The 72089-nt window shown below is 36.8% G+C and overlaps 1 protein-coding gene across 4 annotated transcripts; it reads left to right on the top strand.

Annotated features, from left to right (window-relative positions):
• The first annotated feature begins 39342 nt into the window (after positions 1 to 39342).
• On the top strand, positions 39343 to 65617 carry LOC104118590 (CAX-interacting protein 4). Of its 4 annotated transcripts, XM_033652132.2 has the most exons (4): positions 56172 to 56413; positions 59991 to 60177; positions 62962 to 63156; positions 64406 to 65617. In XM_033652132.2, exon 4 carries the CDS (start codon positions 64429 to 64431, stop codon positions 65386 to 65388), a length of 960 nt encoding a protein of 319 aa, XP_033508023.1. In that variant the 5' UTR covers positions 56172 to 56413; positions 59991 to 60177; positions 62962 to 63156; positions 64406 to 64428; the 3' UTR covers positions 65389 to 65617. The 4 variants fall into 4 exon arrangements, with proteins under 4 accessions (XP_070038882.1, XP_033508023.1, XP_009628157.1 ...); XM_070182781.1 differs by lacking the exons at positions 56172 to 56413; positions 59991 to 60177; positions 62962 to 63156 and adding an exon at positions 39343 to 39418; XM_009629862.4 differs by lacking the exons at positions 59991 to 60177; positions 62962 to 63156.
• The last annotated feature ends 6472 nt before the right edge of the window (positions 65618 to 72089 follow it).

The raw sequence follows: 72089 nt of genomic DNA, 5'->3' as shown, positions 1-72089 counted from the left end.
GTGCATCAAGTGCATAAAAGCTGCCAGGGCATTGGTCAACCCAAATGACATTATATGGAACTCGTAGTGACCATACCGAGTCCTGAAAGCAGTCTTCGGGATATCTGGCTCTCGAATCTTCAGCTGATGATAGCTTGAACGTAAGTCAATCTTAGAAAACACCCTGGAACCCTGTAGCTGATCAAATAAATCATCAATACGAGGCAATGTATACTTGTTCTTCACTATAACTTTGTTCAACTGGCGGTAATCAATACACATCCGCATAGAACCATCATTCTTCTTCACAAATAAGACAAGAGAACCCCAAGGTGACACACTGGGCCGAATGAAACCCTTATCAAGAAATTCTTGTAATTGTTCCTTCAACTCCTTCATCTCCGGAGGAGCCATACGATATAGAGGAATAGAGATAGGCTGAGTGCCCAATAACAAATCAATGCCAAAATCAATATCTCTGTCGGGCGACATGCCCGGAAGATCAGTTGGAAATACATATGGAAAGTCCCTCACTACTGGGACCAATTCATTTGTAGGGGTATCAATACTGATATCTCTCACATAAGCTAGATACACGTCACACCCCTTCTCAACCATTCATTGAGATTTAAGGAATGAAATAACTCTACTGGGAGTATACTCTAAGGTACCTCTCCACTCAAATCGCAGTAAACCTGGCATAACCAACATCACGGTCTTAGCGTAACAATCAAGAATAGCATAATGGGGAGACAACCAGTCCATGGCCAAGAGAACATCAAAGTCTACCATGCTAAGTAATAATAAATCGGCTCTGGTGTGAAAACCACTAAGAGCAATCAAACATGACCGATACACGCGGTCTAGAATAAGAGAATCTCCCACAGGAGTAGACACATAAACAGGGGAACTCAAAGAATCCCGAGATACACCCAAATATGGGGCAAAATAAGAGGACACATAGGAATATGTAGAGCCTGGGCCAAATAATACCGACGCATATTTATGACAGACCGAAACAATACTTGTAATGACACAGTCGGTATCAGAGCCATGTTGGCAGTATGCGTACTTAGTATGAGCAACTAAGTACAGATACTGTCTAGGGCATGGCAAAATTAATTTTCATTATGTGATATTTAAACTATATCTATGTATGTCTTGTATACAGTTCTTTCATCTCTGGTTCTTAACTGTTTCAAAATTTTCTGTATGAGGTATTTATTTTCTCTATAAGTATGAGGTATCCGATTAATATCCGGCTTAAGAAGTTGGCTAGCCTCAAAGAGATAGGTCGTTGTTGCCGAGGTAGGCGTTTAGACCTTGTTAGGTGATCCCGTCGCCAAGATGACTTTAGAGAAAAGAGAGTAAAACCAAGAAGACTTAAACTGAGAAACCTTCAGGTCTAAGAGATTAAGGTACTGTATCCTGCTATACATATTTACTGTTTACTTATACGTATTGAATAGTTATTTTAGCCCTATAAGCCCTTAGACTGTATTTTCAAAAATATGAATCAAAACCAGCATGTTTTGAATAACGTTAATTTATCTTCTGGAGCAACTAAGATTGATAAACTAGAAACTGATTTACAAAATTGGAACATCCCCAATGAACCTTTTAAAAAGATTTATGAATTAGGAAATTTCAGTTTCGTTAAGAAGCATAACATTAAGACTTGTGAGTCCACTATTGCTATTAATAATTCCTTAGAAATTATTAAATTACTTTCTGAGCATGATTTGAATAGATATAAAAATCGATTCAATTATTTGCACATTGGTTTAGTTCAAATTGCTGTCAAACCTCTCTTCAAGAAATGTTTAGACGAACCCATCTGCGTCCTTCTAAGAGATGCTCGTCTCCTGAATTTCGACGACTCTCTCTTAGGAGTTCTGCAAAGTAACCTAGCCAATGGCCCGGTATACTTTAACTGCTATCCTAACTTCTCGGTAGATATCAATGACCCTAACGTCATGGATACTTTGACCTTAAACGTCAAAACCAAGAACATGAATAGCAAAATCAATACTCGTGAAGTAGCTATCATTCACAGAGTCTATTATAGACTCATGGACACTACTCTTGCTCCAAGAGCTCGAGTTGAGAGTGTCAAGGGAGTCACCATGCTTATGGAAGCAAATACTGATCATAGTACGATATTTGTCCCTAGACTCCTTAATTGGAATGATATACTCACAAGTGATGAATGGCACTTCGATGCCATAACTCAACCTTCTACTTCGAATCTTGAAAGATCTCAGATCGAGCAGGTTATTCAATTTCCTGATGGATCTATTGATCTGAAATTCTTAGGAGCAAGTTCTAATCTTTCGAGCAGAACTAGTTCCTTTAGAAGAAGGACTTTTGTTCCTTCCGTACCTTCTTCTTCTAAACCCCCGGAGGAAGACGTAACTAAAAACGTCGAAACTTCCATTCCAACTACTGGTAACAACAAAGGGAAAGTTACGGCCCATACAGTCCCAAAAGTTTATTACCAAAATCATCCCGCTAGTCCAACCCCTAGCGATATGTATCCTCCTCGGTATGAGAAGAAGAAGATGGACCAACAGTGGTACCATCCTGATAACATACCTAAAAGAAAATGGTATGTTGCTACTTATTCTCTTGAACAGAGAAAAGACTTCAGAAATTGCTGGTTATCAGACATGAGAAGAATGAGATGTGAAATCGATTTCTTCAGATGGATTGAAATATCTGGCAAATACGAACATCAGAAGGACTGCTTACAAGTCCTCATCAACAAATGGTACACATCCAACAAGAAATTGTTGAATCTGTCACTCCTCCTCTAGAAGGAATAAAAATCCATGTTTCCAACGTTGTTATCTCTGCTTCTCCTTTCAAAATCAAAAGTGAGAAACCAACGAATATAATTACTTGTTCTGATCTTGATCGAGTTGTTGAACAAAACAATTACTCGAATCAGCTCATTCATGTCATCTCCAAACAAATAGAAGACTGCAAAGAAAAGTCTTTATTCAGTGGAACGCCAACCTTTTCACAACTCAGTTCTAGTCAGAACATTGAATCAAACCCAGGTTTCAAAATCGCTGAGTTTTCAAAGGACAAATATCCGAAACTCAAAGATACATTTGAAGTCAGTGGTAATGTTCTTGACAAAATCAACAAACAGTTGGCTGATCTCAATATTTCTAAGGAGAACCCCAAAGATGGTAAAATATCCACCATCCAAGAAAAGGAAGATCTCCTACATAAACTCACAAATGAACGCTTTCATAATTTCAAAAATTATCATAAGCGTCCCTCGTTTCCAGATATCCAATATGAGGAAAATCATTTTCTTGCCTCTACTTCTCACGAAGGAAGAAGCATAATCGAATGGAACATTGATGCTCTTGCAGAGCACCAAATATACCATAAACTTCATGAAATGGGAGTTTGTATTACAGCTTACAAGATAAGAGGATCTTCTGATAAAGAAGCCGCCTCTATGATTGTAGCTGGTTTTACGGGCATGTTGAAATATTGGTGGGATAATTATTTCACTGATGATATCGGACAAGCCATTTATTCTGCTACGGCTATTGAAACTGTAGTTAAATCAGAAGGAACCTCCTCTGTTATGGTTATAGGTGGGACTGTTACCCCTATGGAAACAACCTCACAAATAACTAGAGAAGACGCATGTGCTACCCTTCTCTATCACATAGCAAAACACTTCATTGGAGAGCCAAAACTCTTCCAAGACAGAAGTTTACAAATTCTGAATAATCTATCCTGTCCATCTTTAGATGAATTTACCTGGTATAAAAACCAATTCATCACTAAGGTTATGACTAGACCTGACTGTCATCTAGACTTCTGGAAAGAACGCTTCATCAGCGGTCTTCCCCCTTTGTTCGCTAGTAAAGTTTGAACCAAAATCTAGGATCGTTGTGAAGGTAAAATTCCTTACCATCAGATGACCTATGGTGATATTACTAGCATCATCAACGTTGTAGGTCTCGAACTCTGCACAGACATGAAGCTTAAAAGGCAGCTCAAAAAAGAGAAACACTCTTCTAGAAGAGAGTTAGGAAGTTTCTATCAAGACTTCGGTTATACAAACATTGTCGCTCCTTCTACTCATTCATCCAAGAAGGACAAAGCTTACAGGTCTTCCAAGAAGACCCGTCGTCACAAATCTAGGAGAAATCTTGATGATCCTCCAAGAAAGAAATCAAAATTCCGAAGACCATCTTCAAAAACCAAAGATGTATGTTGGAACTGTGGTAAAACTTGTCACAGAGCCAACCAGTGCAAATCTGACAGAAAGAAAAAGAAGATCAATCTTCTTGAAATCAGCGAAGATACCAAAAATGAACTCTTCTCTATCTTAGAAGAACCTAATTCAGATTCTTCTCCTGATTATTCCTCAGATGAGTATAGCGATGAAGATGATATCAGCATCGCCTATAACTCTGACTCAAGCCAATCTGGCAGTGAATGCCATTGTTCTGGAGCTTTTTGTACTTGTGATAAAACCCAGGCTTCTATCAAAGAATTATCAGATAGCTCCAAAGAAGCTCTGTTTGATGTTGTCCAACACATCGCAGATGATGAGTCTAGAAAGAAGTACTTGATTGAACTCAAGAACCTCATTCTTACTCAACAAAATGACAGACCTAAGTGCAGGTCAGTTGTTGAACCATTCAACATGAAGCAAGTCATGGCTCGCTTCGATAAACCTGCTGAACTATCGATTTCTGATATGAGGCATGAAGTCTCAGAACTAAAGGAAGAAATCAAAGATATTAAATCTAGACTTGGAAAAGTTGAAGCTGATATCTTAACAGAACAGGTTCTTAAGCGAACTAAGACTTATGAATATAAGTCAGAAAATGAAGAAGAACCTAGTCCTCATCAAAGTGAGTGTCATTCTGAGAATGAAGACTCTATTAACCTTAGTCTTACCAAATATAAGACTTCATCATCCCAAGCTCAAGGCCTTACGGTAATTACGAGTATCAAACCTCAGAGTTACCATATTCCTATCAAAATTGTTATTAGCAAACATTTCGCTATTAACAAAATTGCTTTGCTTGATAGTGGTGCAGATCATAACTGCATCATGAAAGGTATTGTTCCTACTCAGTACTTAGAAAAGAGTACTTCCAAATTATACTCCGCCACAGGAGAACAACTTCGTATTAATTATAAGCTTTCAAAAGCTCATATTTGTAATAATGGTATTTGCTTCACAAATGATTTTATTATTACTGAAGATATTAATGAAGATATCATTCTTGGAATTCCTTTTATCACATAGATAAAACCTTTCATTACTGGCTTTGACGGTATTTCTACTCAGATATTAGGAAAAGAATTACATTTTCCATTTGTTAAAACCCTTTCACAAGATGAAAATGATTTTATAAGAAAAAACACTGTTTTTCGAATAAATAAATTATCTAAGCATATCACCTTTTTAAAGGATGAAATTAGAGTTAAAGAAAAGCGAACCGATTTTAAAAACCCCGGAGATAGTTACCAAAATAGCTAATCTTCAAAACATTTTTGAACAAGAAATATGTTCTGATTTTCCTAACGCTTTTTGGAAAAGAAAAAAACATTTAGTTGAACTTCCTTACACAGAAGGATTCAGTGAACAGGTCATCCCTACCAAGGCAAGACCTATTCAGATGAATCATGAAATTATGGAAGTTTGCAAAAAAGAGATTTCAAATCTCCTCAAAAACGACATTATTCGTCCCTCTAAATCTCCTTGAAGTTGCTCCGCATTTTATGTTAACAAAAGTGCAGAGAAAGAGAGAGGTGCCCCACGATTAGTTATAAACTATAAACCTTTGAATACTGTCCTGAAATGGATCAGATATCCCATTCCCAACAAAAGGGATCTTCTGAAAAGAACTTACAAAGCCAATGTTTACAGTAAGTTCGATATGAAATCTGGTTTCTGGCAAATTCAAGTAGCCAAGAAAGACAGATACAAAATGACTTTTAATGTTCCCTTCGGTCAATACGAATGGAATGTTATGCCATTTGGGCTCAAGAATGCCCCATCAGAGTTTCAGAATATCATGAACTCCATTTTTAATGATTACAGTTATATGTCTATAGTCTATATAGATGATGTTCTTATATTCTCTGATAACATTACTTCTCACTTTAAACATCTCAACACCTTCCTGAAAGTTGTTAAAAGAAACGGTTTGGTAGTTAGTGCCCAGAAGATCAAACTCTTCCAAACCGCCATTAGATTCTTAGGTCATGACCTTTACCAAGGATCTTACAAACCGATTTGCAGAACCATTGAGTTCTCATCCAAATTCCCAAATGAGATTACTGATAAAACTCAACTGCAGAGATTCTTAGGAAGTCTCAATTATGTTGCTGATTTTATCCCCAATATTAGACAGGTCTGCGAACTTCTCTACAAACGACTTAGGAAGAATCCTATCCCATGGAATTAGGAACAAACACAATCTGTTATCCAAGTCAAAAAACTTGTACAAAACCTTCCTTGTCTAGGAATCCCTAACCCAGAAGCTTCTATGATAGTAGAAACAGATGCTTTAGATATAGGTTGCGGAGGTATCCTTAAACAAAAGATTTCCATCGAGTCATCTGAATAATTGGTTCGTTTTACATCAGGAATCTGGAATTCCGCTCAAAAGAATTATTCTACTGTTAAAAAAGAAGTTTTGTCTATAGTGCTATGTATCACTAAATTTCAAGACGATCTTATTAACAAAGATTTTTTGGTCAGAGTAGATTGTAAATCTGCTAAAGAAATTTTACAAAAAGATGTTAAAAATCTGGTTTCTAAACAAATATTCGCTAGATGGCAGGCTCTACTGTCTAGCTTCGATTTTAAAATTGATTTAATCAAAGGAGAAGAAAACTCTTTACTTGATTTTCTAACAAGAGAATTCTTACAGGGAAAACATGAGGCCCTTCAGACCTAATGCTCCTTCCAAAGGAAAGGAGGTAAGTAAACCACAAATGGCTAGACCATTTGTCCCTCTTCCCATAACTCCTACCAAAACATCAGCCCCTCAAAGACCCCAAATGTCTTTTCAAAACCGGTATACAGCTCTAGCTGAGTACCCTAAATTACCAGCACCTATTCCAGTGCCCTCAGAGAAACTAACCAGAACCCAACCAAAACCTTTAGAAAAAGGATCGACATCCAGCTCTACAGTTCAGACTAAAGAGAGCTACGCCATGAAAGTCCCAGAGACTTTTGCAGAAGCAGTAAGTCCTTCAGTCAGCAAGACAACTCAAGAAAATCTTCAGAAAGAAGAAAAGTTCGAATACATTACCCTCCGGGTATTACCAATTCTTGCTCTAGACAAAGAGTATGAGGGTCTTAGACTAGAAGACCTTATCAAGCCATGCTATACGGACTTCAACTATGTGGATACTGAAAGTCCATACAAAACAAGAAGGTTCTATGAAGCCATCCTTATTGATATTGATTCTATCGAAGTAGAGCATACTTTATGTCAGAATAGACCAGGATATATTAATTATTCTAGGTTTACTATTAAGAAAATTTTATCACCGTTTGAGTGGTTTGCCGATCACCTACACACACCAATTGCACTCACCATGACTCATCGTCCCCAGACTTATTGCTGGCACGATTACAAGGCAGCATGGTTCAATTTTATGTATATTAGACCAGGACATACTTGGTTTGTTAAGTACAGCTTAGAAGTAACTAAAGTTGTAATTCCTAGATGGTTCTACGAATGGTTGAACATATTTGGAGGAAACAGAGAGATCCTCCCCCAGCAATTCCTCAGCAGGTTTGATGACTTTCAGACCAAAGAGGACATTCCTACACTACCAGAACACATTAAAATGTGTAAGTACTTTGTCCAGAAAAGGATATCCTTTATCGTCAGCTGGAATTTTATCAAAGCAGAATTTGACAGAATCAAATATCTGTCCAAAGAAGTCAAGATCAAGGGGTGGACTCCTAAACAACAAGTCCCTAAAATTCAGAAGCCCATTCAACAAAGCTTCCAGAAAGCTTCACCTTCCAAGGTAGCCCTCAAGGAAAAGCTAAAACAAGCTTTACAAAATATTGAAGAATATGAAGAAGACCAGATCATGCAATTGATCGAAGATGCTGCTTCTACAGGAGAAAGCAGTAATGGAGATATGTGTGACCCAAAGGATATAGCTTTGGCATACATGAATCCAAATTATGACTAGTAGAATCTGCACCGACAGAGTCTCCATCAGCAAAGACCGACAGAGTCTCCATCAGCAAAAGGAATCACCTTTCACTATTCACCTTTTGAAAAAGAAGACAGCTTTTACTGTTTGCTTTTAAAAAGAGTGGACCACTCACTATCAGATTGTCGACCACTTTGTACTGTCGATTAAATCTGATCGTTCATTTGTACGCCTAAGATGAAAGGCATCTTTTCTTCAGTCTATTTAAGACTCTCTCTCCCATTGCATGAGGCATCAGAAAATTTCCCAAGTTTTCTAAGACCTCTCCCCTCTGTATTTTCTCTTATCTTCCGTTGCTATGTTTATGTTTAATCAATTATAAACTTGTAAGTTTGTTTTAAAGGAATTCCAAGAATGATATCTTCATTAATATCTTCAGTAATAATAAAATCATTTTCTTGCCTCTACTTCTCATGAAGGAAGAAGCATAATCGAATGGAACATTGATGCTCTTGCAGAGCACCAAATATACCATAAACTTCATGAAATGGGAGTTTGTATTACAGCTTACAAGATAAGAGGATCTTCTGATAAAGAAGCCGCCTCTATGATTGTAGCTGGTTTTATGGGCATGTTGAAACATTGGTGGGATAATTATTTCACTGATGATATCAGACAAGCCATCTATTCTGCTACGGCTATTGAAACCGTAGTTAAATCAGAAAATTTCCCAAGATTTCTAAGACCTCTTCCCTCTGTATTTTCTCTTATCATCTGTTGTTATGTTTATGTTTAATCAATAATAAACTTGTAAGTTTGTTTTAAGGGCTTTACTTATACTGTCCTCATGTTTTTTATACTGCATCTCGTTCCATCTCTACTTGGTATCAGAGCCATGTTGGCAGTATGCGTACTTAGTATGAGCAACTAAGTACAGATAATGTCTAGGGCATGGCAAAATTAATTTTCATTATGTGATATTTAAACTATATCTATGTATGTCTTGTATACAGTTCTTTCATCTCTGGTTCTTAACTGTTTCAAAGTTTTCTGTATGAGGTATTTATTTTCTCTATAAGTATGTGGTATCCGATTAATATCTGGCTTAACACGTTGGCTAGCCTCAAAGAGATAGGTCGTTGTTGCCGAGGTAGGCGTTTAGACCTTGTTAGGTGATCCCGTCGCCAAGATGACTTTAGAGAAAAGAGAGTAAAACCAAGAAGACTTAAACTGAGAAACCTTCAGGTCTAAGAGATTAAGGTATTGTATCCTGCTATACATATTTACTGTTTACTTATACGTATTGAATAGTTATTTTAGCCCTATAAGCCCTTAGACTGTATTTTCAAAAATATGAATCAAAACCAGCATGTTTTGAATAGCGTTAATTTATCTTCTGGAGCAACTAAGATTGATAAACTAGAAACTGATTTACAAAATTGGAACATCCCCAATGAACCTTTTAAAAAGATTTATGAATTAGGAAATTTCAGTTTCGTTAAGAAGCATAACATTAAGACTTGTGAGTCCACTATTGCTATTAATAATTCCTTAGAAATTATTAAATTACTTTCTGAGCATGATTTGAATAGATATAAAAATCGATTCAATTATTTGCACATTGGTTTAGTTCAAATTGCTGTCAAACCTCTCTTCAAGAAATGTTTAGACGAACCCATCTGCGTCCTTCTAAGAGATGCTCGTCTCCTGAATTTCGACGACTCTCTCTTAGGAGTTCTGCAAAGTAACCTAGCCAATGGCCCGGTATACTTTAACTACTATCCTAACTTCTCGGTAGATATCAATGACCCTAACGTCATGGATACTTTGACCTTAAACGTCAAAACCAAGAACATGAATATCAAAATTATAGACTCATGGACACTACTCTTGCTCCATGAGGAAAATCATTTTCTTGCCTCTACTTCTCACGAAGGAAGAAGCATAATCGAATGGAACATTGATGCTCTTGCAGAGCACCAAATATACCATAAACTTCATGAAATGGGAGTTTGTATTACAGCTTACAAGATAAGAGGATCTTCTGATAAAGAAGCCGCCTCTATGATTGTAGCTGGTTTTACGGGCATGTTGAAACATTGGTGGGATAATTATTTCACTGATGATATCAGACAAGCCATCTATTCTTCTACGGCTACTGAAACCGTAGTTAAATCAGAAGGAACCTCCTCTGCTATGGTTATAGGTGGGATTGTTACCCTTATGGAAACAACCTCACAAATAACTAGAGAAGACGCATGTGCTACCCTTCTCTATCACATAGCAAAACACTTCATTGGAGAGCCAAAACTCTTCCAAGAAAGAAGTTTACAAATTCTGAATAAAATATCCTGGTCTATTCTGACATAAAGTATGCTCTACTTCGATAGAATCGGTATCAATAAGGATGGCTTCATAGAACCTTCTTGTTTTGTATGGACTTTCAGTATCCACATAGTTGAAGTATGTATAGCATGGCTTGATAAGGTCTTCTAGTCTAAGACCCCCATACTCTTTGTCTAGAGCAAGAATTGGTAATACCCGGAGGGTAATGTATTCGAACTTTTCTTCTTTCTGAAGATTTTCTTGAGTTGTCTTGCTGACTGAAGGACTTACTGCTTCTGCAAAAGTCTCTGGGACTTTCATGGCGTAGCTCTCTTTAGTCTGAACTGTAGAGCTGGATGTCGATCCTTTTTCTAAAGGTTTTGGTTGGGTCCTGGTTAGTTTCTCTGAGGGCACTGGAATAGGTGCTGGTAATTTAGGGTACTCAGCTAGAGCTGTATACCGGTTTTGAAAAGACATTTGGGGTCTTTGAGGGGCTGATGTTTTGGTAGGAGTTATGGGAAGAGGGACAAATGGTCTAGCCATTTGTGGTTTACTTACCTCCTTTCCTTTGGAAGGAGCATTAGGTCTGAAGGGCCTCATGTTTTCCCTGTAAGAATTCTCTTGTTAGAAAATCAGGTAAAGAGTTTTCTTCTCCTTTGATAAAATCAATTTTAAAATCGAAGCTAGACAGTAGAGCCTGCCATCTAGCGAATATTTGTTTAGAAACCAGATTTTTAACATCTTTTTGTAAAATTTCTTTAGCAGATTTACAATCTACTCTGACCAAAAAATCTTTGTTAATAAGATCGTCTTGAAATTTAGTGATACATAGCACTATAAACAAAACTTCTTTTTTAACAGTAGAATAATTCTTTTGAGCGTAATTCCAGATTCCTGATGTAAAACGAACCAATTGTTCAGATGACTCGATGGAAATCTTTTGTTTAAGGATACCTCCGTAACCTATATCTGAAGCATCTGTTTCTACTATCATAGAAGCTTCTGGGTTAGGGATTCCTAGATAAGGAAGGTTTTGTACAAGTTTTTTGACTTGGATAACAGATTGTGTTTGTTCCTAATTCCATGGGATAGGATTCTTCCTAAGTCGTTTGTAGAGAAGTTCGCAGACCTGTCTAATATTGGGGATAAAATCAGCAACATAATTGAGACTTCCTAAGAATCTCTGCAGTTGAGTTTTATCACTAATCTCATTTGGGAATTTGGATGAGAACTCAATGGTTCTGCAAATCGGTTTGTAATATCCTTGGTAAAGGTCATGACCTAAGAATCTAATGGCGGTTTGGAAGAGTTTGATCTTCTGGGCACTAACTACCAAACCGTTTCTTTTAACAACTTTCAGGAAGGTGTTGAGATGTTTAAAGTGAGAATCAATGTTATCAGAGAATATAAGAACATCATCTATATAGACTATAGACATATAACTGTAATCATTTAAAATGGAGTTCATGATATTCTGAAACTCTGATGGGGCATTCTTGAGCCCAAATGGCATAACATTCCATTCGTACTAACCGAAGGGAACATTAAAAGTCGTTTTGTATCTATCTTTCTCGGCTACTTGAATTTGCCAGAAACCAGATTTCATATCGAACTTACTGTAAACATTGGCTTTGTAAGTTCTTTTCAGAAGATCCCTTTTGTTGGGAATGGGATATCTGATCCATTTCAGGACAGTATTCAAAGGTTTATAGTTTATAACTAATCGTGGGGCACCTCTCTCTTTCTCTGCACTTTTGTTAACATAAAATGCGGAGCAACTCCAAGGAGATTTAGAGGGACGAATAATGTCGTTTTTGAGGAGATTTGAAATCTCTTTTTTGCAGACTTCCATAATTTCATGATTCATCTGAATAGGTCTTGCCTTGGTAGGGATGACATGTTCACTGAATCCTTCTGTGTAAGGAAGTTCAACTAAATGTTTTTTTCTTTCCCAAAAAGCGTTAGGAAAATCAGAACATATTTCTTGTTCAAAAATGTTTTGAAGATTAGCTATTTTGGTAACTATCTCCGGGGTTTTTTAAATCGGTTCGATTTTCTTTAACTCTAATTTCATCCTTTAAAAAGGTGATATGCTGAGATAATTTATTTATTCGAAAAACAATATTTTTTCTTATAAAATCACTTTCATCTTGTGAAAGGGTTTTAACAAATGGAAAATGTAATTATTTTCCTAATATCTTAGTTGAAATACTGTCAAAGCCAGTAATGAAAGGTTTTATCTGTGTGATAAAAGGAATTCCAAGAATGATATCTTCGTTAATATCTTTAGTAATAATAAAATCATTTGTCAAGCAAATACCATTATTACAAATATGAGCTTTTGAAAGCTTATAATTAATACGAAGTTGTTCTCCTGTGGCGGAGTATAATTTGGAAGTACTCTTTTCTAAGTACTGAGTAGGAACAATACCTTTCATGATGCAGTTACGATCTGCACCACTATCAAGCAAAGCAATTTTGTTAATAGCGAAATGTTTGCTAATAACAATTTTGATAGGAATATGGTAACTCTGAGGTTTGATACTCGTAATTACCGTAAGGCCTTGAGCTTGGGATGATGAAGTCTTATCTTTGGTAAGACTAAGGTTAATAGAGTCTTCATTCTCAGAATGACACTCACTTTGATGAGGACTAGGTTCTTCTTCATTTTCTGACTTATATTCATAAGTCTTAGTTCGCTTAAGAACCTATTCTGTTAAGATATCAACTTCAACTTTTCCAAGTCTAGATTTAATATCTTTGATTTCTTCCTTTAGTTCTGAGACTTTATGCCTCAGATCAGAAATCGATGGTTCAGCCGGTTTATCGAAGCGAGCCATGACTTGCTTCATGCTGAATGGTTCAACAACTGACCTGGACTTAGGTCTGTCATTTTGTTGAGTAAGAATGAGGTTCTTGAGTTCAATCAAGTACTTCTTTCTAGACTCATCATCTGCGATGTGTTGGACAACATCAAACAGAGCTTCTTTGGAGCTATCTGATAATACTTTGATAGAAGCTTGGGTTTTATCACAAGTACAAAAATCTCCAGAACAATGGCATTCACTGCCAGATTGGCTTGAGTCAGAGTTATAGGCGATGTTGATATCATCTTCATCGCTATACTCATCTGAGGAATAATCAGGAGAAGAATCTGAATTAGGTTCTTCTAAGATAGAGGAGAGTTCCTTTTTGGTATCTTCGCTGATTTCAAGAAGATTGATCTTCTTCTTCTTTCTGTCAGATTTGCACTGGTTGGCTCTGTGACCAGTTTTACCACAGTTCCAACAGATATCTTTGGTTTTTGAAGATGGTCTTCGGAATTTTGATTTCTTTCTGGGAGGATCATCAAGATTTCTCCTAGATTTGTGACAACGGGTCTTCTTGGAAGACCTGTAAGCTTTGTCCTTCTTGTATGAATGAGTAGAAGGAGCGACAACGTTTGTATAACCGAAGTCTTGACAGAAACTTCCTAACTCTCTTCTAGAAGAGTGTTTCTCTTTTTTGAGCTACTTTTTAAGCTTGATGTCTGTGCAAAGTTCGAGACCTACAACGTTGATGATGCTAGTAATATTACCATAGGTCATCTGATGGTAAGGAATTTTACCTTCACAACGATCCTGGATTTTGGTTTGAACTTTACTAACGAACAAAGGGGGAAGACCGCTGATGAAGCGTTCTTTCCAGAATTCTAGATGACAGTCAGGTCTAGTCATAACCTTAGTGATGAATTGGTTTTTATACCAGATAAAGTCATCTAAAGATTGACAGGATAGATTATTCAGAATTTGTAAACTTCTGTCTTGGAAGAGTTGTGGCTCTCCAATGAAGTATTTTGCTATGTGATAGAGAAGGGTAGCACATGCGTCTTCTCTAGTTATTTGTGAGGTTGTTTCCATAGGGGTAACAATCCCACCTATAACCATAGTAGAGGAGGTTCCTTCTGATTTAACTACGGTTTCAATAGCCGTAGCAGAATAGATGGCTTGTCTGATATCATCAGTGAAATAATTATCCCACCAATATTTCAACATGCCCGTAAAACCAGCTACAATCATAGAGGCGGCTTCTTTATCAGAATATCCTCTTATCTTGTAAGTTGTAATACAAACTCCCATTTCATGAAGTTTATGGTATATTTGGTGCTCTACAAGAGCATCAATGTTCCATTCGATTATGCTTCTTCCTTCGTGAGAAGTAGAGGCAAGAAAATAATTTTCCTCATATTGGATATCTGGAAACGAGGGACGCTTATGATAATTTTTGAAATTATGAAAGCGTTCATTTATGAGTTTATGGAGGAGATCTTCCTTTTCTTGGATGGTGGATATTTTACCATCTTTGGGTTTCTCCTTATAAATATTGAGATCAGCCAACTGTTTGTTGATTTTGTCAAAAACATTACCACTGACTTCAAATGTATCTTTGAGTTTCGGATATTTGTCCTTTGAAAACTCAGCGATTTTGAAACATGGGTTTGATTCAATGTTCTGACTAGAACTGGGTTGTGAAAAGGTTGGCTTTCCACTGAATAAAGACTTTTCTTTGCACTCTTCTATTTGTCTGGAGATGACATGAAGGAGCTGATTCGAGTAATTGTTTTGTTCAACAACTCGATCAAGATCAGAACAAGTAATTATATTCGTTGGTTTCTCGCTTTTGATTTTGAAAGGAGAAGCAGAGATAACAACGTTGGAAACAGGGATTTTTATTCCTTCTAGAGGAGGAGTGACAGATTCAACAACTTTGTTGTTGGCTGTGTACCATTTGTTGATGAGGACTTGTAAGCAGTCCTTCTGATGTTCGTATTTGCCAGATATTTCAAACCATCTGAAGAAATCGATTTCACATCTCATTCTTCTCATATCTAATAACCAGCAATTTCTGAAGTCTTTTCTCTGTTCAAGAGAATAAGTAGCAACATACCATTTTCTTTTAGGTATGTTATCAGGATAGTACCACTGTTGGTTTGTTAAGTACGGCTTAGAAGTAACTAAAGTTGTAATTCCTAGATGGTTCTACGAATGGTGGAACATATTTGGAGGAAACAGAGAGATCCTCCCCCAGTAATTCCTCAGCAGGTTTGATGACTTTCAGACCAAAGAGGCCATTCCTACACTACCAGAACACATTAAAATGTGTAAGTACTTTGTCCAGAAAAGGATATCCTTTATCGTCAGCTGGAATTTTATCAAAGCAGAATTTGACAGAATCAAATATCTGTCCAAAGAAGTCAAGATCAAGGGGTGGACTCCTAAACAACAAGTCCCTAAAATTCAGAAGCCCATTCAACAAAGCTTCCAGAAAGCTTCGCCTTCCAAGGTAGCCCTCAAGGAAAAGCTAAAACAAGCTTTACAAAATATTGAAGAATATGAAGAAGACCAGATCATGCAATTGATCGAAGATGCTGCTTCTACAGGAGAAAGCAGTAATGGAGATATGTGTGACCCAAAGGATATAGCTTTGGCATACATGAATCCAAATTATGACTAGTAGAATCTGCACCGACAGAGTCTCCATCAGCAAAGACCGACAGAATCTCCATCAGCAAAAGGAATCACCTTTCACTATTCACCTTTTGAAAAAGAAGACAACTTTTACTGTTTGCTTTTAAAAAGAGTGGACCACTCACTATCAGATTGTCGACCACTTTGTACTGTCGATTAAATCTAATCGTTCATTTGTATGCCTAAGATGAAAGGCATCTTTTCTTCAGTCTATTTAAGACTCCCTCTCCCATTGTATGAGGCATCAGAAAATTTCCCCAAGTTTTCTAAGACCTCTCCCCTCTGTATTTTCTCTTATCTTCCGTTGCTATGTTTATGTTTAATCAATAATAAACTTGTAAGTTTGTTTTAAGGGCTTTACTTATACTGTCTTTAAGTTTTTTATACTTTTAGTATCCACATAGTTGAAGTCTGTATAGCATGGCTTGATAAGGTCTTCTAGTCTAAGACCCGCATACTCTTTGTCTAGAGCAAGAATTGGTAATACCTAGAGGGTAATGTATTCGAACTTTTCTTCTTTCTGAAGATTTTCTTGAGTTGTCTTGCTGACTGAAGGACTTACTGCTTCTGCAAAAGTCTCTGGGACTTTCATGGCGTAGCTCTCTTTAGTCTGAACTGTAGAGCTGGATGTCGATCCTTTTTCTAAAGGTGGGATAATTATTTCACTGATGATATCAGACAAGCCATCTATTCTGCTACGGCTATTGACTTTATCTGGTATAAAAACCGGTTTTAACAAATGGAAAATGTAATTCTTTTCCTAATATCTGAGTAGAAATATTGTCAAAGCCAGTAATGAAAGTCCCAAAGACTTTTGCAGAAGCAGTAAGTCCTTCAGTCAGCAAGACAACTCAAGAAAATCTTCAGAAAGAAGAAAAGTTCGAATCAGGTCTAAGAGATTAAGGTACTGTATCCTGCTATACATATTTACTGTTTACTTATACGTATTGAATAGTTATTTTAGCCCTATAAGCCCCTAGACTGTATTTTCAAAAATATGAATCAAAACCAGCATGTTTTGAATAGCGTTAATTTATCTTCTGGAGTAACTAAGATTGCTAAACTAGAAACTGATTTACAAAATTTGAACATCCCCAAGATATCAATGACCCTAACGTCATGGATACTTTGACCTTAAACGTCAAAACCAAGAACATGAATAGCAAAATCAATACTCGTGAAGTAGCTATCATTCACAGAGTCTATTATAGACTCATGGACACTACTCTTGCTCCAAGAGCTCGAGTTGAGAGTGTCAAGGGAGTCACCATGCTTATGGAAGCAAATACTGATCATAGTACGGTATTTGTCCCTAGATGCTCGTCTCCTGAATTTCGACGACTCTCTCTTAGGAGTTCTATAAAGTAACCTAGCCAATGGCCCGGTATAACTAATTCATAAATCTTTTTAAAAGATTCATTGGGGATGTTCCAATTTTGTAAATCAGTTTCTAGTTTAGCAATCTTAGTTGCTTCAGAAGATAAATTAACGTTATTCAAAACATGTTGGTTTTGATTCATATTTTTGAAAATACAGTCTAGGGGCTTAAAATCTAAAACAAGCTTTACAAAATATTGAAGAATATGAAGAAGACCAGATCATGCAATTGATCGAAGATGCTGCTTCTACAGGAGAAAGCAGTAATGGAGATATGTGTGACCCAAGGGTATAGCTTTGGCATACATGAATCCAAATTATGACTAGTAGAATCTGCACCGACAGAGTCTCCATCAGCAAAGACCGACAGAGTCTCCATCAGCAAAAGGAATCACCTTTCACTATTCACCTTTTGAAAAAGAAGACAGCTTTTACTGTTTGCTTTTAAAAAGAGTGGATTTGCGTCAGCGGAGGTGGTTGAAGCTACTTAAAGGATTATGATATCATTATTTTGTACCACCCATGAAAGGCCAATGTGAGGAAGGAGAGGGTCAGTGTGGAAGTAATTATGCGGTCGACTATGCGACCGCATAACTGTTCTGCAGTGCATTATGCGACCGCAAAATAGTTATGCGGACCGCATAGTGACCGCAGACACAGACAGATTTTTGGTCGTTTTGGTAAGCAATTATGCGACCGATATGTGGTCTGCATATTGATTATTCTCAAATTAGAGAGTGAGTTTGGAAATGATGGAATCTTCCACTAAAGAGCCTTAAAACATTGATACACACCTAGTGTTTGATAGTATGCTCAAATGAGCCAAAACCATGTTCATCTTCCTAATTTTGGTTCAATTTTGTTATATTGCTAAAATAGATGGAAGTTGCTAATAGTCTGGAACATCTTAGAGTTTTAAGAGGCTCAATTGAGGTATGTTGGCTAAACCCCCCTTCTTCTTAGAATCGAATCTTACGGTGTTCTTGTAATTGGAGTAAATCCTTGATCAATATTGAATTGGCTTTTCCTAATGTTGTTGTGTGGAAGGATGTTTGTTCAATGTTTATGCTAAATGCTTCATCATGTCATCTTTCCATTTGAGAATATGTTCAAAATATGGAATATATCTTAGGAATGTTAAGACTTCATGTCAAGATTGAAATAAAGGTTGTTTTGCCAAATTGTATGAAAGGCCCCTATGTGCCTCAGATTTCCCAAATTGCTCATATATGAATTAATGTCTTGAATGGGAAGCTCTATTGATGACGATAATGATAATGATATTTGAAGGTGGAAAAGGGAACTGGAACTATGAAAGACGGCCAAGTGCCAAGAATGACTTTGTAATCGTAATCACTAGTGCCAATGAATTAAAAGTATATGAAAGAAGTTCGATGTGAGATGATTGAATGAAGAAGGTAATGTCTCAAATGAGATGGCCTAGCCGATCGGGCCATGATCGGACTCCGTGTAAGAACACTGTGGTATTGTGAATGAAATTGTGGTAATATCTCAAATGAGATGGCCTAGCCAATCGGGCCGTGATCGGACGCCATGCCGCACACATGGTGGTACTCTGCCGGAAATTATAATGAAATTGTGGCAATGTCTCAAATGAGATGGCCTAGCCGATCGGGCCGAGATCGGACTCCGAGTAAGAATACGAAGGTATTGGGAATTGTGGAATATCAGTACTAAAGGTCACCTAACTTAGTAATATGGAAATTGTCTTGAAAATGTATATGATCCTTAACTTGTTGTTTTACTATTATTTGAAGCCCTTATTGAATTCTTGATTGTCTCTCTTGTATTATTATTCATTATATTGAGTTGGTGTTTAGCTATACATACTAGTGTTATTCGACGGTACTAACGTCCATTTTGCCGGGGGCACTGCATCTTTAAATGGATGCAGGTGGTTACATAGCAGACAGTGCGGATCTCAGATAGTGTTGCATCCTCTTCTCAGCAAACTCGGTGAGCCCCATTTCATTCTGGGGTCATCTATTGTACCTTTTGTTTATATCATGATCATTTTTGAGGTATAGTCGGGGCCTTGTTGTCGGCACCATCTTTACTTTCTTTTGTATCTTTAGAGGCTCCGTAGACACTATATGGGCTGTATATGGGTGTTGGGAATGTTAAACAAGTTATGTTGTGTTTCATCACTTGTTCCACTTGAACTATATGAAATGTGAATTTTGAGACTTAAAGGCGTAATGACTAATGAAATGATTTAGGATTGTATGAATGAGATTCCTACTGTATAATTAATGAAATCACATATTTTCTTGATCATGGGTTAATTGGGTAGAAAGTATCTAACAGGCTTGCTCGGTCGGGTTCACTCGGTTGAGCGTCGGTCGCGCTTCCTGGGGATGGGGCGTGACAAACTTGGTATCAGAACCTAAGATTTTAAAGTGTCCTACTATGTGTCTAAGACGTGTCTAGTAGAGTCCTTCTTATCGGTGTGTTGTCGACCACATCTATAAGTTGGAGGCTACTTGGACATTTAGGAACAATACCCTTCTTTGATATTCTGGATCGTGCGATGAAACTAATTGTTCAACTATTCCTCCTCTAACTCGTGCATTCCTTTAACTTTCAGTATATGGCACCTAAGAAGAGAGCAAGAATTGGCCTAGGAGCCAATGTCTCCCTATGAGTGGTATTGACCCTTTACTTGATGATACGAGTGAACACTCGAGGGGTGAGAATAATTCTCCGACTGCTACACTACCTGATTCCACTACATCGGCCCAGGACACACCAGTTCCTACACCTACTGAGGGTGCGACGGTTCCTCCACCTGATATTCCAATTCCACCTCCAGCCCCGGATTTCGGCTCTGGTATTTCTGATTTGGATCTTAGGGGAGCGATTCATATGCTGACTCAGATAGTGGCTTCTCAGGCCTAAAGGTCGAATGCTGCACCTACACCCTCTAGCCAGCAAGGGGATTCTAGTGGTTCCAGGGTGAACAGGTTTCTACAGTTGGATCCTCCGGTGTTCACATGTGCTAATACCGAGGAGGACCCATAGGACTTCCGTGATGAGATATATAAGACTCTCCGGGTTATGCGCGCTACTGAGACAGAGGGAGTAGAGTTAGCCACCTACCGCTTGAAAGGGGTGGCATATTCGTGGTTTGAGCTGTTGGAGGACTCTCGGGAGGAGGGAAGCCCTCCAGCGAGATGGAGTAAGTTTGCGGATGCCTTTATGCACCATTTCTTGCTTGTTGAGACTAGGGCAGCCCATGTTGCAGAGTTTGAGAATATTAATCAAGGGAGTAGGATTGTATGGGAGTATCACATGGAGTTCACACGCCTGTCAAAATATGCCATTCTCATGTTTCCTACTATGGAGGCTAGAGTGCGGTGGTTTGTGCAGGGCCTTAGCCCCTTGGTTATCAATACGGCCACTACAACTACCTTGAATTTGGATATGAACTATGGGAAAATGGTAGCATTTTCTCAAGCTACAGAGGACGGGCAAATTGAAGAACAAAAGGGAGCGAGAGGGTACCAACAAGGCCCGATCCACGGGCAACTTTGGGTAGTCATTTGGTAGGGGAAGATCAGCTTTCAAGGGAGGGTCACCAGGGCCAACCCAGTCTTATGCTTAGTATTCAGCTAGTGCACTGCCAGCGGGGAACAGTCAGCAGAATGGGAGTCACTTCAGGCCCAATCAGGGAAGCAGGGGACCCCATCATCAAGGCCGATCAGGAGGGAGGTTCCCACAGCAGCAGAGGACCCCATGCCCCAGGTGTGGGAAGATGCACTTAGGGATGTGCTACAAGGAATTACCCATATGTTACGGGTGCATATTGAGGGGTCATATTCAAAGAGAGTGTCGTTCATCCAGCTAGGGTGCGGGTAGGAGCACAGCAGAGCCATCCAGTTCTGCAGCTGCTACATCTTCAGCACCCCATCCAGCTCGAGGCCTTCCAGCAGCAGTAGGGCGTGGCGCATCTAGGGGTAGTGCGCAGAGTTCAGGAGGACCCAGCCGTTTCTATGCTTTGAGTGGTCTCCAGAATACACAGGCTTCTCCAGATGTTGTCACAGATATATTGACTGTCCAAACTCATGATGTATATGCTCTTATTGATATCGGTTCCACCTTGTCCTATGTTACCCCTTATGTTGCTATGGAATTTGGGATAGAACCGGAATAGCTTTATGAGTCGCTCTCTATATCTACTCTGGTTGGCGAGTCTATTGTGGCCGAACGAGTGTATAACGGTTGTGTGTCATGGTGTGTGGTTGGGACACCGTGGCTGATCTCATTGAATTGGGGATGGTTGATTTTGATGTAATTATAGGAATGGATTGGCTTTATTCATGTTTTGCTAAGCTCCACTGCCGAACTAGAACTGTGAGGTTTGAATTTCCAAGTGAGCTAGTTATTGAGTGGAGGGGGATAATGTGGTGCCGAAGGGTAGGTTTATTTCTTACCTTAAGGCCACGAAGATGATTAACAAGGGGTGTATATATCACTTGGTCCGGTTTACGGACACCGATGCTGAGGCACCTACGCTCGAGTTAGTGCTAGTTGTGAATGAATTTCCGGAGGTCTTTCCTGATGAGCTCCCTGGGGTTCTGCCAGATAGGGAGATTGATTTTGGGATTGATGTGATGCCAGGCACACAACCTATGTCTATCCCACCCTACAGAATAGCACCAGCAAAATTAAAGGAACTAAAGGAATAGTTGAAGGATTTGTTAGAGAAGGGTTTCATCCGATCGAGTATGTCGCCATGGGGCGCACTTGTTCTTTTTGTGAGGAAGAAATATGGATCACTGAGGATGTGTATTAACTACCGGCAGCTCAACAAAGTCACAATCAAAAACAAATACCCACTACCAAGAATAGATTATTTGTTTGATCAGTTACAAGGTGCTAGATACTTCTCCAAAATTGATTTACGGTCCGGGTATCACCAATTGAAGATCATGGAGCAGGATATGGGCACTTTGAATTTCTGGTAATGTTTTTTGGGCAAACAAATGCCCCTGCAGCTTTCATGGATCTTATGAATCGAGTTTTCAAGCCTTTCCTCGACTCCTTTGTTATAGTGTTCATTGACGACATTCTTGTGTATTCATGAGGTCAGGAGGACCATGCCGATTGTATGCAAAGTTTTCAAAGTGTGAATTTTGGCTCGAATCTGTCACATTCTTGGGTCATGTTGTCTCTAGAGAAGGAGTCAAGGTTGATCCTTAAAAGATTTCAGCAATAAAGAATTGGCCTAGACCTACAATGCCCACCGAGATTCGCAGTTTCTTGGGCTTAGCAGGGTATTACAGGAAGTTTGTAGAGGGGTTCTCTACCCTTGCCTCTTCGTTGACTAAATTGACTCAGAAAACAGTTAAGTTCCAATGGTCTGGTGTTTGTGAAATGAGCTTCCAGGAGTTGAAATCGAAATTGACTACGACGTCGGTGTTGACCCTGCCAGAGGGTACAAAAGGGTTCATGGTATATTGCAATGCTTCAAGAATTGGTCTTGGGTGTGTATTAATACAACACGGCAAGGTTATAGCCTATGCTTCTAGGCAGATCAAAAATTATGAAAAGAATTATCCAACACATGACTTAGAATTGGCGGTGATGGTTTTTTCATTGAAAATTTGGCGACACTATTTGTATAGGGTCCATGTGGATGTATTCACGGACCACAAGAGACTTCAATATATTTTCAAACAAAAAGAGCTGAATCTGAGGCAAAGAAGATGGCTTGAGTTACTCAAGGATTACGACATCAATATTCTATATCACCTGGGGAAAGCCAATATTGTGGCAGATGCTCTTAGCCGGAAATCTATGGGTAGTTTAGTACACTTGGAGGTATATCAAAGGCCATTGGCCAAGGAAGTCCATCGATTAGCTAGTTTGGGAGTTCGTCTTATGGACTCTGGTGAAGGAGGGGTAATTGTACAAAATAGGGCTGAATCATCGCTTGTTGTGGAAGTCAAGGAGAAGCAATACAACGATACATTTTTGGTGCAATTGAGGGAGGGGATTCAAAAACATAAGACTACTATTTTTACTCTTGGCATGGATGATGGTACATTAAGGTACCAAGGGCGGCTATGTGTTCCGAATGTAGATGGTCTCCGGGAAAGAATTATGATCGAGGCTCACACTTCTAGGTATTCCGTACATCCATGTTCTACGAAGATGTATCACAACCTCAAGGAAGTCTATTGGTGGAATGACATGAAAAGGAATGTATCAAACTTTGTGGCAAGGTGTCCAAACTGCCAACAAGTGAAGGCTGAACATCAACGACCTGGTGGATTGGCACAGACATAGGAATTCCAATATGGAAGTGGGAAATGATTAATATGGACTTTGTGGTAGGATTACCGCGCACTCTGTGCAAGTTTGACTCAATTTGTGTGATTGTGGATCGACTCACGAAATCAGCACACTTCTTGCCGGTTAAGGCTACCGATACAGCGGAGCAGTATGCTCAGTTGTATATCAAAGAAATAGTCAGGCTACATGGAACTCCAGTTTCTATCATTTTTTATCGAGGGGCTCAGTTCAAGGCTAATATTTGGAAGAATTTTCAGCAAGGTTTGGGTACTCAGGTGAATCTTAGTACAGCTTTCCATCCACAGACCGACGGGCAAGTAGAGCGGACTATTCAGATGCTTGAGGAGATGTTGCGTGCTTGTGTTCTTGATTTCAAGGGTAGCTGGGATAACCATTTGCCACTCATAGAGTTTTATTTTAACAACAACTTTCATGTAAGTATTCAGATGGCACCATTTGAGGAATTATATGGTAGGAGATATAGATCTCCCATTGGGTGATTTGAGATTGGGGAAGCAGAATTGATAGGGCCAGACCTTGTGCATCAGGCTATGGAAAAAGTTAAAATCATAAAGGAGCGGTTGAAAACTGCTCAAAGTCGTCAAAAATCCTACTCGGATGTTCGTCGCAGAGACTTAGAGTTCAAAGAAGATGATTGGGTATTCTTGAAGGTTTACCCCATGAAGGGTATTATGCATTTTGGGAAAAAAGGTAAATAGAGTTCGAGGTATGTCGGACCATACAAAATCATCCAGAGGATCGGTCAGGTGGCGTACAAGCTTGAGCTACCACCCGAGATGGCATTAGTGCATCCGGTATTCCATGTGTCCATATTGAAGAAGGTAGTTGGAGATCCGTCAGCTATTGTGCCAGTTGAGACCATTGAGGTTAATGAATAATTGTCATATGAAGAGATTCCAGTTGCCATTCTTGATAGGCAAGTCCGAAAGTTCAGGAATAAAGAAATCGCCTCCGTGAAAGTGTTATGGCGGAACCAGCAAGTTGAAGAGGCTACTTGGGAGGCCGAGGAAGAAATGAAGAAAAAGTATCCTTATTTGTTTGAATGACCAAGTATTTATAAAGTTGTGATCTAAAAAAATTATAAGACTTACTTTCTATGAATTATGTATGATTTGTACATTTGATGTTAAGGGTGTTCCGTTCTAGTAATATAATTGCTTGTGAGGCCACAGTTGGTGTTGTTTTGTATTATGTTACATTGTTGGATTATGTATATGCTGTTAGGATGTGTTTCTAGGGCTCTCTGACAGGTGGATAGGCCTAGTTACAAAGGGAACTCTGGCGAATATTTTGGAAATTTAGGGAGTTAGTCAAATTTGGGGTTGTTGGTGTGTGGTATGAAAAACTGAGTTGCATAAGATGCTAATAACAGATTTTGACCCTCATTCGAGGACGAATGATCCTAAGTGGGGGAGAATGTAAGGCCCCGTAAAATTTTGCAAAGGAAAAATAATGTTTCATGGTGCCGGAATAGGCTCACGTGTTTGTGGATTGTAGAAATTCTTCGCGGCGAGCTTGCGATCCGCGGCTCGAACTTTTTGGGTTGAACAATGCACCGAAATTAAAGGAAAACTTTTGGCAGAAAAGTGCATTTCTGTGGTCCATTATGCGACCGCAGAATCACTTTGTGGCCCGCATAATGGCCGCAGAAGTGAGGCAGGAGAGGGTCCGTCTGGAAGCAATTATGCGGTTGACTATGCGACCGCATAACTGTTCTGCGGTGCATTATGCGACCGCAAAACAGTTATGCGGACCGCAGACACAGATAGATTTTTGGTCGTTTTGGTCGACAATTATGCGACCGATATGCGGTCCGCATATTGATTATGTGATCGCATATGCGATCGTAGACCTTGTTCCGGAACTCCATTTTTGGATTTTTTAAACACGACCCTATCACGTTAAAACACACCCCATGGACCATTTTGTGCGTATTTTCTGATATTTTTAGAGTGAGAGAGAGGATCCTAGAGGGAGAAGTGATCTTCATCAAATTTTTCTTCAATTCTCACTTAAATCTTGTAGATTATCAAGAGAGGCACCTAGGTCTTCTTCCTAAGAGGTAAGATTCTATTACCCCAAACTCTTAGTTTCAAAATATAACTAGAATGGGCCATTAGTAAGGTAATTCATGGGGATGGGAGTGCTTACCTTGCATGCATGTATACTTGTAGTATATGGGAAGATTGTGATCTAATAAAGGTAGAGAGTGGGTTGGGAAATGATGGAATCTTCCACAAAAGAGCCTTAAAACATTGCACACCTAGTGTTTGATAGTATGCTCAAATGAGCCAAAACCATATTCATCTTCCTAATTTTGGTTCAATTTTGTTATATTGCTAAAATAGATGGAAGTTGCTAATAGTCCGGAACATCTTAGAGTTTTAAGAGGCTCAATTGAGGTATATTAGCTAAACCCCCTTCTTCTTAGAATAGAATCCCACGGTGTTCATGTAATTGGAGTAAGTCCTTGATTATTATTGAATTAGTTTTTCCTAATGTGGTTGTGTGGAAGGATGTTTGTTCAATGTTTATGCTAAATGCTTCATCATGTCATCTTGCCATTTGAGAATATGTTCAAAATGTGGAATATGTGTTAGGAATGTTAAGACTTCATATCAAGATTGAAATAAAGGTTGTTTTGCCAAATTGTATGAAAGGCCCTTATGTGCCTGATATTTCCCAAATTGCTCATATATGAATTAATGTCTTGAATGGGAAGCCCTATTGATGACGATAATGATAATGATATTTGAAGGTGGAAAAGGGAACTGGAACTATGAAAGACGGCCAAGTGCCAAGAATGACTTTGTAATCGTAATCACTAGTGCCAATGAATTGAAAGTATATGAAAGAAGTTCGATGTGAGATGATTGACTGAAGAAGGTAATGTCTCAAATGAGATGGCCTAGCCGATCGGGCCGATATCGGACTCCGTGTAAGAACACGGTGGTATTGTGAATAGAATTGTGGTAATGTCTCAAATGAGATGGCCTAGCTGATCGGGCCGAGATCGGACTCCGTGTAAGAATATGTAGGTATTGGGAATTGGGGAATATCGGTACTAAAGGTCACCCAACCTAGTAATATGGAAATATTCTTGAAAATATATATGATCCTTAACTTGTAAATTTACTATTATTTGAAGCCCTTATTGAATTCTTGATTGTCCCTCTTGTATTATTATTCATTCTATTGAGTTGATGTTTAGCTATACATACTAGTGCTATTCAACGGTACTAACGTCCCTTTTGTTGGGGGCACTGCATCTTTAAATAGATGCATGTGGTTACATAGCAGACAGTGCGGATCTCAGATAGTGATGCATCCTCTTCTCAGTGAATTCGGTGAGCCCCATTTCATTCCGGGGTCATGTATTGTACCTTTTGTTTATATCATGGTCATTTTTTAGGTATAGTCGGGGCCTTATTGTCGGCACCATCTTTACTCTATTTTGTATCTTTAGAGGCTCCGTAGACACTATGTGGGTTGTATATGGGTGTTGGGAATGTTAAACAAGTTATTTTGTATTTGATCACTTGTTCCACTTGAACTATAAGAAATGTGTATTTTGAGACTTAAAGGCGCAATGACTAATGAAATGATTTAGGATTGTATGAATGAGATTCCTACTGTATAATTAGTGAAATCGCACCTTTTCTTGATCATGGGTTAATTGGGTAGAAAGTATCTAACAGGCTTGCTCGGCCGGGTTCACTCAGTTGAGCGTCAGTCGTGCCTCCCCGGGATGGGGCGTGACACTTCCAACAGCAAAGAGACCCTTAGCATTAGATGTTCAGGCCTTAGCTAGCCAGTTTGCGAGATTGGATATTTTTGAGCCGAGTTGAGTGTTGGCTTGTGTGGTCTCTTGGTCTTCTCTTTATGATCGTATCACGGAGCATCAGTATGATGACCCCCACATGTTTGTCCTTAAGGACACGGTTTAGCACGGTGATGCTAAGGAGGTCACTATTGGGGATGATGGTGTATTGAGGATGCGGGGCAAGCTATATGTGCCTGATGTAGATGGTTTGCATGAGTTGATTCTTCAGGAGGCTCATAGATCGCAGTAATTTATTTATCCGGGTGCCGCGAAGATGTATCAGGACTTGAGGTGGCATTACTGGTGGAGGAGGATGAACAAGGACATAGTGGAGTATGTGGCTAGGTGCCTAAATTGCCAGCAGGTGAAGTATGAGCATCAGCGACTGGGTGGGTTACGTCATAAGTTAGAGATTCCGGAGTGAAAATGGGAGCAGATCACTATGGATTTCGTTGTCGGACTCCCACGGACTCAACGGAGGTTTGATGTGGTTTGGGTGATTGTGGACAGGCTGACCAAGTCAAATCATTTCATCCTTGTGATGACTATATATTCTTCCGAGCAGTTGGCTCGAATCTACATCTGTGAGATCGTTAGGCTTCATGTCGTACCGGTATCTATCATCTCTTACCAGGGTACACAGTTTACATCATGGTTTTGGAGGGACGTACAACATGAGTTGGGTACTAGAGTGGAGTTGAGCACAGCATTTCAACCTCACACGGACGGACTGTCCAAGCGCACTATTCAGATATTAGAGGATATGCTCTGTGCGTGTATGATGGAGTTTGGAGGGTCATGGGATCAGTTCTAGCCACTTACGGAATTTCCCTACAATAATAGTTATCAGTCGAGCATCCAGATGGCACCGTATGAGGCTTTGTATGGTAGGCGATGTAGGTCCCTAGTAGGTTGGTTCGAGCCGGGCGAGGCTAGATTATTTGGTACAGACTTGGATAAGGTGAAGGTGATTCAGGATCGACTTCGCACAGCCCAGTCCAGACATAAGAGTTATGCAGATCGAAAGGTTCACGATGTAGCATTCATGGTTGGAAAGCAGGTCTTGCTTTGGGTATCTCCTATGAAGGGCGTTATAAGGTTCGAAAAGAAGGGCAAGCTGAGCCCGAGGCACATTGGTCCTTTTTAGGTGTTGCGTCGTGTTGGGGAGGTTGCTTATGAGGTTGCCTTACCTCCCAGCCTAGCAGGAGTTCATCCGGTATTCCACGTTTTTATGCTTCGTAAGTATCACGGTGATCCGGCTCATGTATTAGATTCCAGCTCAGTCCAGTTGGACAAGGACCTATCTTATGTTGAGGAGTTAGTTGTTATTTTGGACAGGCAGGTGAGAAAGCTAAGATCAAAGAACATTGCTTCAGTAAAGGTTTAGTGGAGGGGTTAGCCGATCGAGGAGGCGACTTGGTAGACCAAGCATGGTATGCGCAGCCGTTATCCTCATCTTTTCACCACTTCAGGTATGTCCTTATGCGCGTTCGAGGACGAACGTTTGTTTTAAGAGGGGAAGGATGTAACGACTCGGCCGGTTGTTTTGAGAGTTATAGCCCTAATTCCCTATTAACTGCTTCTCCAATATCTATTTCTGATATTGTGACTTGTTGGGAGGTTTTGTTTTGGTTTTTGGAGTGTTTTGGGACACTTAGTCCCTAAATGGAAGTTTAAGCCTTAAGATATGGACCGTAGTCGGAACTGTGTGAAGATGACTCTGGAATGGAGTTTTTTCGGTTCTGTTAGCTCCGTTGGGTGATTTAGGACTTAGGGGCATGTCCGGATGGTGTTTTGGAGGTCTGTAGCTGATTTAAGCTTGAAATGGTGACAGTCAAATTTTTAGAGATTATAACCGGTAGTGGATTTTTTATATCGGGGTCGGATTCTAATTCCAAAAGTTAGAGTAGGTCTATAGGGGTTGAATATGACCTGTGTGTAAAATTTGGGGCCAATCGGACGCGGTTTGGTTGGTTTCGGCATCGGTTGTCAGATTTGGAAGTTTCAAGTTCTTTAAGTTAGAATCAGAGGATGATTCGTGATTTTAGCGTTGTTTGGTGTGGTTTGAGGGCTCGACTATGTTCGTATGGTATTTTAGGATTGTTTGGTATGTTTGGTTGAAGTCCGGGGGGCCTCGGGTGAGTTTCGGGTGCTTAACGGATCAAAAGTTGGATTGGTGTTGTTGCTGAAGTCTTTAGGCATCTGGTGTTTTCGCACGTGCGGCGGGGAGACCGCAGGTGCGGGATCGCACGTGCGGCGCATAAAGCGCAGAAGCGGAGATTGGAGGTGTGGCCAGGGATCGCAGGTGCGAGGCAATTTCCGCATCTGCGATGCCCGCAGACGTTGTGAATGACCACAGAAACGGATAGTGCTCCGCATGCGCGCGCACGCAGGTGTGGACCTCTTGCCGTAGATGCGGTCCCAGCCCTCTTTAGTGATTTTCGCACCTACCATGGATTTCCCACAAGTGCGGTTGAAGGCTCGCAGAAGTGAGTTTACTGGGCAGAACAGAGGAATTCAAGGGTTGATTACCCATTTCGATTTTGGGAGTTTGAGAGCTCGGTGTGAGGCGCTTTTTCGAGATTTCTTCAAGGAGATTGTTGGGGTAAGTAGTTCTAACTCGGAATGGATTATATTTCATGAATCTATTGCTATTTTCATCATCTAATTAGGGATTTGAGTTGGAAATTTGGGGGGGAATGGTAGAAACTTCATAGACTAAAATTTTGAGTTTTGGAAGGTGATTTGAGGTCGGATTCGAGTAATTCTTGTATGGTTAGACTCGTGAGTGAATGGGTGTTCATATTTTGTGACTTTTACCCGATTTCGAGATGTGGGTCCATAGAAACCTTTTGGGGCGATTTTCTAATTCTTGCTTTAGCTTTGATTTCATTAATTAGTTTAATTTTTTATAGTTGTATTTATGGTATGAATTTGATTTTGGCTAGATTTGGGCCATTCAGAGTCGGATATTAGTGGAAAAGGCATTGTTACCGATTGATTGGGCATGTTTCGATGTAAGTGGCTTGCCTAACCTTGTGGAGGGGGGAGATCCCCTTAGGATTTGGTATTGTTGTGATATGTGAGCGTCGTGTACGTGAGGTGACGTGTACGTACACAGGCTATTTGTTGAAAACTCTGATTTATTTTACTGAGTAGCGATTTGTTTCATTTAATTTGAGTTATACCGTATAAATAAGTATTAGTCTATTTTTCAATCTTAATTGAGTTATCCCAATATACGTAGTTATCATGTTTAGTCTAATATCGCGTGTCTACGTGCTTTAACTGCTTATTTGAACTCTGTGAAGCATGCCTAGTTGATTTCCTGTTTTTCCTTATTCTTTATCAGCCTTAACTATAAAATTCGTGATATTTATCGGTTGAGCTGTGTGTTTACTTTTGAGACTATGAGGCGGTTCCTCGGGAGTTCTCCCTGCATATTTACTTTTGAGACTACGAGGCGGTTCCTTGGGAGTTCTCCCTGTATATTTACTTTTGATACTACGAGGCAGTTTCTCGGGAGTTCTCCCTGTACATTTACTTTTGAGACTACGAGGCAGTTCCTCGGCAGTTCTTCATGAATATTTACTTTTGATACTACTAGGTGGTTCCTTGAGAGTTCTCCCTGTATATTTATTTTGGGACTACGAGACGGTATCTCGGGAGATACCCTGATGTTTACCCCTGTGTTCTACGTTGCTACTTTGCTATGTTCTCTTTGTTTAAATTATAGTCTCTTATTATATTGTACATTCTCCTGCTTTATTTATTATATACCAGTGGGCCTGACCTGACCATGTCACTACTCGACCGAGGATAGGCTTGGCACTTATTGGGTACCGTTGTGGTGTACTCATGCTACTCTTCTACACATGTTTTTGTATGCATATCCAGATATTACTTATCAGCCCCGCTATTAACTGAGAGTGCTTGTTGTTGTACAGAGACTTCAAGGTACATCTGTCGCGTCCGCAAACCTCGGAGACCCCCTATATTCTCTCCTGTGACATTTACCTTCTATACTTCTTTTGTTAGACTCTGGTGTATAGAGATACTAGTTTGCTTTTGTAGCTTGTGACTTACGATGTTCCGGGTTTTGGGAAGATTGTGTATTATAGAGTATTGGTTATTGTACATGTCGAGCAACATTGTTACTAGTTATTCAGTTATCCACTGTTGTTAGTTGCCATGTTTTACTTTCAATTTTGTTATATTTTCATAATTTGTTAGGCTTACCTAGTCGTAGAGACTAGGTGCCGTCACGACGTTATACGGAGGGAGTTTGGGTCGTGACAATCACATATTAATCTATTACTTTAATTACCCTAAGGATTTTTCAGGTTTGCATACATCATTATCTCATTGAAGGGCTTTAAAAAGGTTGTATTTCTTTTGTCTTTTGGGTGGCTTTTACTACCCGTCTTGTTTTTCGTGTTACCTAACATGAGAAATCAACTACTTTGGGTAGTTATATTTCGTGGAGTTGAATATTTTGTTCTCGGATTAAATTTGGAGTCGGTCTAAATTTGAAACCTGATATATTATTTGGTTCAAATTCGGCATTTTTAAAAGCTAGGGCTTTAGCTTTTTGCTCTTAACTATTAATTTTTGGTGTAAGCATTGTTCTGATTTTTAGATCCGAATTTGAAACTTCAAAGAGCTAACCAGCTAGGGTTTATAATTTTGATGCTTATGCAATGATTTTTAGCGTACATAACTTTATACTATCTAGTCCAAATTATAAACTTTGAAAGCTAGTGGTTCGAGTTTGGTTATTCAAATTAATGATTTTAGTGTACAGATTATTTAAGGTTTTGATTTTAGCTCCAAAATTTGAACTTTGAAAAGATGCTTGGGTTTGGAAGTGTGATGCTTACCTGTTGATTTTTGTATACAACTTTGTCACTTCTAATGTTAGCACCTAGCTCATTATTTGAAAATTTGGAAACCGGGCTTTTTGAATTTTGATTCTTAAACACATTTTTTGGGGTGTATATAGCTTGTTAGTGAGAAACAGTCAACACGTCGGCCACAGCAGGTAGGGTTCGCATACCTTGTTATCAACCTTAACACTCACGAAATTCCTACACTGGAAAGTGAGGTGGCCTACCCTCCCACACCTCTTGCACGCCCCACGAGTTTCATCAGCATTGGATTCTGTGATCCGGGCAAGTGCAAGCAAAACTTGAAAGCTCGCATAAGCATTTTAAGGGTCTGCAGCTGACGGCTTCTGGGTTGATTTCTTGTCATCCAGTAGCATGCAAACCCTACCTGTTGTGGCCGGCATGTTGGTTGTTTCCCACCAACAAGTTGTATACACCCAAAACAAATGTGTATAAGAATCAAAATTCAAAAAGCTTGGTTTCCAAATATTCAAATAAGGAGCTAGGTGCTAACATTAGAAGTGACAAAGTTGTATACAAAAATCTAACATGTAAGCATCACACTTCCAAACTCAAGCATCTTTTCAAAGTTCCAATTTTGGAGCTAAAATCAGAACCTTAAACAATATGTACACTAAAATCATTAATTTGAATAACCAAACTCAAATCACTAGCTTTCAAAGTTTCAAATTTGGATTAGAAAATACAAAGTTGTGTACGCTAAAAATCAATACATAAGCATCAAAATTCTAAACCATAGTTGGCTAGCTTTTTGAAATTTCAAATTCGAATCTAAAATCACAACAATGCTTACACCAAAAATTAATAGTTAAGAGCAAAAAGACAAAACCTTAGCTTTTAAAAATGCCGAATTTGAACCAAATATTATATCAGGTTTCAAATTCAGACAGACTCCAAATTTAACCTGAGAACAACATGTTCAACTCCACAAAATATAAGTACCCAAAGTAGTTGATTTCTAATGTAGGGATGTGAGCACGTAATTTTTGCCTCACCAAAATATTCCTACAAAATTCACAAAAATAGATTTTTTTTCTAATTGTTTAAATTTCTATAAGATTCGTAGGAATTTCTTGTTAATTATTGTTTGCATTTAGTTGTATTTCATGCATATTTAATATTTTGAAATCATAGAAAAATCATAAAACTTGTCAAATTTTAATTTCATGCCATTTTAGGTTTTATTTGCATTTTTAGGAATTAATTACCCTTTAATTGTTATAACTAATACATGAAAATCAAACAAAATATTTTAGTAATTTTACATGCATTTGTTAAGTTTGAACAAATTAGTTATTTGTTAGAAAATAGATAAATAGGATTAGTTTTGCAATTAGATATGATATAGGATTTAATTTATATTTTTAAATCATGGGTAAACAAAAAAAAAGAAATTAAGTTGTATTTTGTCTTACTTAGAATTTGGGCCAAAGAACAATCTCAGCGGTCCAATTGCCTCACAAAATCTCGCCCAGCCCAAAATCCCCTCAAAATCGCCCTAATCCGTCCAAATACCCGACTCGCCTAGCCCAATATCCATCTCCCCACTCATTAAAACAACCTTACTCCTCTATTCTCTAACCCTAACAAAAAAGACCAGGCCCTTCCCCTTTCTTCAACAGAAGGATCCCTTCCCAAAAAAAGACCCTAGCAGGTCCTTCCTCTCTCCAAACGGACTCGCTCCCCTTCTGAAAACCCTAGTCGCCGCCCCCAATTCACTCCCTTCCTGGAAGCTCTCATATCTTTCATTCTTTGAAGGAACACGAACAAACTGCCTCCCTGAAATTAAAAAAATAGATGCCGCCTCTCTCTTTCTTTTCTCCCAATCACACACGCGATTCTCACCCAAAAATTACTTTACTCTACTCATCTTCTCGAAACAAAAGAGGGATTTCAAGGCTATTTTCTACTTCTGTTTCGTTGCTTCATAATTTATGGGAATCCGAGTGCTATTGGAGCAATAAAACCGTTGTCCGCTGTTGTTTGTTGTTCGTCGTTGCTGAGCTCCAGCCATTGTAGTGTTGGCCTTTACTTGGCTCATTTTCTTTGTTTGCCTTAGTTGAGAGGTACACACACGAAACTTCCCTGCACTATTTATTTGTTTTACAATGATAATGACAATGAAGTGATTTGTAGTAATTAACTTCATTTCTTCATGAAATTATCTGTGTGTGTGTGTCTCGATGATGTTCCTACTCGTTTAAGCTCAATTTTGTTGGTTTCTTGCTTGTTTTGCCGCTTTTTGTATTCTAAAATTATGTTTGTTTGATTTAATTTGACTTGGATATCACCTAGTAAAAGAGTTAGCAACGAGAAGCTATTAATTGATCTGTGTACCTATGCTCTATTTGTTATAATTAATCCTTCGTTTGTTAGTTGTGGGAAGAGAGTCATGTTAACTTTAGGTGGAAATTAGTACTTTAATTACAAATGGACCATTGTTCTTAAGAAGAAGAGGGCTACGTGATTGGAATCCATTTTGGATCAGTTTTCTCTTTTACAAATAATGGGCCATGAGGGTTTGGTTTGGTCAGATTAGTAAGAATTAGAATTGGGCTCAAATAAGTTCAAATTGCCAAGCCTAACACAACAGACTAATGAATAAGCTAGTTAGCCTTTCCTTAGCTAATTAGTTTTATTTCTTCCACCAAATAAACTCCATAACTTTGGACCTTCACATTAATTTCAAACTTAGAAAAATTAATAATGAACAATGTAGCTTGCTTTAGGCGCGATTGATAAATCATCGTGGCCATGGGTACGGTTCCTGTGGCATGGTTACGATACGTAAGTCCTAACTCAAGTGTGCATTTCACGCGACTTGATCACAACTTCGAATAATAATTAAAATAAGCATGTTGTAAATCGCGGGTGCGTTTCACTTGACACAAGTCGCAATATATACAAAAAGAAACAAGTGCGCGACATCGCGACTTGTTCAAATAAATTCCATAAATCGTAAAAGTAATTATCACTCTATTAAAAGTATAACGACCCAAGCGGTCGTTTTGACCTCCAGTGCGTCGTTTGGAGGTTTGAGGCCTTGAGTAGTTTCACTTCAGGTATTATGACTTGTGCGCGTGGTCAAAAATAAATTTTGGGAAGTTCGGAGTTGATTTGGAAAGAAAATTCTAATTTTGGAAGGTTTAAGTTGGAGGAATTGACTAAAGCGTAATTTTTAAGTAAACGACCTAGGAATCGGGATTTGAAGGTTCCAACAGGTTCGTATGATAATTTTAGACTTGGGCGTATGTCCGGATCGGGTTTTGGATGACCCATGAGCATTTCGGCGCCTATTGTGGAAGTTGGCATTTTGGAAGAACTTCATAAAAATTGGGTTGAAGTGTATTTCAGGGTCGGATTTAGATTCTGGAAGTTGGAGTAAGTTCGTAATGTCAATTATGACTTGTGTGCAAAATTTGAGGTCAATTGGACATGATTTGATAGGTTTCGGCATCGAAGGTAGAAGTTTGAAGTTCTAAAGTTCGTTAAGTTTGAATTGGAGAGTTATTCGTGTTTTAAGCATTGTTTGATGTGATTTAAAGGCTCGACTAAGTTCGTAGGATGTTTCAGGACTTGTTGGTATATTTGGTTGGGGGCCTCGGGTGGATTTCGGATGGTAAACGGATCGAGTTGTGTTTGGGGAAAATGTTGAGGCTGATGTCTTCTGATGTAACCGCACCTGCGAGGTTAGGGCCACAGGTGCGATGCCGCACAAGAGGCCATGAGGGTCGCAGGAATGATGTTGGACGAGCTGGGCAGGAGCGCAGGTGTGAGGGAATGTCCGCACCTGCGAAGGCGCAGATGTGGAAGGAAAGGCGCAGAAGTGGAAGCGGGCAGCTGGGGGCATCTCCGCAGAAGCGGCCAAGTGACCGCAGGTGCGAGAAGTCGTTGGGCCGAAGGGTTCTTTAAGGACGGGATTTGGCCCATTTTCTTTCATTTTCTCTTGGTTTGGGCGATTTTGGAGAGCTTCAAAGGAGGATTTTCACCAAGAAACATAAAGTAAGAGATTCCCACTTATTATAAGTTAAATACATGGGTTGTATAAGGATTTAAACATGAAAATTGATAGAAATTGTGGGATTTTGAAGAAAAACCTAGAAATTGGTATTTTTGGATTTTGACCACAAATTTGGGCATGGAATTGGAAATAAATTATATATTTGAGTTCCTGAGGTCATGGGTAATAGTTATCTTCGAAAATTTTCGGAATCCGGACACATGGGCCCGAGGGTGATTTTTATCGACTTTTCGAGCGGAGTTGGAAATTGTTGTGAATTGAATTAATATGAGTGTTAGAGTATATATTTATGGATTTGCACCTTTATTGACTAGTTTTGGAGTGATGGGCATTGGTTTAAGTTGTTGGAAAGGTTTTGGAGCCGGTTATGGAATTTCGAAACGAGGTAAGTCTCCTTTCTAACATTGTAAGAGGGAATTAACCCCATAGGTGAATCAAATCATTATGTGTTCCTATTTGTGGGAGTTACGTACGCACGAGGTGACGATAGTCCGTGTGTAGCTACTATTATGCTTATGTCTGGGTAGTCTAGGACCCATATCATGTTGTACTTGCGATGTTTGCGCCCTACTTATTAATTTAATTGTTTAAGACATTTAGAAACTCGATAAAGGAATTGTAAAAAAAAAGGGTTAAACTTCATTTACTTGACACTTAAATGAGAATTTGAAATTTTGGAATATTTACCCCTTAATAAATCTTGAATTGGTTGTTTAATATGTTTTCTCTTTTATGGAGCAGGGCGAATGCCTCGGTAACAGATAGATGCATCTAGGTTCGTGTCGTTAGACCCTCGGCAGTGCACAGCTTAAATATTATGTTGGATCAGGCCGTACGACCTCGGCATGATTTGCGCATGATATATTTTTGGAATTTATAATAATTGATATTGCTTTCATTAGCCCGAGCTACAAAAATATTAAATGACGAAAATAAATTTGGAAAGTTCTTATGAACAAAAAGAATTGTTTACTTGTTTCATGATATTAAGCTTACAGTCGTTCTACGTAATACATGCTTAATTATATCATTGATATTTTATTTATAGCACATAGTAAGTGTCGAAGTTGACCCATCGTCACTACTTCTTTGAGGTTAGGCGGGATATTTACTGGGTACGCGTTGATTTACGTACTCATACTAGACGTGATGCATATTTTTGTGCTGGTGCATATATGTCTAGAGGCCTTGTGGGCGCAGAGGCACAGTTATTGCGGGGATTTAGGTGAGCTGCATTCCACATTACGAGTCCGCAGCCAGCAGAATCTCCTTCAGAGTATTTATATTTCTCCTATCCGAATTTGTATTCCGGACAGATGTTGTATTTTATGTTACATTCCTAGTTGAGGCTCATGCACTTGTGACACCGGGTTTTGGGGTGATTTGGGTTGTCCTGTATTGAAATTTTTAAAAATATTATTATTTACTCTGTAAACTCCATCGTTTACCATTTAATTGAAGGAAATATGATTTCAAAATATTAAAATAATAACCAAATTAAGTATTTTTTGGGGGGCTTGCCTGACAGCGGTGTCAAGCGCCATCACGACCTATAATGAATTTTGGGTCATGACAAAAAGCGGTTAGAAAGTTAAAAATGCACAATAGGTTATAAATATGTCTTAAATCAAATAATTAGGTCAATTATTAATAGTTGAGCGACTGTGCTAAAACCACGGAACTCGGAAGTTCCTCACACTTTCTCCCGGATTAATAGAATTTCTTACCCGATTTTATGTGTTCGCAGACCACTAATAAAGTCAAATTTCCTCGATTTGGGATTTTTATAAATAAATCAATGACTTGGGACACCATAATAATTATCCCAAGTGGCGACTCTAATTAAATAAATAATCCCGTTTCGAATAATGTCACTTTAATTGAAAAAACTCCCTATCCCTTCGGAAAAAGGAGGTGTGACAACTCTAGCGACTCTGTTGGGGATAAAATCCAAAATCTCTAGTTCAGGGTTCAGAATACGAGCTTAGAATAACTTTTGTACTTGGCTACTTGTGATTGTCTGATATTACTTGTTTGAGCCTAATGTGCTAATTTCCACATTTTACCGCTTTGATATTGCCGTGAACTGCATATAAACTATTACAAAACCTTTCTTCTCTCTAAGTCTTCTAAATCTTCTGGGAAGCGTGCGCTTTGCGTGGCTTCTTTTCTGTTAGAGTCATGTCCAAATTTTAGAACGAGGATCGGACAAGTTGCAAAGATGGTGAAGCTTATGTATTCTCGGTACGCTGCCCTCCTCGGCTTGAGTTGTCCGCTCGGGCAAGCCAGATCTAGAAATACACCAATGATTTAAATTTAGAACAACATAGTCTCATACCGGATCTCTATTAGGAACGTTTGTTTGCATCACATGCATTTGACTTTGGGGAATCAACACAGGAGTTGGGTCCGTCTAGGACAAGTGTACCCAAATTAAAAGACCATCATAATGCATCCTACGTGCTACTTGCACATCTGTTTGTTTCGGCTTGCATGTTGACTGCCTTCTAGAATAGGGAAAGAAAATAAAAATCAAAAAATCAAAAAAAATAAACCAAGAGTGAGAGGTAGGTATTTATTTTCGCTAGAGAGTACTTCTCTTTAATAGTCTTTACGTAGGAAGAATTTAAATTACTCGGATTAGTGAATTTAAACTACCATATGATTAAACAAAAAAATAGTTAAATCGTGGAATATTCAAATTTCTTAATTTTGAAATAATCCCCCCCCCCCCCTTTCAATCATTTGTTGCTTTATAAAATTGACAAAGGAAGAAAAAACAAAAGGAGAGCGGGGCGAGTCACCGACTAAGCATAAACGACGTCGTATTCGGGTCGTAAAATCTATTTAATTCACGATAAGATCTGTTTATTCTCCTTCTTCGAAATTGGGAGCTCCTCCTCAATCATCATTGAACATAGGTTTCCGATCATCGTCAAACAACTGATATAATCATCGCACAAAGGTAACTTTCAGATCCCCAAAATTTCCTTTTATTCTTATAATTCTAATTTGTCATATTGAAAAATCCTAGAGAAAAAGTAGAAAAAACTCGATTTTATTATTTTTTTATAATTCATTGTAGTGCAATTACCGATAGTTTGATCAAGAAAAAATTATTAAGTATTGTAATGAATCGGGTCCAAATGGAAAAGAATTGATATTGAGGATTCATATAGAAAAATCAAACTATTTAATGGGCTTTTGTGGTGAAATTGAAGTGTGGTGCTCGTTTAAATTGGGAATTTATGCAGATTTTAAATTTGATCTGATTATTTGGTTCAAATTCGGAATTTTTTAAAAGCCAGGGCTTTGGTTTTTATGCATGATTGTTAATTCTTGGTGTACACAGGTTATTACTGTTGCGACTTAAGATTGTAGTTCAATCACTAATAACATGTTATGTTCTGAGACAAATTATTGAGTATTGGAGTATCCAAATGGAACAGAATTGATAGGGAGGATTCATATAGCTGAAAAAGAACCTACTGTGGGATTGAGGTGTAATTATTATTGTTGTTTTGGTTGATCGCATATTAATCTGCAGCTTTAATTACCCTAAGGATTTTGTGGGTTTGCATATATCATTATCTCGTTGAAGTGCTTTAAAAAGGTTGTATTTTTTTGTCTTTTGGGTGGCTTTCACTACCTGTCTTGTTTTTTCGTGTTACCCTACATTAGAAATCAACTACTTTGGGTAGGTATATTTCGTGGAGTTGAACATGTTGTTCTCGGGTTAAATTTGGAGTCGGTCTGAATTTGAAACCTGATATATTATTTGGTTCAAATTCGGCATTTTTAAAAGCTAGGACTTTGGGTTTTTGCTCTTAACTATTAATTTTTGGTGTAAGCATTATTTTGATTTTTAGATCCGAATTTGAAACTTTAAAGAGCTAGCCAGCTAGGGTTTAGAATTTTGATACTTATGCAATGATTTTTAGCGTAGACGGCTTTGTACTGTCTAGTCCAAATTTGAAACTTTGAAAGCTAGTGGTTCGAGTTTGGTTATTCAAATTAATGATTTTAGTGTATAGATTATTTAAGGTTCTGATTTTAGCTCTACAATTGGAACTTTGAAAAGATGTTTGGGTTTGTAAGTGTGATGCTTACATGTTGATTTTTGTTTAAAACTTTGTCACTTCTAATGTTAGCACCTAGCTCTTTATTTGAATATTTGGAAACCATGAATTTTGATTCTTAAACACATTTGTTTTGGGTGTATACAGCTTGTTAGTGAGAAACAGTTAGCACGCCGGCCACATCAGGTAGGGTTCGCATGCCTTGTTATCATCCTTAACACTAACGAAATTCCTACACTGGAAAGTGAGGTGGCCTACCCGCCCACACCACTTGCACGCCCCATGAGTTTTATCAGCATTGGATCCCGTGATCCGGGGAAGTGCAAGCAAACCCTGAAAGCTCGCATATGCATTTTCAGGGTCTACAACTAACGCCTTCTGGGTAGATTTCTTGTCGTCCAGTAGCATGCGAACCCTACATGTTGTGGTCGGCATGCTGACTGTTTCTCACCAACAAGTTGTATACACCCAAAAGAAATGTGTTTAAGAATCAAAATTCAAAAGGCCTAGTTTCCAAATATTCAAATAAGGAGTTAGGTGCTAACATTAGAAGTGACAAAGTTGTATACAAAAATCTAACATGTAAGCATCAGACTTCCAAACTAAAGCATCTTTTCAAAGTTCCAATTATGGAGCTAAAATCATAACCTTAAATAATATGTACACTAAAATCATTAATTTGAATAACCAAACTCGAACCACTAGCTTTCAAAGTTTCAAATTTGGACTAGACAGTACAAAGTTGTGTACGCTAAAAATCACTGCATAAGCATCAAAATTCTAAACCATAGCTGGCTAGCTCTTTGAAGTTTCAAATTCGGATCTAAAATCAGAATAATGCTTACACCAAAAATTAATAGTTAAGAGCGAAAAGCCAAAGCCATAGCTTTTAAAAATGTCGAATTTGAACAAAATATTATATCATGTTTCAAATTCAAACCGACTCCAAATTTAACTCAACAACAACATGTTCAACTCCACAAAATATAACTACCCAAAGTAGTTGATTTCTAATGTAGGGTTGTGAGCACGTAATTTTTGCCTCACCAAAATATTCCTACAAAATTCACAAAAATAGATTTTTTTAATTGTTTTAATTTCTATAGGATTCGTAGGAATTTCTTGTTAATTATTGTTTGTATTTAGTTGTATTTCATGCATATTTAATATTTTTGAAATCATAGAAAAATCATAAAACTTGTCAAATTTTAATTTCATGCCATTTTAGGTTTAATTTGCATTTTTAGGAATTAATTACCCTTTAATTGTAAGATAATACATGAAAATAAAACAAAATATTTTAGTGATTTTACATGCATTTGTTAAGTTTGAACAAATTAGTTAGTTCTTAGAAAATAGATAAATAGGATTAGTTTTGCAAGTAGATATAAGAAAGGATTTAATTTAGATTTTTAAATCAAGGAAAAACAAAGAAAATTAATTAAGGTGTATTTTGTCTTACTTAGAATTTGGTCCAAAGAACAATATCAGCGGTCCAATTGCCTCACAAAATCTCGCCCGACCCAAAATCCCCTCAAAATCGCCCCAGTCCGTCCAAATACCTGACCCGCCTAGCCCAATATCCATCTCCCCACTCATTAAAACAACCCTACTCCTCTATTATCTAACCCTAACAAAAAAGACCAAACCCTCCCCCCTTCTTCAATAGACGGATCCCTTCCCAAAAAGAAAACCTAGCAACTCCTTCCTCTTTCCAAACGGACGCGCCCCCCTTTCTGAAAACCCTAGTCGCCGCCCCCAATTCACTCCCTTCCTGGAAGCTCTCATATCTTTCATTCTTTGAAGGAACACGAACAGACTGCCTCCCTGAAATTAAAAAAATAGATGCCGCCTCTCTCTTTCTTTTCTCCCAATCACACACGTGATTCTCACCCAAAAATTACTTTACTCTACTCATCTTCTCGAAACAAAAAGAGGGATTTCAAGGCTATTTTCTACTTCTGTTTCGTTGCTTCATAATTTATGGGAATCCGAGTGCTATTGGAGCAATAAAACCGTTTTCCGTTGTTGTTCGTCGTTGCTAAGCTCCGACCTTAGTTGAGAGGTACACACACGAAACTTCCCTGCACTATTTGTTTGTTTTACAATGATAATGACAATGAAGTTATTTGAAGTAATTAACTTCATTTCTTCATGAAATTATCTCTGTGTGTGTCTCGATGATGTTCTGTCATGACCCAAAATCCCACCACAGGTGTCGTGATGGCACCTAGTCTCTAAGTCTAGGTAAGCAGATTTCTATTATATTTTGAAGCCATTATTTTTTATTTAAAATCAAACCGCGGAAATAATTACAATACACAACCTCCCAAGACTGGTAGTACTGAGTCACGAACTCTAACTGAATACATGGAATGATCACGAGGACCGAATATACAATATTGTTTGATTACAAATTAACAGTACAATGAAATGAAAAGGCTCCAAGGAACTACAATGGCCAAGCAGCTCTACCTTGAATCCTTATGATCGCGCTTTAACTCTGCTCAAGTCCGATATCTTCAATACTCGGCCCTGCACAAAAATGTGCAGAAGTGCAGTATGAGTACACCACGGTCGGTACCCAATAAGTATCAAGACTAACCGCAATGGAGTAGAGACGAGGTACAGTCAAGACACTCACTAGTCTAATAACCTGTGCAATATAATATACAAAATAATAAGAAATAAATAAATAATAATAATAATAATAATAATAATAATAATAATAATAATAATAATAATAATAATAAGAGCAGGATAAAATAACCAGTTATATGTACAACAGACAACAAGTACTATTAATATCACTCAACAATTAATAAACACAATTACACCCAATTAAATCAAGTCCTTCAAATAAATGTCTTTCACATATAATTCTTCCAGAAAACTCTCTTTTAAATATAATTTTCTCAAATAATTATTTTTCAAATATAATTCTTTCAATAAATCTTTTCAAATATAATTTCCTCAAATAAATATCTTTCAAATACAATTCTTTCATATAATACTTTCTAAGTAAAAATCCTTCCAAATAAATACTTTGAATATAATTCTTTCAATTAAAAAGTCACCATGTGACACCTCATTTCATAATCATAAAAATACGGGTCTCAGCCCATTTTCATATTTTCACGGCACTTCGTGCCCATAATTAAATCATCATATTTCTCCGGAACCTCGTACCCTCATTTCATATCACAACTGTACGGATAATTCACGTGTCAGATATCCTCATTGTTTACTCACGGCACCTCATGCCCAAATTTTATTTTATAATCCATCTGGCAAGAGCCACAGACTCTCAATTTCAACATAAAACAGATTGTTATCAATTTACTATCAACAAGACCAATTGCATAAGGCATAAAAATAAACACAAGAAAAATCATAACATCACATAAAGATCATCAACACCACAACCCCACATCATTACATATCGTCCATGACAATAGCCACACTTATCACTTCTATAGCCACCCTTATCGCTCCGCCTAAATAATATCAATAGCCACCCTTATCGCTCTTATTGCCACCCTTATCGCTCGTATAGCCACCCTTATCGCTCCGCCCAGACAATATTCCAACAAACACAACAACAGTGGAATGCCACCCTTATATCCACATAATATCAACGGTGAAATATCACCCTTATCTCCCCAAAACAATAACTCACACAACACAATAATTTACACGGAAAATTAACACGGTAACATAATAAAATCAATTCATATCACAATTTGCCCAATGACCACAACCAAATTCCAAAGATATAACAAAATCAATTAATTTCACAACAAATAGCCCAAGGCTTCACACAATGTATATAACACCCAAAAACAATCAATAGAGATAGAAATTACTCAGCATAAAACAAAACCTTCATTAATGCAAATTTAGATAATTATATTAACACTTATTCTTAAGCTCGATTTAATTAATTATTTGCATAAGAAAATTCATATTGGAATTAATTTTCAAGAAATATTAAACCAACAATACTCACTAAATTTCATAAATATTTCAAGTAACAATCACATCAAATTATCATATAAAAATAAATTCAACAATAAGGATTTAGGCATGGCAAACCGATGATTTAATAATTTTCCATAATTTCCCAATTTACTACACAATAATGCCTAAGACTTTAATTCAATGAATTTTGCATGTATAAGCCCGAGTATGTACTCGTCACCTCGCGTACACGGCTTTTTACATTTCACAAATGGCACATAAGACTCAATACCTAAGGGGTAATTCCCCTACTCGAGGTTAAGCAAGACACTTACCTTTTTGAAGTTAGGTCGATATTCCAAAATAGCCTTCTTACTTGAATTGGCCTCCGGACAGCTCAAATCTATCCAAATTAATTGTATAACTTCATTAAAATTCATCGGAAACAATTCCGGATAATAATACGTCGACTTAAAATTTTATTCTAAAAAGTCAACGCGGGACTTGCCTCTCGGAACCCAACATAATTTTCATAAAATCCGAACACCAATTCCGATACGAGTCCAACCATACCAATTTTATTGATTTCCAATAACAACTCAACTTCCAAATCTTAAATTTTCATTTTTGGAAGATTTCCTCCATTTAAATTCAAACTAAACGATAAATATAATCATAGATTCATGAAATATAATCACTTTAGGATATAGAACACTTACCCAAGTCAAAGTCTTGAAGAACTCCTCCAAAATCACCCAAAACCTGAGCTCCAAAATCTCAATCGAAAAATGGCGAAATGACCATTTTTGGTCCTTAACATTAGGCCCAGTTTCGCACCTGCGGACGAATTTTCGCACCTGCATGCTCACTTTTGCGAGCGAAATCTTGCTTCTGCGAAGGCCACTGCCCTGTTGACCATCGCATTTGCAGAAGCTTTTCCGCTTCTGCGGAATCGCTTCTGCGATGCCTCACGCGCACCTGCGATGCCCCTCCGCTTATGCGCCTTCTCTGCCCGCTTATGCACTTCCGCATGTGCGGGATTTTCTTCGCACATGCGACCACTGCCATGCCCTTCCATCTTCTCTTCTGCGACTTAAATCTCGCATTTGCGATGTCGCATCTGCGATCAATTTCATCGCAGATGCGATGAAACCAGTGGCAGATTTCCAACAGACCTTGAAGCCCATTATTTGGTCCGTTTAACCATCCGAAACTCGCCCGAGACATCCGGGACCTCAACCAATTATACCAGCATATCCCAAAATACAATACGAACTTAGTAGAGGCTTCAAACCACGTCAAACAATGCCGAAATTACGAAACGTATCAAATCAATCCAGAATGACTTCAAATTTTGCACACAAGTCATAATTGACGTAAGGGAGATATTACTATTTCCGGAATCAAAATCCGACCTCGTTATCAAAATTTCATCCATCGGTAGGATATTTTTCCAAAATCTTCTATTTCTAACTTTTGCCAAAATGTGTCGAATTGTCCTACGGACTTCCAAATCCAAATCTGAACATACGCCTAAGTCCGAAATCATCATACGAAGCTATTTCCATCATCGAAATTCTATTCCGGAGTCGTTTGCTCAAAAGTCAACTCCCCGGTCAACTCTTTCCATTTAAGCTTCAAAATGTGAATGTTTCTTTAAATTAAATTCTGAATCTTCCGAAAACCAAACTCGACCACACACGCGGGTCATAATACATATTGTAAAGCTTCTCGAGACCTTAAGTCACTGGACAGGGCGTAATTTCTTAAAACGACAAGTCAAGTCGTTACATTCTCCTACTGGTTTAAGCTCAATTATGTTGGTTTCCTGCTTGTTTTGCCGCTTTTTGTATTCTAAAATTGTGTTTGTTTGATTTAATTTGACTTGGATACCATCTAGTAAAAGAGTTAGCAACGAAAAGTTATTAATTGATCTGTGTACCTATGCTCTGTTTGTTATAATTAATCATTCATTTATTTGTTGTGGGAAGAAAGTCATGTTAACTTTAGGTGGAAATTAATACTTTAATTACAAATGGACCATTGTTCTTAAGCAGAAGTGGGCTATGTGATTGGAATCCATTTTGGACAGTTTTCTCTTTTACAAATAATGGGCCATGGGGGTTTGGTTTGGTCAGATTAGTAAGAATTAGAATTGGGCTCAAATAAGTTCGAATTGGCTATAATAGACTAGTGAATAAGCTAGTTAACCTTTCCTTAGCTAATTAGTTTTATTTCCTCCACCAAATAAATTCCATAACTTTGGACCTTCACAGTAATCCAAACTTAGAAAAATAATTAATGAACATCGTAGCTTGCTTTAGACGCGGTTGATAAATCATCGTGGTTATGGGTACGGTTCTCGTGGCATTGTCACGATACGTAAGTCTTAACTCAAGTGTGTGTGGCATGTGACTTGATCACAACTTAGAATAATAATTAAAATTTTCATGTTGTAAATCGCAGGTACATTTCACATGACACGATTCGCAATATGTACAAAAAGAAATGAGTACGCGACATCGCGACTTGTTCAAATAAATTCCATAAATCGTAAAAGTAATTAACACTCGATTAAAAGCGGTTAGAAAGTTAAAAATGCACAATAGATTTTAATTATGTATTAAATCAAATAATTAGGTCAATTATTAATAGTTGAATGACCATGCTAAAACCACGGAACTCGGGAGTACCTCACACCTTCTCCCGGGTTAATAGAATTTCTTACCTAGTTTTCTATGTTCGTAGACCACAATAAAGTTAAATTTCCTCGATTTGGAATTTTAATAAATCGGTGACTAGGGACACCATAATAATTATCCCAAGTGGCGACTCTAATTAAATACATAATCTTATTTCGAATAATGTCACTTTAATTAAAAAAACTCCCTATCCCTTCGGAAAAAAGAGGTGTGACAGTTGTAGTGACTCTGTTGGGGATCGAACCCAAAAATCTCTGGTTCAGGGTTCAGAATTCGAGCTTAAAATAACTTTTGTACTTGGCTACTTGTGATTGTCTGATATTACTTGTTTGAGCCTAATGTGCTAATTGCCGTTTATTGTCGTGAACTGTATATAAACTATTACGAAACCTTTCTTCTCTCTAAGTCTTCTAAATCTTCTGGGAAGCGTGCTTCGCGTGGCTTCTTTTCTGTTAGAGTCATATCCTAATTTTAGAACGAGGAACGGACAAGTTGCAAAGCTGGTGAAGCTTATGCATTCCCGGTACGCTATCTCCATCAGCTCGAGTTGTCCGCTCGGGTAAGCCAGGTCTAGAAATACACCCATGATTTAAACTTAGAATAACATAGCCTCATGTCGGATCCCTAGTAGGAACGTTTATTTGTATCACGTGCATTTGACTTTGGGGATTCAACATAGGGGTTGGGACCGTCTAGGACAAGTGTACCCAAATTAAAAGACCATCCTGATGCATCCTACGTGCGCATCAGTTTGTTTCATCTTGCATGTTGACTGCCTTCTAGAATAGGGAAAGAAAATAAAAAAAATCAAAAAAAACAAACCAAGAGTAAGAGGTAGGTATTTGAAAATTTTCTAAACTCTGCCGAAATTATGAAAAACAAAAGAGAGAAAAAAAATAAGCCAATGTTTTCAAAAGTTATGCTTCCCTTGTTCAGTCAAAACTGACCGAACTACGCGGGTCTGATTCGCACCAGATGTGAGATACGCAGGCAAACCTCATCGGTTCCGGTCCCAATTTTTTTTAAAAAAACAAAAAAGATTTTTTCTTTAATTCCTTAATTAGAAGTCTTTCCTTAGAAATTTCCAAATAAAAAAAAAGAAAAAGATTAAACCCAAAACTATTTTCTTTGTAGAAGTCTTTCATTCAAAAAAAGAAAATAAATCAAATCAAAATTCAAAAGATATTTTTACCATTTTTAGAAGTCTTTTTCCCAAAAATTCAAAACAAAAATCAAAAATCCAAAAAAAATATATTTTCCTTTTTCTTTAGAAGTCTTTCTTTCGATAATTTTAAAAAGAAATCAAAACCAAAATCCAAAAATAATTCCTTTCCCCTTTAAAAGCCTTTCTTTCGAAAATTCCAAAAAAAAAAAAGAAATACAAAATATATATATATTCTCTTTCTAAACGCTTTCATGGTCTGAGTGTTATAAAAAAATAAAAAAAGAGTTTATTTATTCTATTCCTGATTTTCCTGAACTACATAATGATATGAGTCATGCAGTGTCATGATACGTAGGCAACCGCAATCGGATTCGATCATAGCCACAAATAAACTGAGTGAAAAGAAAAACAAGTTGAGTCAAAAAAAAAAAAAACAAGTTGAGTGACAAAAAAAGAGTGACAAAAATAACATAGAAAAACATAGAGCGAAAAACAAAAAAAACAAAAAAGCAACAGAGAAATAATTCAAAAAAAAAGGAAAAAGAAAAAAAGAGAGCCAGAAATGGAAATGATAGAGGTATAGAATGGAAAGGGACATTTAAAGGCCGAGATGAAACATGCAATCGTTCAAACACATGGTAGAAGCATTTCGCTGTTTAGGTACATTGCATCCTAACGTATGATTTCCTATCTGTTAATCGACTCAAAACTAACAAGGTTGTTGGGTGTGCAAATGATCTGTCACGACCCAAAATCTCACCACAGGCGTCGTGATGACACTTAGTCTCTAAGACTAGGTAAGCCAATTACAATTACATTTCAAGCCTTTTTTTCCAATACAAGTGTCAACACTAATAGCGGAAATATTCAACAAACAACCTCCCAAGACTGGTAATACTGAGTCACGAACTCTACCTGAATACATGAAATGATCTCAAGAATCGAATACTCAATATTGTTTGAATAATAATTAACAGTACAAAAAAATGGAAAGACTCCAAGGAACTGCGACAACCAAGTAGCTCTACCTTGAATCCTTGCGATCCCACTCTAACTCTGTTTGAGGCTGATATCTTCAATACCTGGCACTGCACAAAAATATGCAGAAGTGTAGTATGAGTACACCACGGTCGATACCGAGTAAGTATCAAGACTAACCTCAGTGGAATAGTGACGAGGTACAGTCAAGACACTCACTAGTCTAATAACCTATGCAATATAGTATACAAAATAATAGGAAACAGATATAAAATAAAGGCAACACAAATCAACTAGTGATATGCACAGTAGGGCAACAAGAACACCATTAATATTGCTCAACAAATAATAAATACAAGTACACACAATTAAATCAAGTCCTTCAAATATAAATCTTTCGTTTGTATGCTTCTTAAATAATACTCTTAAGGATATAATACTTTTCAATAAATATATTCCGAATATACTCCTTTCAAATAAATATCTTTCAAATAAATATTTTTCAAATATAATTCCTTCAAATGAATATCTTTCGAATAAAAGTCACCCCGTGACACCTCATTTCAAAATCATAAAGTACAGGTCTCAGCCCAATTTCATATTTCCACGGCACCTCGTGCCAATTTCTCTATCACAACCGCACGGACAAACTCACGTGCCAAATATCATTATCATTTAAATACGGCACCTCGTGCCCACATTTCATATCACAATTGCACGGACAATTCACATGCCAATATCATCATTATTTACTCACGACACTTCGTGCCCACATTTCTCTTCATTATCCGGTTGGCAGTAGCCACAGACCCCCAATCTCAACATAAATAAGATTGTTACCAATTTACCAACAACAAGACAAATTGCACAAGGTATAAAAATAAACACAAGAAAAATCACAGCATCACATAAAAATTACCAACACAACAACTCCACCTCATCACATATCATCCCTGATAATAGCCACTATTTATCTCTCCTATAGCCACCCTTATCACTCATATAAATAGCCCCCTTTGTCCATCCGCCCTGACAATATCAATAGCCACCTTTATCGCTCATATAGCCACCATTATCTCTCTTATAGTCACCCTTATCGCTCCGCCCAGACAATATCCCAACACACATAACAACAGTGGAATGTCATCCTTATACCCACATAATATCAACAGTGAAATGCACGCTTATATTCTCAAAATAATAAATCAATTAACACAATAATTTACACGGAATATTATCACGCCAACGTAACAAAATCAATTCATATCACAATTTGCCCAATGGCCACAACCAATTTCAATGATATAACAAAATCAATTAATTTCACAACAAATAGCCCAAGGCTCCACACAATATATATATAAAACCTCAAAAACAATCAACAAAGATAGAAAATAATCAGCACAGGGCAACGCCTTCATTAATCCAAACTTTGATAATTATATTAACACTTCTTCTTAAGCTTGCTTAATTAATTATTTGCAGAGAAAAATTCATAATGAAATTAAATTCCAAGAAATATCAAACCATCAAACTCACGGAATTCACATAAATATACAAGTAATAATTACATCAAATTGTCATATAAAAATAAATTCAATAAATGTGATTGGATGCATGGCAAATAGATGATTAAATAAATGCCAACAATTATTCAATTTACTACACAATATGCCCAAGACTTTAACTCAATAAATTGTGCACATATATGCCCGAGTACGTACTCGTCACATCGCGTACATGGCTTTTCACATTTCACAAATGGCACATAAGACTCGATGCCTAAGGGGTAATTCCCCCACTCAAAGTTAGGCAAGATACTTATCTTTTTGAAATTATGCTGATATTCCAAAATTGCCTTCTTGCTTGAATTGACCTCCGAGCAGCTCAAATCTATCCAAATTAATTGTACAACTTCATTAAATTTCATCGGAAATAATTCTGGATAATAAAACATCGACTTCAAAATTTATCCTAAAAAGTCAACAAAAGTCAATGTGGGGCTCGCTTCTCGGAATCCAACATAATTTTTACGAAATCCGAACATCCATTCCGATACGAATTCAACCATACCAATTTTATCCAATTTCGATAACAACTCGACCACTAAATCTTAAATTTTTCGTTTTTGGAAGATTTTGCAAAAATCTTGATTTCTTTTATAAAATTCCCAACTAGACGATGAATATAATCATAGATTTATTAAATATAAATACTTTAGGATATAAAACACTTACCCAAGTCAAAATCATGAAGAACCGCTCCAAAACCGAGTTCCAAAGCCCCCAATCGAAAATGGCATAGTGACCAATTTTGGTCCTTAATGTTTCTGCCCAGAACCGCTTCTGCGGAAAGAATTTCGCTTTTGCGCAATCGCAGAAGCGATGGCCAAAGGTGCATCTGCGGACCTTGCCGCTTCTGCGTTCCACTGATCGTACTTGTGATGTCGCAGATGCGCAAACTTGCCCGCTTTTGCGATGAGCTGGCCTTCCCAATCTCGCTTCTGCGATGGTCGCATCTGCGCCCATAATTCTGCAGGTGCGATTCCATCAGGTGCTGCCCAGAAATAGCAGAATTTCCAGCAGCTCTTCAAGTCCAAAATTCAACTCCGTAAGCCTTATGAAATCCACCCGAGGTCCTCGGGATCTCAACTAAATATACCAACACGTCCCAAAATATAATACGAACTTAGTCGAGGCTTTAAACCACGTCAAACAACGTCAAAATAACGAATCATGCATCGAATCGAATTATGAGTTTTCAAATCTTCCAACTTCTATATTTTGCACTGAAACGTATCAAATCAATCCGGAATGACTTCAAATTTTGTACACAAGTCATAAATGACGTAATGGAGCTATTCCAATTTCTGAAATTGAAATCTGACCTCGTTATAAAAAATTCCACCTTCAGTCGAACTTTCCAAAATCTTCTATTTTCCAACTTTTGCCAAAATGCATCAAATTGACCTACGGACTTCCAAATCCAAATTCGGACATATGCCTAAGTCCAAAATCACCATACGAAGCTATTGACATCATCAAAATTTTATTCCAAGGTCGTTTGCTCAAAAGTCAACTCTCCGGTCAAATCTTTCCATTTAAGCTTCTAACTAAGAATTGTTCTTTTAATTTAATTCTGAATCTTCCGAAAATCAAACTTGACCACACCTGCAGGTCATAATATATATTACAAAGTTGCTCGAGATCTTAAGTTATTGAACGAGATATAAATTCTTAAAACGACAAGTCAGGTCGTTACATGAGCGATGTTCTGTTCAAGTGGTTGGTTTTTGTTGGTAATATGGCTTCCCATCCTTACTTCACAAGATCCAAAGGCAGGGTTCCTATGGCTTCCGAAAGTCATCTACCAATTATCGATCCTAAGGATATCCCAGCACCGATTATTCCACAAACAGAATCACCAGTTGCTGAAGAGAATAGGATAATGTGTCTCCGCATGTTGGAAATGTGGGACGCATTGTCTAATGGTAGGGAACCGCCAAGTGCAATCCCTGGGTTCCCTAAGTTGATCCCCAAGTCAAGTGAGGCTACCAACGTCCCTGTGCCTAACCTGTTCATCCTGTGCAGATACCCTCCCATGTCGTCTAATGGTCCAGGCATGCCTTCTGAACTACCTTGACTTGAAAATGAACGAAAATAAAAAACAAAGTTCCTTGAACTACGTTGACTTGATTCCGAAAGGATACGTAGGCAGCCTCTCTTTGGGTTTCAATCACACCAAAACAAAAATCCAAACTCCCCCAGAAGTGAAACTAGGGCAGATGTTATGATGGTTCAGCGATGTTTTCGCCTGAAAGATTTCAAAGTTGTAATTCAATCCAAATTCTTTTTACCCTAAATTTTGTTCAAGTCCTTCCGATCAATCGGCAAAGAGGTTCAAAATGGTAGGATATAGTTACTTGGATCTGATGCATTCAAATGAGAGAAATAAAATGAGAGAGTCTTATTGTTGAAAACCCTCACGGGCACCATAAAGCGATGGTAAGCGGAGAAATTAAAATGAGAGAGTCTTGTTAGTAAAAACTCGCAAAGAGCACTATAAGGCGATAGTGAGAAGATAAATGAGAGAGGTCAGTTGGTGAAAACCCGCAAAAGGCGCCACTGATCGAAAAAGAGGATTCTCACAGAGTATGGCATCGACACAGTCCTGGGCAAGGTTTCTCGGTTTCGAGGCAAAAGTTGTGATGAATTTATGAAAGTCGGACAGTTTACACAGATCATGCATCCAGTCCAAAAGGCATATCATGTTCATTGAAGTTTGCATGTACTCCAGATAAGTCCTTCTTTCCTTTCCCCGAAAGGGATACTTCTTGTCTAAATTCAGCATCTATTCCATTGTTTGTTTTTCCTTTAATCCTTTTCGGTCTAACTATATTCCAAAACTAAGGCAAAGGAGAGATGGTAAGACTGATTTACAGGGCTCTCATTTGATACAAGCTAATACGCAAGAAGGCACCCGCCTCCGCAGGGGCATCAAGTTGACCCCGACTGGCCATGGTGGTTGATGCTGCAAGATCAAAACTATTGGAAGGAGAAAATCAAACTGAAATACCTATAAGGGCAAATGAAGTTGAAAAGGTTGAGTCCCACGTGGCTAACCGTCTCGGCAAGGTTTGAAAAGCCAAGGTACCCCAAATGCTATGAAATTAAAAATTGGAAAAAGAAGTTAGAAATGAAAGGCCTACGAAGGCAAAATAAAGTTGGAAAAGGTTAAGTCCCACGTGACTAGCCATCACGGCAAAAGTTTGAAGAGCTAAAAGTTCCCCAATGCTCCGAAGTTAAAATTGAAAGAAAAAAACAAGTCAAAAGTGAAAGGCCTACAAAGGCAAAATAAAGTCGAAAAAAGGTTGAGTCCCATACGACCAACCGTCATGGCAAAGTCTGGAAAAGCCAAAGGTTCTTCGGGATTAGAAATGCAATCGGTATTCAGGAAACAACCAGTTGCAGTTAAAAGTATCATCAAAGGAGCCATGCCGAGATCAAGTGACTGAAACAATCAAGGCCACAAAACCAACCACCGTTTCAAATTGATGAATTGTTCTTAGTTTGAAAAAACAGGAAACAGGTGCAATCCAAAGCAACCTTGTAAGAAGCAGGTGCAACCAAAAGAAATCGCGCAGAGACTAAAATAGCTCTACAGCAACAATAACTCCAAAAAAGGGAATTATTCTCCGAATTCTTTCTAGCATTTTACTCAGTCTCTTAATAAAAGAAGAAAGTAAAGAAAAAATTCAAAATCATGGTAGTATAAGGTCTCCTGCATTTTCCAACATAGGGTCTCCACTCCCTAATCGAGTTGATCTTAAATGAAGGATACATAATCCCAAAGAATCATGTTTTCCTAGGGTACACCAATCCTGGCCTTTTATTGCTTTCAATAATGAAGTAGTATAGAATTTTGTTACAAATAACTCACGAAGTTTTTCTAGTGAAAACGGTGGCAGAAATACTTTGTTCGTTTATTTTGGTGTCTGAGCAGGTTATACCTTGAGGCACAGGGTTCGAGATGACAAAAAAAAGTCTCAATCCAAAATAAAGAAAAGAAAAGGAAAAGAAGTGAATCTGAAATACAAAAGCGGATGAAAGGATGTGGATTGCTCAAGACATGACTGAAGTCACAAGCTTTACATGTCCCATCTTGATCCGAAAAAGCCGAAGAGGAATGAACTAGCACCTGCAACTAGCAAGCGTCAAGGTTCAGATCAGAGTCTGTGTGAAGAACCAGCCAGGACTCAAGATCAAGCTTCAAAAAACGTATAGATAGAAATCTTGTAACTCGTAGCTAATAGGCTTGTTTAGTTTCCTTCCATTTTGATTTTGGTGTAATAAGGAGTTCAACAAGCAGCAACAACAATGAAATTACACCTTTCCGGTAGTCCCAGTTACCGAAATACACTGACATGATTCCTTTATAGCCAAGGATATGTAGGCAACCTATGAAGCAAGGTTCGTTCAAACTTTTTTCAAAACGATTCCCATGGAGTGTCTAACGGGCAAATATTGCTCGTAATTGCTCACTTTATCTTTGCCCGAAAACTCTTCATGTTTCCGAGCAAAGATGGGCAAGAGTAACACGAAAAAACAAGACGGGTAGTGAAAGCCACCCAAAAGACAAAAAAAATACAACTTTTTAAAAGCCCTTCAACAAGATAATGATGTATGCAAACCCGAAAAATCCTTAGGGTAATTAAAGCTGCAGATTAATATGCGATGTGAGCACCTAATTTTTACTCTAATGCAAATCACTCCTAAAAGGAATTTTTCTTCATTTTTATCCAATTTGATTTGCATTGTTCATGCATATTTAGAGTTGTTTTAAAACCATAAAAAATGTTAAATTCTTTATATCGTAGCATTTTAGATCTTAATTGCATTTAGGATTTAATTACGTCAATTAAATGCATTATCAAACGAAAAAAATCACAAAACTACAATAGTCATTTTTACATTTTAGCTTTTGGTTTTAAATTAATAATTTTCTTTCATTAGTTTATAATGTTACGGTAATTAATTAATTAATTGATAGATAAAGTAGTAAAGAGGTTAATTTTGAAATTTTAGTTTACCTATTATGTTAGTTTATTTGGTGGCTAACAGTGAAATTTAAAAAGAGAAGCATGGCTATTTGAGCTTCATTAGCTCGATTGGGCCAAGTTAATTACAACGGTCCAAACCTCCACAAGAATCTGCTCATGCCCAAGCCCATTCCCCTGCCCAGCCCGCCCAATCCAGCTCCCAAACGACGCCGTTCATCTCAAGAACGACGTCGTTTTTCTTTTCCCCATACAACTAAAAACCACCATCTTCCCCAATTCCCCAACAGAGAACCTGATCCCCTCCTCAAAAAACTCTAGCAGCCGCCCCCAGCTCTCACCTCAATCACTGCTTCAAAACTGAATCCGAAAGCTAAAAAACAGAATCTGGGCTTATAAGGGTCTATCGGGGTCAAAATCACTGCTTCTCAATGTTGAAGCTGTTGTATCTGCGTAGCTGAGTTCTCTCCGATTTTTTTGACCTTTATTTGGTCCAATTTCAGTTGTTTTCTGCTCATAGGTATGTTCATACGTCTCTGTTGCTTTGACTTGAAATCATGAATGAAGCTGGAGTTGTTTGTTGCTTTACGCTGCTAGATCTAGTGTGTTTAAAGGCTAAATTAGTTTGAATCCTTTCCTCTGATTAACTTCTGCATTTTATAGCCTCTTTTTTTTTTTATGAAATACTTAGGCGTGATTCACTAGAAATTCTCTAATCAACATGGTTAAACAGTTGAATTGCTTAACCTCATTTATTTCCTGTGATCCAACCACCAGACCTGCTTACTTTGCTTCTCTGTTGAACACATGGTTGTAAGTGTCTGTTTTGTAGTTATCTTAGTAATATTGAAAACGATGGCCGGGCTTTCGAGTTCGAATGGAAATCCAAAGTATGTTGAATTATGATTTCTTATTTTTATTGCAATGAATCTGTCACAATTTCGAAATTTGATTGATTCTGTGGTAATGTTTAAGAAGTCTTGTAACACATCTTCCGTAAAAATGTATACATCAATTGGTTGAGTCTGCGTTTAGTCGAATTTTGATTAAATTCGGTGGACTATAACTGAATTCATTTAGTATGGATTTTGGACTTAGGCTCTTCTTATAGTGGGGCCTATTAATAGTTTGAGATAAACCTGGTTGGGGGTGGGAATTCAAATGAGTCTTGGGTCAAAGCTATAATTTGTAGTACTCTCAGGCCCTCTCCAATAAAGAGGCTAAAAGGGTTATGGATCTTATTCTAGGCCCACGTGCGTCCACACCTCACCTGCTGGGGGTCTGGTGCCAGCAGCGGACCAAGTTTAAATCCCTCCCCTCCCTTGAGTGTTAATCCATTTTAGAATTAAATAGTTGAAAAGGAAGGAAACACTTTTAAACCAATCTAGAGCTTTATTCACGTAGCCACCTTGAATCTTCCATAATTCTGGACTTGCCACATGATCTCAAGCATCAGAAAATTAAGCAATTTTGAACATCGTAACTTGCTTTAGGCGCGATTGATAATAGAGCATCGTGACTATGGGTACGCCGGTATGGTTCCCGTGGCATAGTCATGATACATAATCCTCAATTCGAGTGCGCGTTTCACGCGACTCGATGTAAATCGCGAGTGCATTTCACGTGGCGCGGTTTGCAATGTGTACCAAAACAACGAGTGTGCGACATCGCGACTTGTTCAAATTAATTCCATAAATACTAAAAGCAGTTAAATAAATAATTAAAAGCGATTAGAAAGTTAAAAATGCACAATAGGTCTTAAACATGTAATAAATTAGATAATTAGGCTTATTATTAATAGTTGAGCGACCGTGCTAAAACCACGGAACTCGGGAGTGCCTCACACCTTCTCCCGGGTTAATAGAATTCCTTACCCGACCTTCTGTGTTCGCGGATCATAAATAGAGTCAATTTCTCGATTTGTGATTTTAAAATAAACCGGTGACTTGGGACACCATCATAATTATTCCAAGTGGCGACTCTAAATTAAATAAATAATCTCATTTCGAATTATGTCACTTTAATTGGAAAAACTCCCCTATCCCTCGGGAAAAAGGAGGTGTGACATGAAATCAACAAAAACAACAACAATAATAATTACACCTCAATCCCGCAGTAGGTTCCTTTCAGCTATATGAATCCTCCCTATCAATTCCGTTCCATTTGGACCCGTTTCACTCCAATACTCAATAATTTGTCTCAGAACATGCTATTAGTGATTGAACTACAATCTAAAGTCACAGCAGTAATAAGCTATGTACACCAGGAATTAACAATCATGCATAAAAACCAAAGCCCTGGATTTTAAAAATTTCCGAATTTGAACCAAAATAATCATATCAAATTTAAAATCTGCATAAATTCCCAATTTAAACGAGCACGACACTTCAATTTCACAACAATAAGCCCATTAAATAGTTTGGTTTTTCTATATGAATCATCAATATCAATTCTTTTCCATTTGGATCCGATTCATTACAATACTTAATAATTTTTTCAAAATTAAGAAATTTGAATATTTCACGATGTAACTATTTTTTTGTTTAATCATATGGTAGTTTAAATTCACTAATCCGAGTAATTTAAATTTGTCCTACGTAAAGACTATTAAAGAGAAATACTCTCTAGCGAAAATTTATTTATTCTTGAATCCGAACTCGAGAGCTCAAGTGCATTTCTAATTTCAAGTTTTCAACAACTCTTTTTCTCTATATAATTAAAAGAATAAATTATAAATTGACTTTTTCTGCCTACTCAAGCTTCCTCTACGTGAGAACATAAAAAATTAGTTTACTTAATTTCAATCAAATTTTCAGATATGTTATCTTAAAGAATTATACATATATTTTTCAAAAATTTATAAATTTTAGAATTACGTTAATTATAAGATATATTTAATATCCAAGAAAAGTTTTTTTGTCATGTAAAATTTTGATAGAAATTCTTAGACATAACATGAATCATCTAATGGTGCAGAAGAAAATTCAAATCCTAGTTTTCTTGCATAACAACTAATTTCGTAGAGTCAAGCCCATAATCAAGACATTCAATTCGAAAGATTTATTAGGAATAGGCTTCATAATGCTATTATATTTTTTAAATTCGATTTAAAATCGGGTTATTGGTAAATTCAAATTTCTGATAATGATAAATATAAAACTGCTTTTAACGTTCCAATGGGACAATTTGAATGGAATGTTATGCCTTTTGGTTTAAAAATGTCCCTTCTGAATTTCAAAATATTATGAATGATATTTTTATCCCATATACAGACTTTATAATTGTCTATATAGATGATATTTTGATATTTTCAAAAAATATAGAAATACATTTCAAGCATCTTGATTTGTTTAGAAAAATTATAATTCAGAATGGTTTAGTAATATCTAAACCCAAAATGCATCTCTTTCAAACTAATATAAGATTTCTTGGGCATAATATTGAAAAGGGTAGAATAATTCCCATTAATAGAAGTATAGAATTTGCTTTTAAATTCCCCGACATTATCACTGATAAAACTCAGCTTCAAAGATTTTTATACATGATATTGCTAAAGATACTGCTCTTCTCTATGATAGACTAAAGAAGAATCCTAAGCCATGGACTGATAATCATACAGAATCAGTCAAAAGAATTAAACAGAAGGTTCATAATCTTCCTTGTTTAACTCTAGCTAACCCAGGATGGGCAAAAGTAGTTGAAACTAATGCCTCGGATATTGGGTATGGTGGAATATTGAAACAGTACTCTCCAATAGATAAACGAGAGTATCTAGTTCAATTTTATTCGGGAAAATGGAATAATTCCCAAAAGAATTATGCTACTGTACCAAAAGAAATTCTTGCTATTGTAAAATGTGTTATAAAATTTCAAACTGATTTGTATAATCAAAAGTTTGTAATAAAGACTGATTGCCAAGCAGCAAAATTTATTTTCAATAAAGATTTTAAACATGATGTGTCAAAACAAATGTTTGCAAGGTGGCAAACATTATTAGCCCCTTTTGATTTTGAAATTATATACAAAAAAGGGACAGAAAATAATCTCCCTGATTTTCTCACTAGAGAATATTTAACTTAATATCTATGTTATTTCAGGATATGAGACCCACTTACAGACCTCCTCGAGGAAGAGGAAAAGGAAATGGTGGAAGAGGTAATATCCCCGCCCAAATGGGAAACATGCAACTAGTAGCTGTCAATATTGCAGAAACCTCAGGTGTTAATACAAAACATCCCATGTATAAAGAGTTTATGGATTTTATAAAATCCAAACAAAGAGAAGGTAATACCTCGACTTACTCTTTTGTAATAACATAAGAAAGCCATGAAAACTTGGAGGTTTGTAACCGAAAAGATGAAAAAGAACTAATAGTTCTTCTGGAATAATCCGACCTTAAATGGAAGGATAATCCATGGCAATTAATGTCAAGATATTTTGATACAATATCATACGCTACCCATGCATATAAATACAGAATGCATTATGAGATAATACTCTCATCTACAGGAATAGCTGAAATTCAGCATTTTTATCCTGCTACAACCAAGAGAATTTATAATTTCTCAAAAATTGTCATAAAGAAAGTATTAGCCTCAGATGAATGGGGACCAAATACTTTGAAGGAAAGAGAATATACTCATCCTGAACAAAAGGTAGCAGTAAAATTCAATTACTGGGATTATATTGAAAGTTTTAATAAAACTTTTTTCTATGAGAATCCTCAAAGGAAACACTCTTGGTTTATTAAATTATGTCCTAATATGTTTGGACAACAAATACCAAATTGGTTTTGTAAATGGTGGAAGTTATACGGACCATCATTAGAAATACTCAATCCTCTTTTTAAAAGTTTTTTTAAACAATGGGTTGATATATCTCCAAATATTGTTGCTATGCAAAAAGATAATATCTTTTATAATGGTATAGCAACCATGTATTTTTTTCATAGAATTCTCAATTCCATGGATAATGAAGTGGGATGTAGAGTTTGATTATACTACAGAAGGAATTTCTTGTTTAAATAGAATTTTTTATACAAAATTTTGGAGTAAATTACTCCTATCTGAAAAGGATGGAAAACTTTATGGCCAAGCATTAATAGATCAGATCGAGGCCAAAATTGAGGAGTATGTTAATACAAAGGAAACAGATATGGAAATGGAGGAATTAAGTCCATTCCAGAAAGTCACCAGACAACTTCAAATGAAGAAGGGAGCTATTTCAAAGAAAGAAATCTTGAAGAAATAAAGAAAGATTTGGCCAGAAACTTTGAAATCGAAGTAGGAGATGATATGTCTATGACTTCTCTGGGTAATACCTCAGAAGAAGACACATGCATGGCAGGAGAAGCCCAATCAAGGCAACAAGAACTAGTCAATCTAGAAGAGATTGAAGAATTTTTGAAGAAAATAAAAGGAGCAGGAGAATCTTCTGCAACAAAAGACAATAAAAGAAAAGGAAAAATCTGAAAGAGACTGAAGGCCCCACCAGTGAATTATTGGGGTAATAAAGACAAGAAAACTTTAATAAAAGTCATGGGACCCAAAACTTTAATAAAGTAGCGGGACCAGAGGAATCAACTTTTGAAAAGTTGATTGTTTTTATTACTTTTTCTTTGTCGGCCACATGTCCGGCCTATCTTTTTCTTTTTCTTTGTCGACCACTTTTGAAAAGCATGCTAACAAAGTAGACTAGTATGACTAAGTTTAACACTTAAGTATTTAGGCTAAATATATACCTATAGTTATATTAATTAAGGGAACAAAATAAGTACCTGAGACTTCCGGGTTGTGGCCAAGTGACCTTTTCTTTTTTATTGCTCAAATAAAATCTTTACAGAGAGTAGATTTACAGGGATTTTTAGAGAGAGGGAGAGGGTTCTATCTAGGCCTGACATGTGGCCGACAAAGAAAGAGAAAAAGATAGGCCTGACATGTGGCCGACAAAGAAAAAGTAATAAAAACAATCAACTTTTCAAAAGTTGATTCCTCTGGTCCCGCTACTTTATTAAAGTTTTGGGTCCCATGACTTTTATTAAAGTTTTCTTGTCTTTATTACCCCAATAATTCACTGGTGGGGCCTTCAGTCTCGTTCAGATTTTTCCTTTTCCTTTATTGTCTTTTGTTGCAGAAGATTCTCCTGCTCCTTTTATTTTCTTCAGAAATTCTTCAATCTCTTCTAGATTGACTGGTTCTTGTTGGCTTGATTGGGCTTCTCCTGCCATGCATGTTTCTTCTTCTGAGGTATTACCCAGAGAGGTTATAGACATATCATCTTCGATTTCAAAGTTTCTGGCCAAATATTTCTTTATTTCTTCAAAATAGGATGTTAAAATTTCTTTCTTTGAAATAGCTCCCTTCTTCATTTGAAGTTGTCTGGTGACTTTCTGGAATGGACTTAATTCCTTCATTTCCATAGCTGTTTCCTTTGTATTAACATACTCCTCAATTTTGGCCTCGATCTGATCTATTAATGCTTGGCCATAAAGTTTTTCATCCTTTTCAGATAGGAGTAATTTACTCCAGAATTTTGTATAAAAAATTCTATTTAAACAAGGAATTTCTTTTGTGGTATAACCAAACTCTACATCCCATTTCATTATCCATGGAATTGAGAATTCTATGAAAAAATACATGGCTGCTATACCATCGTAAAAGATATTATCTTTTTGCAGAGCAACAATTTTTGGAGATATATCAACCCATTGTTTAAAAAAACTTTTAAAAAGAGGATTGAGTATTTCTAATGATGGTCCGTATAACTTCCACCAATTTGGTATTTGTTGTCCAAACATAATTTAATAAACCAAGAGTGTTTCCTTTGAGGATTCTCATAGAAAAAAGTTTTATTAAAATTTTCAATATAATCCCAGTAATTCAATTTTACTGCTACCTTTTGTTCAGGATGTTACGTAGGACGAGTTTAAATTACTCGGATTAGTGAATTTAAACTACCATATGATTAAACAAAAAAATAGTTACATCGTGGAATATTCAAATTTCTTAATTTTGAAATTTGTCCATCCCCCCACCTTTCAATCATTTGTTGCTTTATGAAATGACAAAGGAGGAAAAAACAAAAGGAGAGCAGGGCGAGTCACCGACTAAGCATAAACGACGTCATATTCGGGTCGTAAAATCTATTTAATTCACGATAAGATCCGTTTATTCTCCTTCTTCGAAATTGGGAGCTCCTCCTCAATCATCATCGAACATAGGTTTCCGATCATTGTCGAACAACTGATATAATCACCGCACAAAGGTAACTTTCAGATCCCCAAATTTCCTTTTTATTCTTATAATTCTAATTTGTCATATTGAAAAACCCTAGAGAAAAAGCTCGATTTTATGATTTTATTCTTTTTTATAATTCATTGTAGTGCAATTACCGATAATTTGATCAAGACAAAATTATTAAGTATTGTAATGAATCGGGTCCAAATGGAAAAGAATTGATATTGAGGATTCATATAGAAAAACCAAACTATTTAATGGGCTTTTTGTTGTGAAATTGAAGTGTTGTGCTTGTTTAAATTGGGAATTTATGCAGATTTTAAATTTGATCTGATTATTTGGTTCAAATTCGGAATTTTTTAAAAGCCAGGGCTTTGGTTTTTATGCATGATTGTTAATTCTTGGTGTACACAGGTTATTACTGTTGCGACTTAAGATTGTAGTTCAATCACTAATAACATGTTATGTTCCGAGACAAATTATTGAGTATTGGAGTGTCCAAATGGAACAGAATTGATAGGGAGGATTCATATAGCTGAAAAAGAACCTACTGTGGGATTGAGGTGTAATTGTTATTGTTGTTGTTTTTGTTGATCGCATATTAATCTGCAGCTTTAATTGCAGCTTTAATTACCCTAAGGATTTTGTGGGTTTGCATATATCATTATCTCGTTGAAGTGCTTTAAAAAGGTTGTATTTTTTTGTCTTTTGGATGGCTTTCACTACCTGTCTTGTTTTTTCGTGTTACCCTACATTAGAAATCAACTACTTTGGGTAGTTATATTTCGTGGAGTTGAACATGTTGTTCTCGGGTTAAATTTGGAGTCGGTCTGAATTTGAAACCTGATATATTATTTGGTTCAAATTCGGCATTTTTAAAAGCTAGGGCTTTGGCTTTTTGCTCTTAACTATTAATTTTTGGTGTAAGCATTGTTCTGATTTTTAGATCCGAATTTGAAACTTCAAAGAGCTAGCCAGCAAGGGTTTAGAATTTTGATGCTTATGCAATGATATTAGCTTACAAATTAATGATTTTAACTAGTGGTTCGAGTTTGGTTATTCAAATTAATGATTTTAGTGTACAGATTATTTAAGGTTCTGATTTTAGCTCCAAAATTGGAACTTTGAAAAGATGCTTGGGTTTGGAAGTGTGATGCTTACATGTTGATTTTTGTATACAACTTTGTCACTTCTAATGTTAGCACCTAGCTCCTTATTTGGAAATCAGGCTTTTTGAATTTTGATTCTTAAACACATTGTTTTTTGGGTGTACACAGCTTGTTGGTGAGAAACAGTCAACATGCCGGCCACAGCAGGTAGGGTTCGCATGCCTGCGAACAATAGGGTTCACAGTAGTGCAGCCCTACAGACGCATGGCATCTGGCAGAGTGCTATTGGTTATGATCCATATGCTCCTAGCAAGGAGGACGACAAGAAATCTACCCAGAAGGCGTCAGCTGCAGACCCTGAAAATGCTTATGCGAGCTTTCAGGGTTTGCTTGCACTTGCCCGGATCACGGGATCCAATGCTGATGAAACTCGTGGGGCGTGCAAGAGGTGTGGGCGGGTAGGCCACCTCACTTTCCAGTGTAGGAATTTCGTGAGTGTTAAGGATGATAACAAGGATAAGGATCCGGAGGCGATTGAGGCTGCCGTATTGTCTGGATTGGAGAAGATCAAGGGGTCTAAGATGAAGGGAAAAGCAGAAAATGAGGAGAGCAGTGAAGAAGAGGAGAGTGAGAGTTCTGATTCGGATTATGATTCTGAAATGGAGAGGGCAATTGCTGAGAAGTATGGGAAGAAGGTGAGTAGGAAGTTGAAGTCATCTAGGAAGTACAAGAAGAAAGACTCGGATGATGATGATGAGTCAGACTCTGGAAAAAGGAAAAAGCGGGGCAGATCAAAGAGGAGGAGTGGGAAGAAGAAGGGACAGAGTGATTCGGAGGATGATGATGAAGATAAGGATCACAGGAAGAGGAGAAAGGAAAAGAGGAGGAAACGGGATGACTCATCAGACGAGGATGAAGATCATAGGAGGATGAGAAAAAGTAGGAAGGAGAAGAGGAGGAGGAGAAGTCATAGACATGCGGACAGTTCTGATGAATCAAGTGATGATTCTCCTCCACGGCACAAGCGTAGGAGCAGGAGGACAGCCTCAGCATCTGATTCTGATGCCAGCAACTCTGATGATTCACGAGTCGGCAGGGACAAAAAACGTTCTGAGAAGAGGATCAGGAAGCGTCATGATGATGAAGAGTAGTAATGGACTCGTGAAAGGAGATTTACCATCTACTATTTGAATTGCAGGTCCATTCCTTTCTGTGGAACTGCTTATCTAGGCACTTGGTGTGTATCTGTCTATGTGTACTTTTATCTTTTTATCTCAACAAATACTCGTGTGCTTGTAAGTCTCCCTTCATGGTCTCGAGTATTGTATAACTGACGTTGCAGTATTGTGCCAGTTATTACAGAATATCCTTGTTGAACCTTTTGATGGTTTTGCGGAGTTATTAATTAGGTGTTTGTTGAAGTGATATATCAGCAAAACTGCATGTGTATAAATTTTTCCAGAAACCTTTTAACATTTGGTTGTGCAACACCTTTATTATTTTGTTTCTCAATTCAGAAAACTGTTTTTGGAATTCTGGGGGTATTGATTGCAGGTAGGGTTGGCATGCCTTGTTATCATCCTTGACACATCAACACTTTCCTGTACTGCTTCTTTGAGTCAGAGAAAACTTAGACTCAATAAAAGAATTATATTTAGTTATGAGAAGGGATTATGGTGTAAGGAAAGATCCTCCACTTGGAGAATGATATAATTTCTAATCCTGTGCTTACAGGAAGAACACGGTGGAGTACTTAGGTTAGAGAAGCAGACTTGGATAGGCCATAATTCTAGTTTGTGAGAGGCTATCAGGTGTTTTGATCCCTCAGACAATGATTTAATGCAAAAGTTCTACTATTTTATATGCTCATTTACTAATTAAATTTAATATGAAAATTAAAAGGCACAAATGTTCTTATGTATAAATTATTAACACAAATCTAATAGATAATAACAATGTTAGTGGATATACAAAATCTTATAAACAAAAGAAATCCATTTCATTAGGAATTGATGATCTTTTAACGACACCTTCTGAGAGATGACTAGTTCGAAAAAACTCCAGTGTAAAAACAAAAATGCTCTTTCTCTTGTGTTTGGCTACAGCGAAAACATTGTTTGATTAGAAAAGTTCCCATAATTAGTTAATGATTATGTTAATAATAATTGGCCAAAAACCCAAGTTTTGAATTAAAGGTATTTGGCACTTGCAAAGGCATATCCCAGATTTATTAGGCCCCATTTCCATAAGGCAAATATTACTATTTGTAGTACGACTAATAGTTGTTTTTACTATACATTATTGGTCACACACTGCCAAAAATCTGCACAAGGCAAAGAAGCAGATTGATAAAGATAATGCGAATTTGAAAATAGTATAAAGTGTTTCCCCTCTTGTCATTCAAAATATTGTTGGATTTGAACTAAAAGAGGAACATAAATTTAGCCATTTAGGCAACCCCAAAATGGGTATTTTGGCCAGACAAGGAGTTAAGGATGTCTGAAAGAGATATACTTTGTGACCTTTTGACTATGTTTTTCTTCCCTAAGAAGATCTTCTATGAACCCTCTCTTTGGACAATAATAAAGCTTAAAGTATCCCATTCATTGCCACGTGGTAGAGACCCATTCAGTGAATGAGCATAAATTATTTACTTGTATTCGGTGTTTACACCAAGGATATATATTTTATATAAAAACTTTTATTGCTTAATCGTTATCAAGTGATATATATTGTCATTTTAATTTGTACGTGATTGTTATGATCAACTTGTAGCCTGTTTGGCCAAGCTTCTCCAAGTTGAGAAGTTTTTTTTTTTAAAAAAAATTATTTTTTGTTACAAAATTAAAGTGTTTGGTCAAGCTTTTAGAAGAAAAAAAAGTGTTTTTGAGTAGAAGCAGAAGCAGAAGCAGTTTTGGAGAAATAGAAAAAATTAGTTTCTTCCCAGAAATATTTTTTTGAGAAGCATTTTTGAGAAAAATACACTTAGAAGTACTTTTTAAAAGCTTGGTCAAACAAAAATTGCTGCTTAGAAGTGTTTTTAAAATTAATTAGTCAAACACAAATTACTCTTCACCAAAATTACTTTTGAAAAAATACTTTTGAAAAAAACATTTCTTAAAATAAGCTGATTCCAGCTTGGCGAAACAGGCTATTAGTTCGGTGGAAACATTAGGCTTGATTAAGTACTCTCTAGGGATTTGGATCAAACTCGTCCTTGAACTATGCGAAATCATATAGTTTTGTCATTTGTTAATAGTTGGGGTCATTCATATTCCCGTTCTTATCAAAAGATTTTATTACTATTTTTTTTGTACTAACAACCCCTCAAATACGGGTAATTAGCATTGGAATTCGACAAGTGGTCTGCACGTGGCATAATTAAAAACCTCCTCCCTCTTTACCGGACTTTATCTCTTCTTTTTGTTTTTAGGCAAATTGACCCAACACTTAAACTTATACTCATTTGTCAACTCGTTAAATAAATTTAAATTTTTTCTATTTAGACATTTCTACTTGATGAAATGCCTACTAATAAACACCCCTCCTTGAGAGTGTTCTTCAATCGCTGAGATATTACGAATGTCACAACTTAACATATTATTTTTTGACATCTGTATTTTGCAGATCCCATTAACTAATTAGTAATTAAAATTTTAAAATCAATTCTCATTCTTCTTCTAAACATGGCAACCACACAAAGCAGCCGCCACTTCGGAATTGAGGAGAGTTGCTTTATGACATCTAATTTTTTTTTCTCTTCCTTTATACGATAGCTCCACTAGGATCGTGAAGGAGTTGCTGGTGTCACTAATCCGGCGACTTGTCTCACCGGAATTTCCGGCTACAACCTCTTTCTTATTTTACATTCAGAAAGTTATAATATTCCCTATGTAGAGCGATTCGGAAATCGGAACTCCTTGAAATTAAATATGCCGTCGTATGAACTTTTCCTTTGAAATTGTATCTGCCGTTGTCTGAACTTTTTCCTGCATCAACGAGCTTGCCGGAGTAGTTTTGAGGGCTTGGGAAAGTTTGAAGAGTACCTATTTCTTTCGCAAAAAGAAAAAAGGGTTCCCAAAAATTGTCGGAATGGTTTTGTAGCCATGAAAGCTTGAACGAATAAGAGGTGAAATTAAAGAAAGAAAGATGAAGGGAGGGAGGGGGGTTTAGGAGAGGTGGACGTGACAGAGCAAAGAAGAAACTTTTGTTCTCTTATTTAAACGTACGGTAATTAATAGAGCAGCTTGCAATGTACAGTCACAGCCGGTATTCAGTCGTCAATAGCAAAGAAGAAACTTTTGTTCTCTTATTTAAACGTACGGTAATTAATAAGTAAATATATTTATCTTTTTGTTTCTCATTCTATATCTGGTACTTATCGAAACCTCAAGTAATTGGAATTTGCACTACGGTAAAACTCGTTAAACAGAAAAACGCTACGCTCCTTATTAGGGGTGTGTTTGGAATAAAAGAAAATATTTTTTAATTTTTTCATGTTTTGTTGGATTAAATATTTTAAAAAATATTTTTCTCATCAACTCATTTTTCCTTTAATTGGAGGAAAATGTTTCCCTATCAGAAGGAAAAATATTTTTCAAAACTCCTTCTCAACCTTCCTCACGCTATTCCTCATCCCCACCAACCCACCCCCACCTACCCATCCCACCCCCACCTACCCACCCCACCTCACCCTAAATAAAAATATTATTAATAGTACTTTCTTTTCATGTTATAGATAGATTTTTTTTTTATTTCAACAAAATAAGTATTTTTTTTTCCATTATGTAGAAAAAATATTTTCTTTTATTTCAACAAAAAAATTATTTTTTTCATTTCAACAAAATAAGTATTTTCTTTTCATGATGTAGAAAAAATATTTATTTCAATAAAATGAGTACTTTATTTTCATGTTGTAGAAAGAGTACTTTCTTTTTCAACCCAAAAAAGAGTACTTTCTTTTTAGTTATGGAGTATAAATTTCAACGTTATTTTTGCGTAAAAAAATAAAGCAACACATTAGTTTCTTTGGTTTTGTGTGAATTTTTAGAATAATAATTAAATTCTTGAAGAAAATAGAGTTCTAAATAGTAAATAAATTCTATGTAATTTTACTATTTGTTATCTAGATAAATTTGTCATCTTTATTTCTTTCGGTAAACAAGAAAATAAAGGGAACAGATATTTCGTTAGATCTTAGATTTCTGTTAAAAATTAAAATGTGTTTAGTGTTATGACTAAAAGTGCACCACTTTGTTAAAGTAAATGGACTATTAGTGCTTCATGTGGAAGAATATGTATGACTTTGAGTCTAAAGCCAAAGATAATGTATGTTTTTGGGCTTTTTTCAGTGTTATGACTAAAAGTGCACCACTTTGTTAAAGTAAATAGACTATTAATGCTCAATGTGGAAGAATATGTATGACTTTGAGTCTAAAGTCAAAGAAAATGTATATTTTTGACTTTTTTCAGTGTTATGACTAAAAGTGCACCACTTTGTTAAAGTAAATAGACTATTAATGCTCAATGTGAAAGAATATGTATGACTTTGAGTCTAAAGTCAAAGAAAATGTATATTTTTGGGCTTTTTTTAGTGTTATGATTAAAAGTGCACCACTTTGTTAAAGTAAATGTACTATTAATGCTCCATATAAAAGAATATGTATGATTTTGAATCTAAAGTCAAAAATCACGTATGATTTTGGGCTTTTCTTCGAATTTCACAACGGGGTTTGCTGATATATTGACTGGAATATGCAAAAATAATACTCCATGTTTGGTTTATATTTCTGATAAATATATGCATTTAAGACAAAAGGACAATCTCTTGTAAAGTGATACCTGTTGGATTACAATACTGTTAATATTTCCCTTTATTGATTTGTGGATGGTGACATCGTTTCTTGAATTAATTATTGGCTCTTTAATTTTTCCGGGAAATGCATAGCAGACATTTGAAGCATTTATAAGAGTTGTCATATTAGTTTCACATTTTTCATTAGGAGATTTGCAGTCACGTTCACTAAATTAAGATAAAGTTACATGACTATCAAAATATGCACGCATTCGCTTCAGCCATTGTTTTACTCTCTTTTTTTTTCTATTTTGTCAAATTTTCCTTATTTATATAGTATTTCTTATGGGTTGGTTTTCTTTTTTCTTTTTTAGATCTTGAAGAATTTTTTGGGACATGCTTGATTACATGGTAGAATGTCAATGAGTATCTGAATCAGCAGCTACTCACAACACATGCTATTATGTCAACATATAAATGATTCAGATTCTAAAATTATTCTTCATGTATATGGATTTATTATCATTTATTGGCTGCTAAAACTTCATACTAATATAGCATGAAGTTGTTTCACATTGAAACTAAAACTTCATGCTAATGCATGCTAAAAAAATTTATCCTGCAGTCTACAGTTTTGTCATGAGTTTTATTGGAAACTTCAGTCTAAACATGCTGAAATTATTTAGTTCATTTGCTAAAACTTCAGTTTAAACATGCTAAAGTTATTTAGTTCATTTGCGAAAATTTCAGACTAAACATGCTTAAGTTATTTAGTTCATTTGCTAAAACTTCGGACTAAACATGCTTAAGTTATTTAGTTCATTTGCTAAAATTTCAGACTAAACATGCTTAGGTTATTTAGTTCATTTGCTAAAATTTCATACTAAACATGCTTAGGTTATTTAGTTCATTTGCTAAAATTTCAGACTAAACATGCTTAAGTTTTTTAGTTTATTTGCTAAAACTGCAGACTAAATATACTTAAGTTTTTGTCTTGTAGTATGCAATTTTCTAATGAGTTTTTGCTAATACATGCTGAAGTTATTTAGTTCATTTGCTAAAATTTCAGACAAAACATGCTGAAGTTATTTAGTTCATTTGCTAAAATTTCAGACTAAACAAGCTGAAATTTTTTAGTTCATTTGCTAAAACTTCAGACTAAACATGCTTAAGTTTTTGTCTTGCAGTATGTAATTTTCTAAAAAAAAAATTGCTAATGTATGCTGAAGTTATTTAGTTCATTTGCTAAAATTTCATACCAAAACATGTTGAATTTTTGTAACGCAGTCTACAGTTTTGTCCTGAGTTTTATCCGAAATTTCAGTCTAAACAAACTGAAATTTTTTAGTTTATTTGTTAAAATTTCAGCCTAAACATGCTTAAATTTTTGTCTTGCAGTTTGCCAATAGTCTTTTATTAAAGAAGGGCAAAATCGTCTTTTTAAAATGATTTAAACAAAAAAATGGGTACGAATGCAAACGAAAAAACAAAATAAGTATAAGTTAAAAGGGGGCGACCAAATAGGGTGCCCCATGCAATTTTTACTCTTTTTTATGTGAGTGGAACTCAACATATATTCCCCTTTTAAATGTTCATAGTAGTATTTAAAATCATAATTGCTATTAAGGGGCGTTTTATCATTAGCAAATTTATGTAATTAACATTCTACAATTTACTTTGGTAAAAGTTTATCTCCACCAGATATTTACACCAACTTAATATATTTGACACATGTTTGCATACAGAAGACTAGAGAAATTTCACTTAAATAGGAGCCCACCAAAAATAATTGCTGAATATATATATATATTGTATATAATAAATTTATGATAATTATATATTGGCTAGAAAATGTAAATATGTTTGGTCAAGCAGTCAAATGTGTAACTTCCTCAGTAGACTTTTCTTTGCAAACTATAGTTAACTAATATATAATTTCACATATCAAATCATTAAATTACGACAAACAGATATGATTTGTGCAAATATTTAATGCAAATAAATATTTTATTATTTACTATATAAATCTTGATAAGTAATGATTTAATTTTGTTTTTG

This window comes from Nicotiana tomentosiformis, chromosome 8, assembly GCF_000390325.3.
Source record: "Nicotiana tomentosiformis chromosome 8, ASM39032v3, whole genome shotgun sequence".
Taxonomy (NCBI): Eukaryota; Viridiplantae; Streptophyta; class Magnoliopsida; order Solanales; family Solanaceae; genus Nicotiana; species Nicotiana tomentosiformis.
The sequence above is the reverse complement of the archived record's forward strand: the minus strand, read 5'-3'. Positions and strand labels throughout refer to the sequence as shown.

Excerpts from the sequence above, each read along its gene's own strand:
- LOC104118590 (XM_070182781.1), top strand. The coding sequence starts at position 64,429 with ATGCCGGCCACAGCAGGTAGGGTTCGCATGCCTGCGAACAATAGGGTT.